Raw genomic sequence first — 52,897 nt, 5'->3', positions numbered from 1 at the left:
ATTTGTATTGGTTTCCGATTTAATATGTATGGGTATGCTTTTGATAAGTGTGTAGTACTTCAAAAAATTATTTGAAGGTATTCCGTATATGTAGCATATATTATCAAAAGAGTAGAAATCCTTAATTCTGTAGTCATATAATTGGTCGACATATTTAATGCTTCGTTCAAACCAGTCTTTATAGAAAAACGTCTTATTGTTTGAAGTTATGTCTTTATTGTTCCATAAAATTGTTTTACTGCTGGTTTGGGTCTCTAAGTTATGAGTGACATCACTCCACGCTGATAGAACATCAGACAGAAATATGTTTTTGTTTGCAATTTCATGTAAGATATTATTGCTGATGTTACATTCAAAGAGTAAGGAGTCACCATATTTTTTTAGGATTTTCTGGTAGAATAATTTCCATTTACTCGTATTGGTATTATCTAGGTATCGTTTAACCCAGCTGCATTTGATTGCATTCAAGAATGATTCAATGTTCGTTAATTGGATACCTCCATTTTCTACAGATTGAATTAACTGAGTTCTTTTTATTTTATCAGGCTTACCGTCCCATATGAAATTGAATATTGCTGATTTTATATCGTTAATAACATCACTTGGTGGATTTGGGAGAACTGTTAATACATATATTAATTTAGGAAGTGCAAACGTTTTCAATACTGTGTTTTTTCCGATTAGTGTAAGTTTACGATGATGCCATGATTTTAAGCAGTTTTTAAAATTCTGTAATTTAGGTATTATGTTTTTAAGAACTGTATCCTTTTCATTATTTGTGAATGTAATTCCTAACGTTGTGGCTTCATCGGATGTCTAATTAAATTTCATTTCTTTTTTATATTGAACATTACTTTGTTTTAATTTACCTACTCGTAGCACAGTACATTTACTTTTGTTTAGTTTAAGACCCGATGTCATTCCGTAAATGGTTAGCGACTCTATGAGGTTATGGAAAGAATCGCTATTGTTATTTAAAAAATAAGTTGCATCATCAGCAAATAGGGATTGTTTGATTTCTTCGTCAGGTTCTAGTGATATGCCTTTTATGTGTTCATTTGATTGGATGTGATGTGATAGATACTCTATGCAAATAATAAAAAGCGATGATGAGAGTGGACATCCTTGTCGAACCCCTCGTTCGATGTTAAAACTGTTTGAAAAGAAGCCATTGTTGATGATTATACTGTTAATATCAGTATAGAATAGTTTGACCCTTTGAATGAGACTTTCACCAAAGTTCATATTTTCTAAGCAAGAGAACATAAATAAATGATCAAGCGAATCGAATGCCTTTTCAAAGTCTGCAAAGAATATTAGACCAGGATTATTTGAATTGTTGAAATAGTTTATGCATTCTTGGATAAGACGAACGTTTTCACCAATGTAACGTCCTTTTATGAAACCAGATTGAGATTTTGAAATGATTGATGGTAATATTTTTTTAATTCTGTTTGCTATACTTTTAGTTGCAATTTTGTAATCATTGTTAAGTAAACTAATCGGGCGCCAGTTTGATAAGGATTCTAAGTTTTTTCCAGGTTTTGGGATAAGTGAAATAATACCTTGTTTTTGTAGCGTAGTTAAGTTTTCGTTGTTAAATGAATAGTTAAGTGAATTAATTAGATGTGTTTTTATATAATTCCAGAATATTTTATAAAATTCGATTGTGATGCCATCAGATCCTGGGCTTTTGTTATTTTGCATTTCTTGTAGGGCTAATCCACATTCATATTCATTAAGCAATCCGTCGCACAATTCTTTTTCTTCCTGGTTTAACGCATGATGTGTATTTTTAAAAAGAGTGTTATTTTCAACATTTTTTCGTTTATAGAGGGTTTCAAAAAACAAACGTTGTTCTTCTAGTATTTGAGTTCTGTTTGTTATATCTTTGCCATTGACTACTAATTTGTGTACAGTTTTTTGTTCACTTCTACGTTTTTCAATGTTTGCGAAATATTTTGTATTCTTTTCATTGTGTTCAACATGCTGTGCCCGCGCTCTTAGTATTATTCCATTGAGATGTGTATGATAGATTCCATCTAGTATTTGTTTTTTTAATGTTATTTCATTTTCAATGTCGGTGGTGTCATTTGTATTTGTTTGATGCAATTGTTTTTCAAGTGTTTCAATGGTTTTGATGGTTTCAGTTTCAAGTTTGTGTGTTTCTTTTTGTTTAAATGATGTGTATCTAATTGTTGTGTTACGTATATTTCCTTTAATTACTTCCCATAAGGTGTTTGGGTTTGCATCTTTATTATTTTGAACTGTATTTAATATTTCCTGTTTTATTTGTGTTTGATATTGTGTATCTAATAAGATGCTGTTGTTAATTTTAAAGTATCCTGGGCCTCTTTCAGGTTGTATATTGTGCAGTTTAAGTTCAACTAGAGAGTGGTCAGTCATAAATCCTGGTTTTATTTTACATGTGTCAATAATGTTGCAAAGAGATTCAGATATTAAAAAATAGTCTAATCTACAAAATATTGTTGGTTTTGTGTTTGAATGCCAGGTGAATTTGCTCTCGTTTGGGTATACTGTACGCCAGATATCTATCATATTGTAGTTTTCAATTATGTTGTTTAAAATGTTTCTATTTTTAGTATGAGTATAAAGGTTTCCATTCTTTTTATCTATTAATGGGTTCAGGACCGTATTGAAATCACCACCGATTATAATGTTTTTATCTTGGTTATTTATTATAAAGGATTGTAATGTTTCGTAAAATGTGGAGTCGTTTATGTTAGGGCCGTAGACGTTGATTAATGTTATTTGTGTTTCGTGTATTTTGATATCTATACTTGCTTGTCTGCCAATTATTATTTCCTTAAAGTTATCGACTGTGACACCTATATTATTTTTTATCAGAAAGGCAATGCCTTGTTTATTAGTATGTTCTCCACTGCGATAGATTTCTCCGTCCCATTCATCTTTTAAGGTTTGTGCTAAAGTAGGTGTCAAATGACATTCTTGTAAAAGGCATATACTATATTTTTTTTCGTCTAACCATTTGAATATTTTTATGCGTTTGTCTTTATTGTTTAATCCTTTTACATTTAAAGTACATAATTTAATCATTTAAGTAGGTGGAGGTTGGTGTGAATCGTAATTTGTATGTGCTTGTCCAGTAAATTTTTATTTTAAAATGTGTCCAGTTGGTTTCTCTTATAGGACATAAGATGTCCATACATACAAACAAAAAAAGAAAACAAAAATTAAGAATACAAAAAGATAAATATTCCATAGACTTGAAGAAGTAAAAAGAGATAATAAAATAAAAATAAAAATATACAATTTAACAAGAACACACTGAACAAAAATAGGTCCAAGTGCAAGATAAATTGCCCTAAATATAAGACAAGAATATTTGGTTGCTCAACTACTATAGCAAAAATAGAACAGTGTAGCACATTTTTATTTAATTAACAAACACAACAAAAAGTAAAGTAGCAGTGTTAACAATTGTATTAATAACAAAGAGACAAATAGTAGTACAAACATAATCAAATTTGAATCAAACAAAGAGCACAAATAAACCAGTGCATACAATGGAGGAGATTTGTTGAAACAGAATATAATTACACACAGTTGGATTTAACTTATAGATACAGACTATACTATCCAGTTGGTGTCTAAAGATACAACTTTAAACGTGTAAGATTTCAATAAAACATGCTTGCGTTAGCTATTTAATAATAAACAACACTGATCATTTAATTATCTACACTATGTCTATCTATATTATTAATATAGGTAGCAATATTAAGGAAATAAAGGAAAACAGCCATATGTATATCCTCAAGTATGACATGCCCCATCACTCTTACTCGGTAGAATACAGTTATTCATGAAAACCATGAAAAAACTTGAGCAAATCAACTGATCCATTGTGTTTTGATAGAAAGAGCGACCGTTATTTAATGGAAAGTAGTATATGTATATAGAGTACATTTACTAATAACATCCCCGCGTTCCATGAGAAAGCGAAAAACTAAACAATATTATGAGTCACATCATAACAAATGTTAGAAAGATTAGAATAATATTTTTTTTAATGGGAATGGTTTATTTTTTTGATATTTTGATAGAACAAACAAAATGTATTCTGCAGTTATCTTTTCAAAAGTAAGGCAAGTGCTCCTTTGTATTTTGAATATACATATAAAGTCTGTTTTTGTATGTGCGTATATGCGTATATGTTTATGTTTGAGTATGTGTGGGTACGTGCGTACGTGGTCTCTCATGCGTAGGAGTTTGCTCATGTGTGTGCGCAATTATATTTTATGGTATATAAGTTTCAACATATATAGATGTTAAAAAAACTAAATGTTTGATTGAATTGTTGATGCGATATTTTCAAAACAAAAAGGAAACATTGATTATTACTTTATTAATGGTATATAAGTATATAGATGTTAAAAACTAGATGAATAATTGAGTTGTTGATGCGACATTTACAAAACAAAAAAGAGACAATGATAATGACCTTAATATTAATATTACAGTGTATAGCAGAAAGGTTAATCATATTGTAAGTAATATAGTAAACTTTGATTTATAAATCAGCAAATTATGTAACAGGTAAGTTCATTACAACTACTTAGCATTGTTAAAGCGTTCTACAAAGAGTATGCAGAGGAAAAGATACATTAAAAATGTGCACGATGATAATAGATTGTTTTAGTATATATCAAAATGACACACAAAGCTTTTCGATGAAAAACAGTTTAAATTTTATTACTCTGCAATAGACAATACATAGTGCACAATGAGAAGTGGTGTACATACCGATTTGAAAGAGCACAAACTAAAATTCCATAGTCTGATGTGTATCCTTAATTGTCACCACTTTAAGCGCTGGCTCCCTTCGTGGACTGCCTGTTTCGGTTTCGGAACTCCTTTATTGTATTGTCTAAATTGTCAAAAATGTCGAACTTTATGCGTTCTTCAGAGTTGGTTTGTGCAAAGACTGCCCCGTTGAAGAACCAGGCACTCTTAATGTCCGGGTGCAGAAGTAGTCTAGTGATCGGGCCTTGATTACGTTTTGTAACATCGTCCACTAGCTTAAATCCTTTGTTCTTCATTGGTGTTCTTTTTCTCATAATTGATGATTTTGCGTTATTGTTCTTTAGTTTGAGTAGTATTGGGCGAATGCTGCCCTTCTTGGTTGGAATGCGATGAATCGCCAGTATATCCTCGGGCTTAAGCTCGACATCTGCTGCTGTCCTCAGTATGTTCGATACGGTTTGAATAAGATTGGTTTCTGATTCTTGGGATGTTTCTTTGATGTTCATTATTTTCACATTATTTTTTCTGGAGTATTGTTCGTTATAATTGGCTAGTTTCAGTGCATCTCTACTTGTGTCATAGTTTTTTTCGATTTGTGTTTGCAGCTCACTTATTGCTTTCGTGCTGCTGCTCTTGAGGTCATCGACTTTTTGTTTTAATTGTTCATTTTTAAATTCCAGGCTCGCAATTTGTTCCTTTAATGAATTTGAAATATTTTTCACTTCAGTTTCAATGCGTTTGATCATAGTCTCTTCAATTTTTCCCATTATTGTGGTAACTGTGTTTTTAATCAATTCTTCTATTTCATCCTTCTTAATCATGCTTTTGAGATCTTCCCTCAAATAGCTTATACTGTCTGTCATGACTTCAAGTTGGGAGTGAATATTTGTCAGTTCTTCCATACTGGTATTGTTGGAGTCAGAACGCTGTTTCTTTGTGGCTGGCTTAGTTGGAGGCTTTTGTCCTTTAAAATTTAATTGAGGTTGATCTGTTTTACTGTTAGCACTCATTATGGTATTTCGGCGTTATCTTGAATCTGTATTGTAGATGTTGTAGTGTTTAATCCAATCAATTAGTATGTGCAGCCAGTGGTTTAAAGAAATATTCACACTTGTTCATCAGAAGTACAGTTATTTTGCATGTCCAATAATAGTCCCAAATGTCCAGGGATCGTCTCAATGTACTCAATAATCCAGGTTTTTACCACATACAAATACAAATGTTCACTAAATATCACTATTTATATCCACTTTTGGAAGTAACTAATTTATCCCATATGTTCCATATATATTAACCTATTGTTTAGCACCAAACATTATTATTTACTATCACTATTTCTAATTAAAAAAGAGCAATTTAGGCAGGAGCTGGAATCAGCCAAACATCACTGATGGGTATCACCTAACCTACTCTAACATCTTTACTAAACATTTTTATGTATTTACGTGTCACGTTTTTTTCTATATTTACCGTTCATGACGTACAATATGGGGAAACTCGAATTGCGTGTTTTGTATTCGTTATGAAATGCAACTTACTTTTTTTGTTCTCATTTTTTAATTGGCTGTAATCCTGGTTCATTATTTGTATTTCATTTTTTTATAATATTGGGTATATTTCATATATTTACATTACATTTATTCCTATAAAATTTCGCTATGTTTCGTCACATAGGAACACAAACCAGTATGTATACCGTAATACCACATACACAAATAAACTCAGTGAATAGTTCTTTTCTCTTTATTCAATTGTTAACATAATGTTTCAAGGTCCATATAATTCTTTATATTAGTTGGTAATGCAATTTTGCCAAGTCCATGTAATTCTTCAAATAACTAATAACGTTTCCAAGACTTAACAAAATTCGCCCAAATCGATCCGGATAGGACCCCACCCTACCTGGGGCCCTGAAGATAAACCTCTAACGTCTCCCCTATGAATTAAATCCTCCCTACTTTAGTGTCCAAAGAAACATTGCTTATATACATGAATCGTTACATAAACATGTCAACTTGATGGATCAGACTACTTCGTTGAACTTGCATATACTGGCGTATTTACCATCTGGCAAGTGTACATACACGCCAACAAAAAACCAATTTATCATGTAATCTGAGGGTCACGCAACGGACTGAAGCCAGTTGCAAGCGTGCATCTACTCTCAACACGCTAATTAGTGTCCGGCCACACTGACATGAACACAGGGCATGTTTTATTGCGAACAATATCTAAATATCAATTATGTGACATAATAAACAGAAACACAGGTACTCGCTTACCGGTGTGTAATTCAATCAGATAGAACACGAATCAGCAAGCCTCGCCGTAACCCTTACCTGATATAATTCATTACGATGGGACAGTAACTTGGTATTCTATAAAAAAAAATGAATATATTTTATTGCAAAATAATTCAGTTTCGATATTCACTTGCTTCTGCATAGACCTGTACTGTTACGAATAATTTAGGTTATGGGCCTCACATCCGACAGGCACGGATACACGCTTACACGGCGTGTGACAGAATGGCGACTGCAGGATCCCATGGTTGCGTAATGTGAAGCACTACGGGTAGCAAGGCTGAAGGTTAAACATGCTACCTGGATAGTGATAAAGACTTAATTCGTGTTAGACTGCTTCTAGAAAGATACGATTCAGCAATTCTCAATCATCTTACCGTAGTTCAAGTACAATTATATACTTTATTACAAATTGTGATCATAGATGTATTAAAACCAAGTAAGAAATTGGTAACGTCGTCCACATTGAAAAACATCGTATTTTGGATACCAGAAAATAATCCACAGCCATGGTTTCATGAAAAAGTCTGTTTCACTGGCTCCATTAAGGATGTGATGCGCTAAGAAATTCTAGGGAAAAGAGAGGGTGGCCGTATTACATGTAACCAAAGCGAAACCTGATGGCAGCATGTGCTCTTTCTCTTTAGTATGAACTTACGCACACTTGGAAAGCATTTTTTATGAAATGATGAACGAAGGTCTGAGGATGATACTGGCACTACCGAAAATACGACAAACTCTAATAGTTTATCCTGAATCACTACAATGGTACAGCGGGAGGTCGATTGAGACGCTGAAGATGATGCCTTGAATAGATCTGACTTCTGCGTGAAAGACGACACATATGTTATAATAACGCTAAAACTGAGTCGTCAGCAGGAGATTGTGAAGGGGTTGTCCAGCGGATCATTATCGGAGGGGGTCGAGTAAATAATGTACTAAATATATGCAATAGGTTGATGATGTTAGGAGATACCATTGAACAATAACCATTTTACATGCACCTGTAACTCTCATATATAGCTGATTATCGTCTGTTTTGGGAATTTATATTTATTGTGTGGACTAATAATTTGAAACTGTAATCTTATTTTAGATCTCTTAATTACACTTGCTTCTCATTGCAAACTATCCGTATAAACTGTGAAAGAATATTCTATTGTTTAGTTAATGTACATAATAAGAAGAATCGTGGATTTAAAGCTGATCTTTGATTACAACAAAAACACTCAAGTGTGCTTGTTTATATTTGATAATTGTGTCCCAGTTGATATTCAATAACAAAAATATGTAATACAAAGTACATTTGAACAACTGCAGTTTCTTTCACAATTTATATTGTTTACATCCTCTTAATGTTTAATGTGAAATGAGAAAGATTTTTATAAATAAATCTTGTTATGGAGTTCAATAAGATGTCTTAATGTCTGTTTCACTGTTTATCATTGCGTTATGCACTCGATGTGGGTAGTCAAAATCAGTCGGCATTATTTTCATATCAGTCAATACAAAAATGAAAAATCGAACCAACGACCGTGTAATTATAAACATTAACCGAAACACAGTGTACCTTTGTTAGGCGACTCAGTAATGTGTTTCCAAATAAGGATAGTTCTTCTTATTATTATTCACACTTCAGTAATATTTAACAATTTAACTGAAAGAAATATTGTAATTAAATTCGATAAAATTGAAATTACATTTTTGGTGCTCTGTTGCTCTGGTCTCTACCATTAAGTAATCAAATGGTAATTAAATTGAATACGTTTTAATTCCCTTTTATTATTGTTTAATTTGAGTTGCAATGCTATGAGGTTAAATTTTATTTACACTTAAATGTTTCACGAATATTGCTGGGCCACGTGTGAGGTTGAGCGCTCTAAAACCGGTTTTAACCCCCAATGCTTTGCATTGACCGTTCCAAGGCGGTGACCCCAGCTTTATTATTTTATGTGTTATGTTTGTTGTTTTGTATTGTGCTGTTTTGTGCTGTTTTGGCAATTGGTGACTTGCGTTAAATAAAGGACCAACCAATTGTGTATAATGCGAATTCAATACTGCTCCAGCAGCTGGAGTTTCACTTCTTTATATTGGAACAAAGCAAACTTATAACATATTTTTCATTGCATATTGATCAATACATTTTAAATCTATAAACCCCTGTGCTTTTGTAACTTTAATGGCATGAAATAAAGTCAAACATACACAAACGTAGAAAATTAAGTGTCCAGGCATTGACATAAAACTTGCTACTACTGGAATTAAGGTATAAAATGAGGTTAATGTATGTATTATCTTGTTCGCTTTTTCAAGAAAACATTTTTGATAGTGTGCGGATAAGTATTTAATGAATACTCTCGTATATGATACGTGTAAATTTATCAAACGATGATATCCTTTTCGAAAACTTTTAATCAATATCGTACAGGTTACATAATTGTGTAATATATGAATTGTTTTATTGTTTGTGTTTTGTTTCATCTTTTATGTTCATTCTATGTAAAGCTGTTTCTGAACCCGTATTCACCAGACCATTCTTAGACTTAAGTGTTATAATTAGTGTTATAAAAAATAAGCTACCTAAACGTTGGCGTATATAAGTCTTAAATTGGTTATTTTATCATTTACATATTGTCCTTAACAAAGAATGACAATTATGGGTGCTTACTTCCGTGCTTGACTTGAGCAGTTTTAGAATATAACAGTTTAAAGAAAAAAAGACTTTAGTCTTAGCATCGTTTGATGAACATGAGCCCTGATTGTGTATCGATAGTATTATTACTGCATGACGTTGGAAACATTATTGATATCACTGTTGCTGGATTTCTTCTGTACTTATGTATTTATATAGTTTCACTATTATGCTCATGAAGTAACTGACAAGAGTCACGTTTGTGTTGCTTGAATTCACTAGACACCCATCTTGTCTCATAGAACTTTTTATTGAACTTGATTTATGTACGGTTAAAATACTAAACCTATTATTCAAAATATGTGTGAGGTTTGTATATGAATCGTAATTGTGTCATGTTTGCTATTACATTTACTTAGTCAGTTTTCGGTGTGAATTAAATAATAATTATATTATGTTAATTTGTGATTTTAATGGCTTTTATAAAAGTTCGATGTTACCCTCAATTTATTAAGTCATTACATTAGTGATGCACACGTTTTTTTTAAAACAAGTAACAATGAAAATTACCGTCATAGTTATTGTCGTTGTGAAGTAATTGACAGTTTTATTATTTGTATTGCAACTTTCCACTGTGTGATGATGTTAGTAAAGTTACTGATGTGATACCATTCACTTACAACGTTGTTTTATTTAGGTGACTAGAGTTCGTAGAATATAATTTTCGTTGCTTTGATTGTAATACAATTTTACTTTGAATGCATTGGTTGCACGAATACATGTTTTTTACCTAACCAAGTGTGAAGTCGTGTTTGTGATTGTGTACGCCCTTAATCTAATCACGTTAATTGATAAACGAATAAAGCAAAATAAAACAAACTATGGGCGTGTATATAAGATGCTGTACTACATTTTGTTAGATTTAATACATTAAAACAACCAAACTTCAGCCATTTCATTGCAAGAAACAGCAATTCAACCAAACATAACCTAAATGTATACACAATATGCATTGCTATATTTGTGACAGTGTTTATCACAATATGTTTTGAGCTAATTACTAAGCATATGCATGTATGTATGATTATTCATGTTGGTATGGATTTGCAGGAAAAAATAATGAAGTGCAGGATAATAGACAGCAAATAATCAATTCATGTTGCTCGGTTATTAGACCATGTTTAGATCATTCAATTAAAACACATCTCAGCCAATACAAACATGAACAATGAAAAGAATGACACTTGTATTTATATAAAAAAACTGCAACAAATTATATCATTTTAAGGCGACGCATATATTTACAAACATGTATTTCATAATCAAGTATTATGTCTATTAAATGACATTTCAATAACCCTTTAACTATATAACGTAACCAAATTAGGTTATTATTTTTATCAATAGTCATTTACGTTCCTGAAATAATGCCAATATAATTTATATAGCCCGTTCAGGTAGTTTGTAGATACCGCTCGAGCCTTTATTAAACAGAGCACTAAAATTGATCTCTCTTCTTCTTAAAAATTTCTTTGGTTTGTTGACCATATACGTTTGATAACGCTTAAACGGATTTCATTAATATACGATACAATTAAGCATTAATCATATGTTAATTAACCTTAATTAGTTTATTTAATCGATAAACTATATGGTTGAAGAACGAGTAATCTCTCTTGAATAAATCGAGGAATCCTCGAAATCTACAAAATAACGAATAATAAGTTTGACAAAAAATAATGTCAACGCTCTTTAAGGATAACGCTTCACAAAATAATGCCGCTATACTAAAACGTATAATGTGGGTCCATAATCTGGATGTAGGTGTGATAACAATACCTAAATTAACCATTTACCTAGTTTATAAAAGTTTATAAAGAGTTTCAACATTGAACTTATTTCAAAGATGTAGAATGAGTCAAAAACGACAACTCGGCCCGAAAAAGTAGTGCGAATTTATGAAGGAATTCGCATTTATACGAATGCAATTCAGTATGAATGGCAAATTACACGGTTAGACTTTATAATCAAATGTATCATTCACACTGACACTTAAGCATTGATGTTGCATGCTGCATGTTATATAACACGTGTATCGACAGTAGCACACGATGATATAGTGAGAAAAACCAACCATCGTACTCCGGCAATCCGAAGTAATATGCGTATCTAAGACGAATGCCGACCGAAGTGATAACAGTGAATAAGCAGATGCTAGTACTCTGGATATTTATGTTCAATGTTCAATGTCTGCTTGATATGTATAGGTTATAACTATTTCACCTTGTGTACGTAATCACACATTTTTTTTTGATGTGTACTCGTATTAAAATAACAGTTTGCATAACCCGTAGATTACATATTTTTGTAAATCAGGATTAAACGAACATTAAAATATCGGATTTACCCCTAGAAAGCTTGAACAATCAGTTCTGAAATTCAGGACTTATTGCTAGGAGATCTTTTCAAATAACGCTGATAGTATTTATCAACTACTTCACTTTAAGAACATATGATCTTTATGATGTCAATACTTGCCAAATATATAACTTTTCTTGATTATGCCTATTGATGATTCATTCATTACTGTGTCAAATGACAATTCAATTATACTGCGCAAACTGTTAATGTCGTAAATACAACAAAAGTTCCAGTTTTTATGGTGCAAATTAAAAAATCTTACTATTTATAAACCGGCAATCGTCGTTTTCTGTGTTCAAAGTACAGTCTTGGAATATATTTTGCTAAAAAAGAGTTAAACACCATAACACTATGTTAAATTGATTGCAACTATTTCACTTTGAAGATAATTAAAAACGGTCTGGTATATAGAAGCACACGCTATTAGTTATAATTGATTTTAAACAAACGACTATAGGAACATCATTTGCATTAAGTCTTCTGTCGGTGTGTCTCTATATTTTTGGACACATTTTGGGTATATTATTTTTTACCTGAATTGTTCAACACGAAACAAGTTATTATGTTTAAATGTAGGAAAACTTAACGTCATTACGGTATTTAAGTTGTCAAGTGAACAGTATACAACAATGACTTTGAAACAATTGTTGTTATGATTTAAACATTTATTAAATATGTTAAATATGTGTTTTAATATCTCATATAATTGCGTTCAAAATATTGAGAATCTTCTTTTCGCTGATACTAGTTCCTGATGGTGACAATACGTTAATCCATTCGTGTTTAAGGATTTCTTTTGGTCTTTTTAACTTAAACCTTCCAGAATTTTATTCTACTATGAAAACCTGAACATGTATGCGATACAGTTGTGACTGAAAGAGTGGAAGTACGTGGGTCTCTCTTCAACTTTTCTGGGAGAGGCGTACATGAAAATACACTAATAAAAGTTTACAACACAACATTTGTGTATATTGAACAATTTTTTTTACTCATTGATATAAAAGAAAGTTACATTTTGGGGTAACCAAAGTGCTTCCTTTTTTAAGGCTGAATTACTCTTCCGTAAACGCTTAAACGGTCCCCGCATAAAACACGATCGCTAATTATTTTTTGATTTTGCTCTGAATCCTATGCCGTTTCAAATCGTTCGTATTAAATAAATAATTATTTTGCCAATAATAAGATCTCGGTAGGTGACACTATTATATTGATCTTTAAAGTACAGTTGTATGTAAAATGGATTATTTTTCAATATATTTATTGGTTCATAAAAATACATAAAAATAGTAATGTGCATTTCAAGAAATTATTTAACCTAACATGGATAAGAAGACACACATTTTCAATGCCTATTTGAGTTCTCTTCCATGCTGGAGTTACAAGAGAAGAAAATGCAATATAGATTGTTAAGAATGCTATTGTAATTCTACACCAATAACATATGCAAAAGAAGGATGTTCGTTTTGTTACAAACCTATGTGGAATCAGGGACTGATGAATCTATCAAAACCACTGTCTAAATATAAATGCGTTCTATTTTGTTGCTATGAAACCTTGGACACGCTAAAATAGATATGTGTTGTGTTCAGCCATTCATCTCCCAATAGTAGATTGTTTAACGTCAATGGACACGGCAGTTTTGAAAGGAAGGAGTTACGCATGTTATCAAAATTTCGGCACTGAAACAAGACGTGGGATGGCGTTCCTTCCGCACCACAGGAGTAAATATAACTAGTAGTGCTGTTTGGTGTAACTCATACTTTAATGTGCCACAACATAGACCCAGTCGGCAGTGGTGGATCTGCGATTTTCGATTGCCGATATTATAAAGATTACGCAATGTTTCAATATGATGTAAGTGAAAAGGATTTTCAGCTAAGTTAGCGGAAAGTATTACCAAACTAATTCATGGGCACTTCATTATCTACGATTGATGGTATGTAAAAGTGGTAATGTCAATAAAATGTCAATAGTAGTAGTAGCAGAAGCAGTAGTATTGATATCCGTTCATCAAATTTGCATACTGTGTTAAACACTGGCAATGGTCATGAGCATGGGGAAATATGGAGGATGTTTTGACGTGACACCTTTGAACGTTGACAATGTAGACGACTAAAAGAAAGGAAACCTCGTCCGTTTAAGGCAGCTTGTCTAGCTATAAACATCTGAATCGATTAACCAAAAACGTAATACTGAAAAACCATTTTAATTAACTCAAACTATTCAAAATTCATACAGACAATCATAGCATGTTATATACACATGTTGAATTAATAATATATAAAATAATCCAATAATGAAACAATTAAATAGTCAACGATATCGTGATGGATAAACGAAACACTTATTTTGCTTTTATAATATTATGTTCTATTAACATTTTACATCTAATTTATTAAGCTTAAGTTTATTCCCCATGACATCCAATACACTAAAATCGATAAACGGCTGCACTTAAGTCGTTAAACGGCTGTACTAAAAACCACAAACAGCTGCACTAAAATCGACAAACCGCTGTACTAAAATGTATAATGCGCTGTGGTTAATTCTATATTTTGTATTACTTAATGCGAGTAACCTCTTAATAATTTCCATAAACCGATGTACTCCCTACAAGTTGCGCCGACTACCGGTACTCAGGATCTCCCAAACTTGCACAGTCAGACCATCATCGTTCTCCAAATGGTATCGACCTAATGAGGACTTGCAAGGCCATCGTCATTCATACCACCACGGACAACTGTCACTCGCATAATCTCAAGGTCAATTTGACAGGCTGGTCAACTATATTATGCAAAAATGTGAAGGAAACTGCGAATGTAGGGACGGCCATTGCAAGGATCTGATGTTGGTTTCGTAAAATGGCGTCAGTTGATTGTGTTATCCGCATAGAGCTACAGTCCATAAAATATGTCTCACATCAGTTTTAACTGGACTTCGTTTTAGTAACTTAACTGACGATAATGCAACAGAAAACTATTTAATTTTTAGAAATGCGTTCATTAAGTCCATGTTCGTATCTTTGACCTATGAAAGCTATCGTATGCAAAAACTTGAAAATCACACGTTGCTAACATGTGTTGGTTTAACTGATTTCAGTTCTTTGTATTTTGATTTGTGATATTATTTTAACGTTTTTATATTTGAAAATATTATGGACTGCGGCTTTGAATTAAACCCTAGAAAGACATATACATTATTGTTACGGCTCATAATCTCGCACGACGCACCTTTGTCTTATCAAATTGCTGTCAAGTATTGTGATGTCCTTGACCATTGGAACCACGATGTTATTGCTCTAAATCTTGACTGACGTAGATTTATCTTGGTACTATTTGTTACGGTTCTGATATTTCTCCTTGATGTTTTTTGGAGTCCTTCGAAGGTTATAAGTGCAAATTTTAAAATCACGTATCATGTCTTTTTTCTTTGGAGTATTGTGTACTTAACTAGTGAATTTTGCCTAAGTACAGAGTTGGGAGTTCGATACACGTCATTCACGTTTAAAAACATTTTGCTCTTTTTTATCGGAAGACAAAACATAGTCAATATCATTTATTTTGAATTCCTTGGTATTGTCAATCTGTATTGAATATTAAAGTCTTGTTTAAAGAATATAAAGACATTATATTTTCAATTATACAAATAATGGTATTTAACTTAATTGCACATAACCAACGTTTCGGTTTTAACGAGTTATTTTGTCCCTAAATTGTTGTGTTCGAACACGCAAATATGGAATACTACTAATAATAAAACCAATACTAAAACTACGAGACTGATATCTGTCGAATATAAACCACTAAATGAGTACACGAACTTGTTGACTATATGACCCAGTTTTTAAATAAGATATACACATACGAGGCACTGAGTGGGAATGATGGAAATAGTCCACCAGAGCTACTGGCGATAACGAGCTGAACAAAGTTCAAAACCACATACAAAGTGCCGTGCGGAAAATGAGCCAACACGTACATAAAATAAAGCCTTTTCGCCAATAGAAAATGTATTTTTTCTTACAATTAATGAGATTGGTATTTAAAGTATATAATTAACATTTTGAAGCTTAGCTTCCCGTAAAATAAATTGACATCGCATGCATGATGTTTGCATGTAGACATCCCTAAATTTCTTTGATCAATACACATGTTTAAAGTTCGAGTATATTTAAGCATTTTCATTGATAAAATATCTTTAGAATAAATAAGATGAACCACTTGAAACAATTGAATTTGTTTCTAAGTGAATTGATTTGTTAGTGGAACGATACGTTTCGTTATTATTTTAGTTTGTAAATTATTGAATAGAGTCATTTCAACGTTCGCAACTGTTTTAAAAACGTTTTAGTCTGACATGTGGTTTGTCCAACTTTTGACGGTTAAAAGAACAACGTTCATTGAAAAGCATGAGCATTAATTGAATAATTTTATAAAACCGCTGGGAAATAAACAAATCTTATAAAAAGTATGACTTTGAGGAAAAGGCTTACATTGTGTTACGGTGTTCATTAATCAAAAACTCTTCGCACAGGAGATAATGATGTGTTAATATCAACTATGCAATTAAATAATACTTTTGAACAGCAATTGTAATAATTGTTCCTCAATTTGAACAAGTTTACGTTCATTGTGACTTAAAACGTTAATCGAAGAGGTGTCAGAAGAGTTCAAACCAGAAACGAACTTGTCCCAGGTCGTCACTAAGAAACACCGACAAATCTAGATTTTGCGAAGGTCGCATTCTTATAAACTCGTGAGCGCACCGGACGACCGTTTTTGACCTTGTATTAAACGTAATTCATGCGAATGGTCTTTGTCTTTATCTTATTGACTGGCCGATGTTCCAACTATTGTGGTCCCTATAAAATATGAACGAAATAGACTGAACGCAAGACAGTCGAAAGAGCGCAGACATGGTATGTTGATTTTTTTATTGTCAAGAGGCGGTGTTGCACTGCACCTTGGTGTCAACCCAACTGTGGTGCTCAACACCAAAATAGATACAATGATAAAATTGTGTAAAGTTGTTCATCGCAAAATAGGAAAATACCTGCATTACTTAATATTGTGTTGTTACTTTTAAAACGCTATTTAGTTCATACACCTGGAGACTTTTCTAAAGCAACACTTTTCAAACATGAATATCTCCGTAATGAAATAAGATTTGATTTAAAATTGCACTTGTGACTATATTCTGTGCACGATTACGATACAATCTTTCATTCTTGACAATTGGGCGCTTTTGCACGTGGGGTAGGTGTGGTTTCATCTTTTAGCACGTGAAAATGGTGAAACGCAAAATGATTCTAATTTTATTTAAAATTCTACATTTTAGGTGGGTTGATACACACACAATTTCTGTTTTGAACAATCAATATGTCTCGTATCAAATTTCAGGAGCGCAACAGCGCAATCGGCATGTTGCCCACTTGCTGAAACATCCGATCGTCACAGATGAATGATTTTATCGTTTGCTTGCACATACTGTAGTCAAATGATCACATGTTCAATTGAAATCAAAATATTTACTCATAACTGAGCTATCTAAGATCGAAAAATGCTGCGTTTGAAAGGTCAAGTGTAGTACAACTCTATATTATTCCAATTTAGTTTATATTTCATCATTCTCTGTGGGGTTTTAAACCAGGAAACCATAGAATTAATTTGAAAAACAATATCGTTCATATGAGTATTCATGAGCAAAATGTTGCAGGCCGGTCGGTCAATAAGACGTGTAAGTTAGTGCGTTTTACTTTTCACATTATTACTTTACGATGTATGATTTTGAGAATTTTACTTTTTCATTGATTTGTTTTTATTTGTTATGTTTGATATTTTACTGTTGATCAATTTTAGTTAAATTTACATGAAGTATTAGATATGTTTGAGTTAGTCTTAGTCCAAATTTCAACAAAATCCGTTCTAAAATAAGGCAGCTATATCAATTTGAATACGTGTTGCGTTAGAAAAGTCTCCAAGTGTAATTTGAATGTCCCATTAGAAACCGTTAAATTGTTACTCCCAAATGACCCAGGATCTAATTCCTGCGTATGCATTATTATTCAAAGTGGCATTTAATTGAAACTACTGTAAAATAACTTTATATTAATTCACATGCATTTATTTCCGCATTACTTACGTCTGTGAACAAGTCCCTCTATATATGAACCAACTATTGTATTGTTTCTTGCTTCATAATTGTACATTGATTACCTGCTTTCATTTTAAAGGTCTTTGCAGATATTTTTAAATATTGAACGCAAATTATCAGACGAAAATGGAAACAAGGCGAAGTCTTTATTTCAGTTCTTCATCAGGTGTTTGGTCACTTTCTGCGTGGTTCTAGTGAATGTCGGTTCTATCCACGCAACGCCGCTGCCGAACAGCGTCCAAGCAACCTCGCCGACAAACGACGTCCATGCAACGTTGACGACGAACAACGTCCAAGCAACGTCGCCGACGAACAACATCAATGCAACGTCGTCGACTCCGAACGACAACCATCAACCTATCCAAGGTAATGTCGAAATACGATTTGAATGTAAAACCACATGAAATAATGATCACTATATATGGTAGTAATATTTGCATAACACCAACATTTCTAAATGCTCCTGTCGTATTTGATTAAATCTTGATCCAAACGTAATCAGGGGTTGTCTGATAACCATCGGAGTTTACAATATTAAATCAAGAACACTCGAAGTAATAATGAATATGGGGCAGGATTTATCGGACCATAACTTCACCCTTTAGTGTACACAGTTAGAAAAACAAGTTTGCTGGAATAAGGGCAACAAGTATGTTCTTCGACGTAATTTGGCAAAGAAGACCCTCTAGAAAAAGCAAACAAATCTGCGTATTATTTTAGGGAAGTTGATGCACATTAATATCGTTTGTAAAGGAATATATAATTTTCAGTTGTTCAGTTGAAATCGAATGTGAATTTGAATAAAATATAATATCGATAGTGCGTATTGGTATTCATGATCTGGTATTCATGTATTTGTTGGGGCTTGTCGAATGTAGTTGTTTTGCTATTCTAATGTACAGGTCTTATAAGACGCAGTTGTTCTGTTATTCTTTTGTGATTGTTCTACAATTCTTAACTTGGTAACGGGGGCGTGTCTGGTGTATATTACATGCTATTCTACTGTAGTTGTCTATATATTCTTATCAAGGTGTTGTGGCTTTTCTGATGCAGTTAGTCAGCTTTCATTGCAGTTGTTCAGTTGGTTAGGCTTGGCTGACGCAGCTGTTCTATTATCCTACAGTAGTACTTCTGCTACTCTTCTGTATTTAATGAGGCGTGTTTGATGCTGACGCTCCGCTATTCTTCTGTGGAGATTTTCAACCGCAAGTGCTCCGTTACTCCCAGGAGTTGTTTTACTTTTCTGCTGCAGTTGTTATACTTTTCTTCTGAAGTTATGTTGTCATTGAGGCTTATCTGATGCATTTTTCTGTTTTTAAGATGTAATTGTTATGATATTCTGCTTTAGTTGTCTTCGTTTCTTCTGTAGATGTTATGACTTATCTGATATATATGTTCTTACCTGTTGATGTAATTGGTATGTTATTAATATGTAGTTGTTTTGCACTGACGCTACATTCAGTGGTTTCCTTTAAGTTCTATTTCTAGTTGGTTCTGTATTTTATGTGCAGGTATGCACACATTATGCAGCTGGTTAACAGTTTTGTTGTTGTTGATTTCATCGTCGGTTACATTTGTCTTTTATTCCAGTGTAGTTGGTATGATATTCCTTGGACGTGAATCTTCTATTCTGATGTGGTTGTTCTTCTATTTAAATATTCTTATATAGTTTTGAGAGTTTTCTTTATAGTTTATAGTATAGTTTAAAAACTTTTCTGTGTATGTGTGATTGCTATTATGATGAAGTTGTATAAGCTATTTTTATATAGGTTGCTATTGTGATTTGGTTGTGTTGTAGTTCTGATGTAGTGGTTCTGTTCCGCTATTTTGAAGTGTTGGTTCTGCTATTCAAATTGAATTGAATTGCTATCATTCTGTTTCTTCTTTTAGTTTGTCTGCTCACATCGCACTGTAAAAGTTATTACATAACCTAAAAATAAAAGCAGGCAAAACTCTTTGAATTACACATTTGAAATCAGAAAAAACTGTTTCATAAGCCTTGAATACTATATTTGGTAAATAACCGTTATTTTGGACATTCATTCTACTTTTTCGGGGTTAAAAGGTTCCTTTAAGGTCAGTACATATAAAACTCTAAAAATGTATCTTGTTATCGGGTTCATTCAGGGGCATATCCGATCACAATTGGTAAAATGGCGTATGCACTCAATTGTGTTTTAAATAAATATAAAAATGTATGAGCCGCGCTCTGTGAAAAGGGGGTTTAATGCAAGTGTCGTATCAGATTAGCCGGTGCAGTCCGCACAGGCTTACCAGGGACGACATTTTCAACCTTAACTTGATTTTTGCTAAGAAGATATTTTTTGAAACGAAAAATGTCATAAACGCGGAAAGTGTCGTCCTTGATAAGCCTGTGCGGACTGCACAAGCTAATATTGAACGACACTTTACACACATGCATTAAACCTTTTTTTGACAGAGTACCGTCCAATACCTAACTTTGAAACGAAATGTTCGCATACGGATATCCCGATGCCGTAATTAGGTAGACATCAATATTCACCAATGTCTTAAATAGCATGGGAACACATATAAGTAGGAATCGGTGTCTTAATTGTCATACAAAGGCGTGCCTTTGTTAGTTTTTAGAAGCGCTTTCATCATAATTTTAATGTTTATACATAAATTATGTTAACATTTGTAACTGTAATTGTCGACCTACAGGCAGTTAAGTCTACTAATCACCTTATCGTTATGCATTTGTCACATTAATATATTTTCATTTGACATAAAAAGATACCCGTGTACTAGTTGATCACATTTTTAGAACACATAAATGTAAAAGTAATTTAAAGGGAAAGCCTAAAGGTTGTTGTGTTGAAAACATTTTGTATTAAATTTAAAAATAAAACACCAACAACAATCAAACAGGAATGTGTATACTTTTTCAAAAAAGTGTTTTGGTATGGCGACTTTGATTGGAACACCAATACACGTCTTATATGTAATATTATTGTTCATGTTCAACAAAAAACATCTTTCGACTGGGGGCCGACAAAGTATAACGCATGAGGGTTCGCAGGGATATTCTACGCAAACACGTTCTGGTCAGGCCCCGTGTTCACAAAACGATTTTGCAATCCAAAATCGATTTTAACTGACATCGATTTTCATTTTTGCCTATCAACTACAATGGAAATCAATTTTCAGTGACAAGCAAAATCGATTTTCGATTGCAAAAAAATGTTTTGTGAACACGGGGCCTGTTTACCTCCACTTGTAACAATTTAAATTTGAATTGAATGATCAATACTATCAACTTTGTTTCGTTTCAATATATTCGGATGAGTGCGCCTATGTAAAATGAAGTTCATGTAAAACTTGCTGCTTCGTCATACATCACATTGCGCATATGAGTTCAGTTTTCTGCGTATCTATTGTTGTTGCATCGAAATTGCAAGAACGTCCAAATGCGTTCTTACCAGACACAAACTGGTCCCTGATCGTCGTGAAGCTTAACCGAAACATCCCGACTTTGTCGAAATCGCATTCGTGAACCATTTGGAACCGGCAGAAATTGGCGACTCTGCGGATACATGTCGAACACGCTTCATTGGCCAGCTCCGAGCATTGTCGTCCGATAGTTTCGCGAATTTTGCAAATGTTTTATCGGAAACTCTTATACAAAGCATCGTGTTTGCCTCGGATGGCAGCCTAAAGTTTGCGTTCTTATAACAATAATGTACACATTTGTTTAATGTCCTTAAAGGGATAGTTGCATATTTGTGTGTTCAAATATATTTGTAAATATTGTTTCAAAATCCAAAATGCATTCCGTATAAAACAAATATGTTTTAAGGCTAGCATTTTGCTCGGACAAATAAAATTCATTTGTCAAACATAGTTCTTCCCAGAACAGAAAAATAACTTCAGTCAATTCATTATAATTAATAAAAAGTTTCGCATATTTTTTTATCCAAAATATGTGACAGTGTCTCTTTTTAACTTTGACAATGACAGAAATTGGAACAGTAATGGAGTGGAATTATTAATGACGAACGAGTGACTCGATGTAGTTTATTTGTTTTTAAAATACGTTTGTAATAGCTTCAGTCTTTTCGATAATTAGTCTTACCTGGACACAGTGTATTTATATACTTCCTTAACGTGTTAAAAATATACTGTTCGGTTTTTCTAATACAAAAATAAATTGAGTGATTGAACGAGCACAATCTTAACATTTGCAATATTTTTAAATAAGAATAAATGCAATAAAAATGGTTCAATAGAAAATTGCCTCCCCGGGGTTTAAGCCCGGGACATCCGAAAGTGATATTTGCAAACTTATGGAGAAAAAGCATTACACACGCTTTGTTATGTTTCTAAGTTGATTGATGAAATATTAATATACAACCGTTTTTTACAGGTTTGTTTCGTCACTTTTGTTGTTTTCCCTGTCTGAACATAATGCGTACAGTTTGTTTTGAATCTACACCTTTGTTTACAATTCTCAATTTGCTTAACTATGAACCAGTCTCTTTAACAAAAAAGAACAATATCAACAAGGGTAATCCGTATAAGACAAATCATCGTAATTAGGTTTATTGAAATGAATGTGTCAATAAATGGTTTTAATAGGAACACTTTCCTTCTTGTTTTTGATATTTTGGAATTTGAAACTAAAATATTTTGTTAACATTTAGAATACTTGGTTCCAATAAAAGAAGCCTTCAGGTACAAACTGAGTGCATGTTGCTCACATGTAACTGCTGTTATTTTTATTCTGTATAAAACTAAGAAGGGAAATAACATACAGGCTTTAGATAACAAAACGCTTTTAGAATTTCGGAAAAGAGAGTTTTCAGACAAAAACAAGTTGGAAAATACTTTTGATATCCCATTTTGCGAATCTTGCGGAGTCCAAAGAACCAGTCAACTGGAAAGTGTAGTGATTATGAAATATATCTCGATGAGCCTACTTCTTGACTGCGAAAGCTATACGTAAAATAATCGATTAATTACTACTCGTCGCTTTCATTGAATACATGCGCCCAGTTATAAACTAGACCCCGTGTTCACAAAACATTTTTTGCAATTTAAAATCGATTTTGCTTGTCATTGAAAATAGATTTCCATTGTAGTTGATAGGCAAAAATGAAAATTGATGTCAGTTAAAATCGATTTATAAACAAGGGGCAAGTTTTACCAAGGTTTACCCCTCAATCTTCTGTCAGGCCAAACACTTACTCAACACAAATTATTTTAAGAACACTGTTTTATTATTTACTACTATTACGATGTTATTTTACAAACAAATGAATGTAGCTAATGTTGCGTTTTAGTAAGATTGAGTTGTTTAACTCTATCAGCGTTTTGATTCCCTATCGGTACAGGTCGCGCTGCCTCGGGTCCAATGTGCATGGACTGCAAGCGTTTACCATCCCCTAGCGACTGTAACCACGTTATCAAGTGTGCAGAACACGAGGTGAGTTTCAACTCAGTTGAACTAACACAGTTGGTTTAGGCCGTCCAAACTAAAGACGAAGTATGATGCCATGACTGGTGAAAACGGATTGGCTGCTAATGTTAGTTAATCAAGTGCAATTCATTAAAATGCGTTAAAATCATACATTTTCTCTCGGTTTAGAAAAAATAATAATCCAATACAAAAGTTATGTATTTGTGCGCACTGCTAACCATGTGATAGCCAAAAGTATACTAATTGAAAAATATATTTATATTATAGAGCCTTGACCATAACTTTTTTGAAAGTATTAATTGTGGATAATGAAATATTGCATATAGAAAACGGGCTGAGCTCTGGCATTCGACAAAGTTCTAATTAAAATACAGTATTACGTCCGTTTGCTTCAACTCAAAACCAATTAATTATTAATAGGGTTTCTTCTAAATCGCTGATCTTTTTCCTTCATTTAGGTTTGTTACGTTACCCAATTCGTTTCCGATGGAGGGCACGTGTATTATGATACGGGCTGCCAGGCTTCTACTGTAAGTTACATATCACACACAATGTTCAATGATACGGGTGGTCAGGCTACTTCTATAATTGTTCTGGTCCGCCAATCGACTTCAGTCAGTTATACACCTAACACGTGTTGCATGAAATGCAATGGGATACCAACGCAAGTATGCAATAACAGTTCTCAAACACATGTGTAGGCCAATTTTCATGTTAAAGAAACTGTAGAAAGATTGAGAAAAGCATCAACATTGAAATGTTTATTTGGAGCAAAATGAAAACAGCCATTCGAAACGTTTACAGAGACTGTGTCTTTACGCAACTATTGATGTAAATGTTCTATCAGCATATCCACCTATGAATGCTTCAGGGGAAACATAGTCTAAACCCAGCAAGATTATTTACAGAATGTTTACTTACTAAATATTGGACTGTTATTATTAATTCAAATAATGCACATACTTCAAAAGTTATATAACTTATAACAAAACATTGATTCCTATTTCACTCATTATTTCATTTTATGATAGACTACGATGCATTCGAATATTGACCACATATTGTTATACACAATCCAACATTTATTAACATCTAAAACAATATATATATGATCGAACCGGATTGAATTCGCGAATAAAACATGGTCAAGTAACATGTCCAACAAACGAATTCGTGCGAGTGTCTATAAACATATTATCACATAATGCATGCATTCTTCTTAGGCAATATTTACACATTTCGCCCAACACCATATGAATATACTTCAGATGTTTACGAACTTGCAACATCCTCCTAAAAGGAATCCATTTTCGATAACATATTTTTATAGACCATACACTCCTTAAATCCGTTAAAGAAATGTACAAAAGAGATGACTCACGCGAAAAAAATAAACATGACACACACAAACTAAATCTAGTAATAGTATTATTATTGTTGGCTGTAATAGTTGTAGTTGAAGCAGTGTGACTATGTACTTGATTTGAAAATCGCAATTAGCGTATGACATTCACAGAGTACTTTATGTGAATGCTTAAACCATTGATATGAATTGAAGTCAGACTATCACTAAATAAAGCAGCGATAGAAACCGGCGTAAAGATAACGATTCTTCCGAGTGTCCACACCGAAGTTATACAGCATATTGTTTCACAGTATCGCCATTAGGTTTAAACTATGATTTATTTCAACGTCGTGAAAAACAACAATAATGCCAAGTTAAGTGTTTTAAGTATCAAGAATTCCTACGATATATTTGGTATGTTTGTAGTTATATCTTTTGTTTTGTCTAGATAAAGACATCAAGTTGAACAATATCATACAAGAGGGGGTCGGGTTAAGGAATGTTCGCAACGCACTCAAAATTGAACGATCCACCATTGCTCGTGGCATATATTTATTTACTGCAATGCCAATATTGTATTTTATTTGTGTTTTCAAAGCGATGCCCAGTTAATGACTGGGTTAACGACTCCGTGGTCATTCGGCGAGCCCCTGGGGACATCGAAACGTGCATTGAATGTTGTCAAGGCAACTACTGCAACCTCCAGGGATGCAGTTCACAACGTAAGTCGAGCAATGATTTTTCAACCAATCCTCGTTGATATTTTTTATAGTGCGTGCTTACTAGTATTGCAAGCGCATGCAAAAATAAAATAAATATTGTGTATTTGAACGGAAACAATATTTTACGGTTGCCTGGCTTTGCCCATGAAAAAGCAAATATTCATTATACATCTGTTATCTTTTTATATTTGCGTTGATACGTAATAACTTGCGTTTACATTTGTTTTTTGTTGTGTCAATAATTATTAGCCTAGTGTGGTGTTAGGCTGGCAATCAAAGCGGTTTAAAGCCTCAACCTTTTCTACTGGCTGTTCTAAGGTGATTTTGTGTGTTCATGTTGTGTTTCATGTTTTGGCCTGTATTTTAAATGCAATTTGCCACTTGTCTTATATAAAAGACTTCCGGAGGTTTACCAAGACATTATCCATGTGTATTTTTTGCGGAGTTTCCTTTTCATGTTTTGAACATTTCGTGTTTAGTGTGTCAATTGTGTAATGCTATACGGCGATAATTTGATGCGATATTATGCCCGCAGTCGTGACGAAGACAATCATATGGTTGTATAAACCCTTGTTCACACACTTTCATAGAATTAAATAAGTTACAGAAAGTTAACAACTTCTAGAACTAATTGGAAGCATTAAATGTTTTAACAATATTTCATCGATCCTAAAAAAAAGTATATATCTATAAATAAGATTCGAATATGAAAAACATTGTTAAAAGATGAAATGATAATACGCTTATATCGGTTTTCTTGAAATATTTTTTTAAGATAGCATTTAAATAAGGTTTTAAATCCGTTTGAATTGCACAAAAGTATCGCGGAATTAGATCAAAGTGATGGCATTTTTCGTTTCGTTCGTTCAACGTTTCCTTCATATTATAATTATTTTTGCTTTTTCCATCCGTGCAAATCGTAGTTATTTTGTTATTATTATTGTTTCGTTCAAAACATTTTATTTCCGTCGTTAATAGGTGTGCGAGCTTCGACAGCATCCGACTTAACACCGTACACGTAGTTTCACGCAATAAATGCATATTAAATTACATTTAATATATTTCAAAATTGAATTACAATATGAACAGATTTCTTTGAGTAATACTTCACCCAAACAACACTTCTAAAGTCCTTTATTCCTATCAAAACAAATGTTAAGTTTAAAGGTCTATTGTATAAACATGTTCCAGTATAAAGGAATGCATATTTAGAAAATTCGAAAAATGATCACATCCAGAAAATAATTCAGTCATTAACTGTTTGACATTATTACATTCCAAAAATGTGTGGAGACTAGTCTCACACTCAGTTTAACAGAAAGTACAAGGCAGAAGTAGTATATCCTATTGTAAGTAATAAGGAGTTTGTACCTATGATTATATGTACGCTTTTATATTTAACCACTGTAAATGGGTATAACGTGTCAAACGAAAGGTCATATAAAAAATATGTCGCCATTCGTTTGTTTCAATATCATAAAAAATGTATGACCACTTATGGCGTGTCAAACGTTGCAAAATTTAATGTTTCCATATATATGTTGTATATTTGTATATATATATGTTGTATATTTCCATTTTTGTGTGGTATAGTTGCATATATATGTTGTATAAATTCATATATATATGGTAAAATCCGATATATTTATTGCATTACAAAGATATGTTGTATAATTTCATATTTATGTTGGATATTTTCATATATATGTTCTAAAAGTTCCTATATGTATGCAATATATATATATGTTGTAAACGTCTGATATCTGTGTTATTTAATTTTCAAAACATTTGTGTGTTCTAAACTTTCATATGCGTGTGCAATAATTCCATATGTTTGTTGTAAAATTTCCATACATATGTCCTATAATTTGCATCCTGGGAAATATTTTTAACGGTTATGACTAAAAAGCGGATATGGCTACTTCGAGCGTAAAGTGCGTCTATGTGTCTTCTTCACGAGTGAACCGTCACGATGAGTTCTATTTCTCACATTAAACAGGCGGCCATTATCCAAGTAGCAGGCTTTTTCGGCCTAGGCCTAATACCTGGGTCTATTCGGCTTCAGCCTTATTCGGATCAAATTCAACTGGGCTTATTTGACCCTATTTTTAATTTAACATGTTCTTTTAACTTAAAGACCATATCGTTTTCTCCAGCTCGAAGGCGCTCACATGATAAGCACTTTTATGAGAAATTCTACCAACTAAACTGATCGCACAAATTCCGATTGATTCTCGTAAAGTTTACTAAACCATACAACGCCATAATATATGTTTCACTCGTTCTTAAATTGTTAATAACTTAAATATTCATTAAATTGTATTTGTTAAATTTCCTGCAAAAACCATTACCTCCGAGGTTACATTCCACATGATTGTGATTCCGTCAAATGAAATCCTTCGTTTGAAATCGGTTTGACTGAATTGCGGGAGGTGCCCCTTTCCAAGGACAGGGCTTACTATAAACAGAAAGGGCCCCATATGTTTTATTTTGAATATTTTTAAATAGATACAACAAAAATGTACAAATAATCTATTTAAATAACTCATACAATATTATTGAAATTTCAGCTTTAATATTTATGAGTCCTTTTCCTTCCACTTAAGCCCTTTACGCGGGATTTAGCCATCTCCGCTTTTCAGTCACGCCTAATCAAAATATTTCCCATGATGCAAATTATAGACAATATATATGAACATTTTACAAGAAACATATGGAATTATTGCACACAAATTTGAAAGTATTTAACACACATATATTTTGAAAATTATACAACACAAATATCAGAATTATACCACATATATATATAAAAATATTGCATACATATATACACTTTTAGTACATATATATGAAAATATCGACCATAAATATGAAATTATAAAACATATATTTGTTATGCAATACAAATATAGGATTTTAACATATATATATGAATTTATACAACATTTATATGCAATTACACCACACAAAAATGGAACTATACAACATATATATATATATATATATATATTATATATATATATATATATATATATATATATATATATATATATATATATATATATATATATATATATACAAATATACCACATACATATGGAAACATTGAATTTTGCAACGTTTGACACGCCATAACCACTCCTTTATAAACACTGGCAAAGACTCTTCTTTTTCAAATTATGACATACATATGTTGAGGACACTTTGTATTTGACGGGATGGACCGGACGCTTATTGGATTAAACGGCTTCGTAAAGCCATTGTGAGGGGGCCTCTGAGCGTACTGTATCGTGTAACTGCCTTTAGGATGGACCGTAGGCTTATTGGATTAAACTACTTCGTAAAGCCATTGTCAGATAGCCTCTGAGCGTACTGTAACGTGTAACTGGCTTTAGGATGAACCGTAGGCTTATTGGATTAAACGGCTTCGTAAAGCCATTGTCAGTGAGCTTCTGAGCGTACTGTATCGTGTAACTGCCTTTAGGATGGGCCGTATGCTTATTGGATTAAACGGCTTCGTAAAGCCTTTGTCAGATAGCCTCTGAGCGTACTGTATCGTGTAACTGCCTTTAGGATGGACCGTAGGCTTATTGGATTAAACGGCTTCGTAAAGCCATTGTCAGTGAGCTTTTGGGCGTACTGTATCATGTAACTGCCTTTAAGATGGACCGTAGGCTTATTGGATTAAACGGCTTCGTAAAGCCATTGTCAGTGAGCTTCTGAGCGTACTGTATCGTGTAACTGCCTTTAGGATGGACCGTAGGCTTATTGGATTAAACGGCTTCATAAAGCCATTGTCAGTGAGCATCTGAGCGTACTGTATCGTGTAACTGACTTTAGGATGGACCGTAGGCTTATTCGATTAAACGGCTTCGTAAAGCCATTGTCAGTGAGCCTCTGAGCGTACTGTATTGTGTAACTTCTTTTAGGATGGACCGTAGGCTTATTGGATTGAACAACTTCGTAAAGCCATTGGCAGTGAGCTTCTGAGCGTACTGTGTCATGTAACTTCCTTTAGGATGGACCGTAGGCTTATTGGATTAAACGGCTTCGTAAAGCCATTGTCAGTGAGCTTCTGAGCGTACGGTATCGTGTAACTGGCTTTAGGATGAACCGTAGGCTTATACGATTAAATGGCTTCGTAAAGCCACTGTCAGATAGCCTCAGAGTGTACTGTATCGCGTAACTGACTTTAGGATAGATCGTAGGCTTAATCGATTAAACGGCTTCGTAAAGCCATTGTCAGTGAGCTTCTGAGCGTACTGTATCGTTAACTTCCTTTAGGATGGACCGTAGGCTTATCGGATTAAACGGCTTCGTAAAGCCATTGTCTGTGAGCTTCTGAGCGTACAGTATCGTCTAACTGCCTTTAGGATGGACCGTAGGCTTATTGGATTAAACGGCTTCATAAAACCATTGTCAGTGAGCTTCTGAGCGTACTGTATCGTGTAACTGGCTTAAGGATGGACCGTAGGCTTATTGGATTAAACGGCTTCGTAAAGCCATTGTCAGTTAGCTTTTGAGCGTACTGTATCGTGTAACTGCCTTTAGGATGGACCGTAGGCTTATTTGATTAAACGGCTTCATAAAGCCATTGTCAGTGAGCTTCTGAGCGTACTGTATCATGTAACTGACTTTAGGATGGAGCGTAGGCTTATTCGATTAAACGGCTTCGTAAAGTCATTGTCAGTGAGCTTCTGAGCGTACTGTATCGTGCAACTGCCTTTAGGATGGACCGTAGGCTTATTGGATTAAACGGCTTCGTAAAGCCATTGTCAGATAGCCTCTGAGCGTACTGTATCGTGTAACTGCCTTTAGGTTGGACCGTAGGCTTATTCCATTAAACGGCTTCGTAAAGCCATTGTCAGATAGCCTCTGAGCGTACTGTATCGTGTAACTGCCTTTAGGATGGACCGTAGGCTTATTGGATTAAACGGCTTCGTAAAGCCTTGTCAGTGAGCTTCTGAGCGTACTGTATCGTGTAACTGCCTTTAGGAAAGACCGTAGGCTTATTGGATTAAACGGCTTCATAAAGCCATTGTCAGTGAGCATCTGAGCGTACTGTATCGTGTAACTGCCTTTAGGATGGACCGTAGGCTTATTGGATTAAACGGCTTCGTAAAGCCATTGTCAGATAGCCTCTGTGCGTACTGTATCGTGTAACTGCCTTTAGGTTGGACCGTAGGCTTATTCCATTAAACGGCTTCGTAAAGCCATTGTCAGATAGCCTCTGAGCGTACTGTATCGTGTAACTGCCTTTACGATGGACCGTAGGCTTATTGGATTAAACGGCTTCGTAAAGCCATTGTCAGTGAGCTTCTGAGCGTACTGTATCGTGTAACTGGCTTTAGGATGGACCGTAGGCTTATTGGATTAAACGGCTTCATAAAGCCATTGTCAGTGAGCATCTGGGCGTACTGTATCGTGTAACTGCCTTTAGGATAGACCGTAGGCTTATTGGATTAAACGGCTTCATAAAGCCATTGTCAGTGAGCATCTGAGTGTACCGTGTCGTATAACTGCCTTTAGGATGGTCTGTAGGCTTATTGGATTAAACGGCTTCGTTAAGCCATTGTCAGTGAGCTTCTGAGCGTACTGTATCGTGTAACTACCTTTAGGATGGACCGTAGGCTTATTGGATTAAACGGCTTTGTAAAGCCATTGTCAGATAGCTTCTGAGCGTACTGTATCGTGTAACTGCCTTTAGGATGGACCGTAGGCTTATTGGATTAAACGGCCCTCGTAAAGCCATTGTCAGTGAGCTTCTGAGCGTACTGTGTCGTGTAACTGCCTGTAGGATGGAAAGTAGGCCTATTGGATTAAACGGCTTCGTAAAGCCATTGTCAGTGAGCTTCTGAGCGTACTGTATTGTGTAACTGACTTTAGGATGGACCGTAGGTTTATTCGATTATTATTAGATTACATGATAGATACTCATACGTTTAGTTCCGAAGGCAATACATTATGATGGCAATTAAATTGGAACAAACAAACATTGACATGCTTGGGTGAACGTTTCATATTGATCTAAAAAAAGTAAAAGGACTTAAAGGGACTGTCAACCACGAATGACGAAAAAAGAAAAGTTCATAAATACCGTATTTTTTACAATTATTAGTTTATATTGATTAAAATAACACGACTGGTACATTACATTACTTGAAAAAAGGTGTTAAGTTTCCATATTTTCAGTATATTTGGTAATAAATTTTACTTGGTATGTCTATCAGGTAACTACCAGTTAACTATAAATAACGCAAGTATATTGATCATCATCGTCACGTGGTAAACCCAGGACTGCAAATTGTGCATGCGTAGTGAATTGTTTTTATTTTATATATAAAATGATCAATACACTTGCGTTATTTATAGTGTGTATATCGTTATGTCGCCTATATTCGCTATGTACTTTTGATTTCACATCGCGAAATTTTATTACCAAATATACTGAAAATATTAACTTTTTTAAGTAATGTAATAAATCAGTCGTGATATTTTAATCAATATAAACTAATAATTGTAAAAAAAATCGGTATGTAAGAACTTTTCTTTTTTCGTCATTCGTGGTTGACAGTCCCTTTAAGTCCTTTTACTTGTTTTAGATCAATTTGAAAGGTCCACCCAATCATGTCAATGCTTGTTTGTTCCAATTTTATTGCCATCATAATGTATTGCCTTCGGAACTAAATGTATGTGTATCTATAATGACCACTTTGTGTTCGACATGTATTTTAAACGCTGAGTAGACGGACGGACGCCACTACATCTACATTCAGTTTGATAAAAGCGTAGTTAATAAAAACGTTTAAGAACAGTTATAATTTATTACAATAATCTTTTGATCACCACCTTTATATTCTTTTGTTCACATAGTTTTGATCATTCGCGGTTAACCATTCCACACAAAATTAAAAACAGTTCGTTGATCTCTGTACATAAATTAGGTGGTAGATTTTGCCAGGAAACAAAAAGATTATTTCAAATTAGTAATGCTAAAGTTTTAATAACTTGAATTCGTCCAATCGGTGTTAAAATCCTTTAAGACTTGTTTGTATGGCTCTTATTTTTATTATTTTGTCTCTATTATTTAGTCCTTTTATTTTTTTAGATCACTTTGAAATGTTAACCCAAGAATGTCAATGCTTGTTTGTTCCAATTTAATTGCCATCATTAGGTATTGCCATCGGAACTAAAAGTATGTTTATCTATCCAGACCACTTTGTTTTCGACATGTATTTTAAACGCTGAGTAGACGGACGGACGCCAGTACATCTGCATTTAGTTTGATAAAGCGTAGTTAGTAAACACGTTTAATAACAGTTCTCATTTTAATATTATTCCCAGCTATACCAGATATCAACATCCGTGGACCAATGTGTTTTCAATGTGATGTACAGGACACACTTGACTCCTGTGAGACCGTGGTCAACTGCGGACCGAGCAACGTGTGTTAAATTAATTACAAATTGAGTCACGCTCTGAGAAAAAGGGGTTTAATGCATATGCGTAGTGTTGTCTCTGGTTAGCCTGTGCAGTTTGCACAGGCTAACCAAGGACGACACTTTCCGCTTTTATGCTAGTTTTGGTTGAAGAAAGCCATTTTTTAGCAAACATTTAGTTAAAGCGGATTGCCGTCCCTGATTAGCCTATCCGGACTGTTAGGCTTATCTGGGTCAATATTTTACGCGCATGCTTTAAACCTCATTTTCTCAATTTTGTTGTTTTCATTTTTATTTAGAGAACATTTTATTACCAAATATATTATAAAAGCAGCGTCATGCGAAAATGGATCTTATGCATTTTCACAGTCTGGTCGGGAGCTACGCGGTCCGTAAATGAGACCACGAAACCTCACAGCGAACAGAGTAGCTCCTGACCGAACTTCGGTTCATAATATTAATTCAATTTACATTTTGTTATGAATGTTATCAATGCAGATCCCTACAAAAAACATCGAACTTTTGGATCAAATAGTAAAAACAATAATAACATCAAAAATTATATATATATATATTTTAGACGTTATTATATTGTACATTTTTACAAGAAATGATTAAAGTAACTGTACGATAATTATTGCAAAAAAAAATATGTTAATATATTAACTACCGTAAATAACCAGGTTTAAATAAGATTTTTCCTATTATAGGATTTAATAATACTTTTTTTTCCAAAAGGGTTTAAGCATATTTTTATCGGTTTTAGTATTGTATTTTTCATCCAAAAGGGTTAAAGCAAACGTTTTCGTCGAAAAGTGTCTACGCATACTTAAATATCCCAATATTGTTTGAGCATAATTTTATCTTAAAATAGGATCGAAGCATCCTTTTACTTACAATAGCGTTAAAGAAAACTTGTATCTTCCAAATAAATATATAAATAATATTGTATTTACCTATAGGGTTTTATCCTTCTTTAAAAATTAAACATTAAACCTTTACCATACATTAATAGCTTCAGTTTTGTTAGTGCACGTGTGGCAAGAGATAAATGACAATATATCAGTAAAATAAGTGGGATGCCCTTATTGCTATTTTACTCGATTCTAGTTTTTAGACTATTATATAGTCATGCGTACATACCCGTGTAAAAGTAATGTTTGCAAGCTATAGAGCTACACAAATCGTAACTAGGATATTGCTAGCATAGAGGATAAAATTATCTGTCTATTTCAAGGAATGTTTCCTGTCTACCCTAGTCATCCCTCTTACCAACGAAGTGAAGTATACGAGTAAATGCATGACCACAATCGTAAGTTCTTGCATTACTACGCAAAACATATTATTCTGAACTGTTTAAGATTTTTTCCCGTTTATATAGAAGAGTCAGAACTAACAATTAAATCAATCCGCGGCTGTTTTATTGTTATTTAACCAAACATTATCTCATCGTTTTGTAAATATTCATTTGACGAAAGTTTATAATAACAAAACGTTGTTTGTACATGAATGTTGATTATATGCAGTGTATGGTCTGTTCGCGGAATGTTAAGCCTTTGTGTTCACAGGCGTCGCTTCCGACCTTATCAGTGTGATATTGCTTTGTGCAAAGGCGCTTCTTTTAAGATTTAGGCAAATGCGCATGGGGAGCATTGGAATCTTAAGTTAGTTGACAATAAATAAAGACAATACTTATCGATGCACCACTGTATGAGATTGAAAAAACACAATTTGACTTTTAGTATATAAACCTAGTGAGCATTTAAAAATATTTCAATCTTTTGAGGCTGTTACCTTACAACATAATCTGTGATACAGCTATCATGTATTAGCATATCGGTCGGACGATGCCCGTGACGTCACATCTCTCTATATATAGAGGATATGTGTTGGATTCGGTGGATTATCGATTTTAATTCACAAGTGATCATAAAATAATATTTTCACGAGTGGCGCAGCCACGGGTGAAAATGTATATTTTCTATGATCACGGGTGAATTAAAATCGATATTCCACCGTATCCAACAAATTTTCTTTTTATTTTATGCTTTTTTTTACAGTTTATATACATTGTTAAAGAGTTTAACAAAAGAATTTCGCTGGGATAATGACGTCATTTCGTCAAAGAAATGACGTCATTTCACAGTAAACAGTGAAAATTATCGATAATTTTCATTGATAATTTTTACTCTTTGAAACAGTGAAATTATCAGTTTTAATTCACTGTTATTTCTCTATAAACCTCCGGAAATCATAAAATAAAAAAATATGTTTACATGTTCTCAATTGCCATTGTCATTTGCTCACCAAATAGTTCATATCATTGCCGTATTCCTAGCATTCGTGCTTTCAAATATACTTCGTTTTAAACCATATTCATGGTGTTTATTTTTGTTTGACGAGAGCTCGAAACAAATCTTGTAAGTTACAAAACGTATCTATTTACTAAAATCACGGAAGAGTTGTTCGCCTGAAATAAAAAAATAACTTTTTTAAACGGGCATGGCATGCCACACACTCATGAGCTCAGATCTATTTAGTAACTTAGTCTCAAACTGTTTGCAAAGTCGATAGTGACTCAAACGGCTTTTCTTTACACTTTTGTTAGAACGGAAACACTATTTTATTAGCTTGAACCTTTTGATGCCATTCGGATGATATCAAGATCAGCTCGAGAAAATGATCGGCTTTGACAATTTTGCAGAATTGTCAAAATGATATACCCTTTTGGAGATAGGCTTGTGAACACTGTGAAGCTTAGTATATATCGCAGATCTAAAAATATCTCCTCTGAGCACATATAAAAGGTGTAACAGAGTAAACTGATAATTTGTAACTATGTTTGTTATTCGATTTAAAAAGGGACACGATGCTTAAAAATAATATAATATTCTACATTGATTGGTATCCGTTTTCGACAAACTGTGCAGACCGAGATATGGTCTCGCTTGAAGAACATCTCAAATTTGTTACTGACAATGACAATCGTAAATGTATTTTTATGTGAAAGAAAGGCAGCAATGTTTTACAGTACTTGTTATATGATTTTCCGAATATTTTGGTCAAAGGCGTGCGATACACTGCGCAGTTCCGGACTAATTGGGAGGAGAAGCAGTTCGTGTTTTGGCTGCTGCCAGGAAGACTTTTGTAACACGTGAGTCGTATATTCATAGGGACGATCAGACCAACAATAAATACAACACGAAAAACGGCATGACAAACAGCATAACAAGGAACAACAACTGAACAACAAAAACATCGAAGACAAACAAAACATATTACAAAGATAAAAAACAAATGCTGCTTACATTGATGATACTGCTGCTGCTGTTATTAGAATCTCGTGTTGTAAATTAAATTGTTGAAAATTCATGTTCCCTCTTGTACCGTTTATGATTTGTATCGAACAGGAAATCAAGGGTGCCTCGTCGGCGCAGTACATAACGTTTAGTAAACATACCGTACGATAACCATATTCAGTGCACTTAACGCTGGTAACCCTGTTTACTGTTTTTCAAAAAAATATTTCGCTGTTTCCGTGATGTGTGTGCGTGATGTAGTTGTTTTGCTGGTGTTTGTTTTTAAAGCCATTGCTCTCGAGCACAGTGGAAAGTTACCGGCACCGAATTTACATCTATATGTTCAAATTATTTTATACAGTATTAAACATGTATATACGGCACGTATACAAAGAGATATTGTAGGATAAAATAATTTCTAGTTAAACAAACACTGTCCATTACAAAACTCAATAAGTGTTTATGTATTTTATGTTGCACTTTTTTTTACAGCAATTGCTCTCGAACACATTGGGAGGTCAACGGATCCACATCCGCAACCGAAACGTCAACCACTCCAACCAAGCCGCAAACAGCACCACCCACCACCACCCGTTTGTACGTGCCAACCACAACGGGGGCGACCACCACCAACACCACCACCAATTCGAACGTGTCAACCACAACGGGGGCGACCACAACCAACACCACCACCAATTTGAACGTGTAAACCACAACGGGCGCGACCACAACAAACACCACCACCAATTTGAACATTTCAACCACAATGGAGGCGACCACAACCACCATCACCACCACCATCGCCCATGTAACGTAACATAACATATCTTTCTTAATTACCTATTAATAAATATACATCTACATGAATGTAAATCATACCGAAAACAACTACACATATAAAAATCATTGCTTTAGAATTTTACGTTCAGCAAATGCAATACATTGATGCTGTTTTTAAAAAAGCACATTATACTGTGACATTTGATGAATCAAACGTATATTTCTACAATAGCTACAAGTTTTACGCAACACAAAACAAAACAGGGAAAAACACTGAAATTAAAACACAATTACATCCACACTTCTTCATTAATTTGACTTTCCAACATGCTTTTTTCTAGTTTAATCTCTTTCTTTGCAGTCTAGTTTACTCTCATTCCTGGCAGTCTAATTTATTCTTTTTATTTCTCTATCGTATTGCTCTATCAACTTTATGCGACCTATTGTGATTTATAAATCACATTAAACACGTAATACTTCATTATGTTATGAAATGAATTTTGTTATTTAGACTTAGTAAGTAAATAGTTCTTTCGTCTCTGTATTTCAGACAACAACCCTCCGATTGGCTCAAGGTATGTTTATTGCTCCGTATATTTAAATAGTTTACATCTTACACGCAAAACTCTTTACATAACATCGGCAAGCTGGATTTCATCTTGTACGCTGTTTCATGAAGTAAAGGAATGCAATTACATGAGCAATTATAATTTATAATGCAAATATTTAATTGTTCCAGTGAGACGTCCATAGTTTATGAAAATTATTAAAACGTACGAATACATAGAGAAAGAGGTGTTTGTTTTGTATATGTTTCGTCAAACATCAACTTAACCGTATCCGAAAAACATTATCACTACTGTTTGCGCGTGCGCAGTGACGTAAAGTTGCCATGGCATCAGGCCCACATCAGGCCCAGGACACCTGCAAACAAGATGGAGGAAGTCTCGTTGTGTTCCACGACAAAGACCCGGGTAAAGAAGACTTCGGAAAATGGCTACAGTCCTTAACCAGTAGGTGTTATGCCGCAGTTTTCTCTCTCTCTCTCTATATATATATATATATATATATATATAGAGAGAGAGAGAGAGAGAGAGAGAGGAAGAGAGAGAGAGGAGAGAGAGATGAGAGAGAGAGAGAGAGAGAGAGTAGAGATAGACCTCCATTCAGACGTTGATGCTCTAGTCCCGCTCTCTCGCGCTCCTCATCTGCGTCTCGCTCATCTCTCTCTCTCTCGCGCTCTCCTCTCTCTCTCGCCTCTCTCTCTGCTCTTCTCTCTCTCTCTCTCTCTCTCTCCTCTCTTCTCGCTCTCTCCCTCCTCTCTCTCTCCTCTTCTCTCTCTCGCCCGCTCCCTATCCCCAAACAGCGAGAAACAGAGAGAGAGACAGAGAGACAGAGAGAGAGAGAGGGGGTAGGTTGATTACATGTACATAGGGTTTTAAAATAGACTGCATCCAGATTCATTCTAGCGGTGAGTATGCATTAAATATTTGACCACTGTTAAATTGCAATTTTACAAAATATGGGATCTACTTTGTAAAGATTCCATTTATGTGTCATTTTTAATTATTCCATATATTGTTTGTTACATATACTGCACGTCATCAGGTATACGGCATTTACAGTTTTGCAGTTTTGATTACCTTTAATGGACGAAATGGCACAAGATGTGGCTTTGAATGTATTTGCTGGGCGCATCATGTTGCATGTGTGGCACCGACTGGTGCCGCATGATTTTAATTCTCCCAGAACAGCTTCTATGAATTTTGGTGTATTTTGGCACGTTCCAGTATGCCCCTGATACTTTTTGGTCTTTTATATGCCAAAATGTGCTTTTCAGGAAATATATGTTACAGCTTGCTTGATTTTTCGATTGTGGTCCAAATGCGATCAATGATGCTTTTTATTTTAGGTAGCCCTGGATGGTAAGTGACCACAAACCGTATACGAGTGTTTGGCGTTTTGCTTTTGTATTTGAGTAGGTCTTCCCTTTGTAAATTGCCGGCTTAAGTTATGGATTGGGATACTTTCGTGTCATTGTATTCACGTCTGCATAGTTGTTCGGATAGCTCCTTTGTTCGGATTTTAAAATCTGATTTATTGGTACAAATCCGCCGTATTCGAAGGGCTACGCTAAATGGTATATTCCTACCACAGTGTGGTGGATGCCAGCTCGAAGGTAGACGTTACTGGTGACTATCTGTGGGGTTTGAATAAAGGTCGGTTATAAGATTGTTGCCCTCAATGCGTGAGACAGTGTCTAAGAAAACGTGTTGTTTATTAGATATTTCACTGGTGAAATGAATTGATGTATGAAAGTTGTTGGCATGTTCAAGGAATATTTTGAGTTTGTCTTGTCCATGAGACCACTGCATGTCTATATCGTCTATGAAACGCAACCAGCATTAAGGTGTCAATGGTACCGACTTCAGAAGCTTTCCTTCGAGTAGTCCCATGAAAATTTATAAATAAATAAATATAAAAGCTCATAATAAAAATAGACATTCGATAATTTTACTAATTTTTAATAATTAGGTATGTTTATGTTTTTTGCTCTTGGTAAAAAATAGACTTATGATAATATTAATAATTACTAAATTAAAGTGTTTGTATACAACAAGCACAGTTTTGCAGTAGAAACGATTTCATCAAAGGTCAATTTGGGAAGTGAAACACATTACATGTACATGTACATTAAATTTTTAATATATACTGGACACAAGTTATTTACGCACCATTGATTAATCACTGCTCTTATTTATAAATATAAATATATAATATATGTTTATAAAGATAAAATAACATTTAAAGTGATATTAGACGCATGTTTCACTGTTGAATTGAGCTGAAAAGAATTAACAGGGCAAAAGATTAAGTTAAAATGTGGTAACTTATCAATTATCTGCAACTCACCTGCTACCAGTTGTTAATAAAAGGATGTATATTATATTCGATATTTTACATGACTGTCCCAGTCTTCTAAGCCGAGCGGAAATGTCTTTTTGTTAGGATCGGAGTTAGTGTTCGTGTGTCGTTTGATAGATATTGTTGCAGGAAATTAAAATGATCCGTAAATCAAAATTGTGTCTTTGTGTCGTATGAACGAATCTGCACTAACACTTAATTCAGATTCACATCTTACATGCATGATCAGTTGTCCAACGAAAGTACGGTTGATATTCAAATGCATTATTGTTATTTTTCCGGGATATTTTTAGTATGCTGATGCTGCATTAACAAATATAAGTATATATGAAGTGAAAACACCAAAAATAAACCACGATTGCGATAGACACCTATAATAATAAACTGTTAGATACGTCCAATATCACTTTAATTAATAAAAAGTTGTAATTTAGTCAGTATAGACGTTCCTTTAACATTTACAGTGTAAAAGTATAAAAAGGGAATGAAATAAATACCACTGCAACATTAAGAACGAAGTTTTAAATAAACAAAAGTTCAACAAAATAATTTATACACAAATCAACCATAGTTATGATTCGAAGTATATTATGAAAATTAAATGGTTGTCCTATCACTGTGCGAAATTTTCACAAAAGGTTATTTCAAATACCACTATTCTCGATTGTATTGTCTGTCGTGCTTATGAAATAATGTTCAGTCGAATATGATATTCGTATAAATTTATACAGAAATAAGTGGGTTTAATGCCTTATTTCTCTTAAATGGTCTTATTTCAAAATTCCAAAATATTTGATCCGATCTTCACATCTAAAACGATTAGTACTGTTTTACAAATGAAATAGTAAATATTTATGCCACATTGTCGTTACATTTGTGTCATTTGTGTCATTTATGCTTGAATAATTGTATTATGAGGTTAAAAAAATGCTGTATTATGGTCCGTACTTGCTTGTTTTGTTTTCGTACACTCGCATGCAATATTATGTACAATTCAAACATATAAAATGAAACGTTTAAAGTTTCCTCTTCGTTTATGTTGTGTGTTTTTTTCTTTGCTATGTCTTGGTCTGAGCATTCAAAAATTAGTTAAAATAAAAACACACAAACATCAAGGCACAAACGTATTCGTTACAAACAGCAATACATTTTACAGTTTATCGTTATTGGGTGGGGGCCACGGACGAGGGCAGTAAAGGCAATTGGACCTGGGTGGACGGCGTGGCAATTAGGGCGGAATACTTCGGGCCGGGCGAGCCAAACAATTACGGATGGTCAAACGGACAACATGAAGACGAGCATTGCGCGGAGGCTTACTTTGACGGGCATCGCATGTTTTTGTACGACGATATATGCGAAACTGTGTCGAATTTCGTTTGCGAAATAAAGCTATGAGCATCCACACTAAATTATATATGTTTTTTCCTTGGAATAACATGCTGGTTCAATATGCCTCCGGTGGTCGATTTCTTCCGAAATGTCATTTGTGTATTGATAATTTACTACGATTCATCTATCATATCCACTTTCAAGTGAGGACCCCAAATCGTTTTTCATAAGCCGATAAACAGCGTGTCTTGAAATTGATACCAAAGCGTGTTCGTTGTACACATAAGATAATTAAATTTAGTTCTCATTGCAATTTATAATTCAACGCGAAAACAATTGCCCAGCTTTAAAGTGTTTTTATCAGTACATTTAAAACTTTAACGGGTATTTAATCTGTAAATATGAAACCATTATTAGTTTAAACATATTTTATTTTACGACCAAATATGGTTGACATGTGTATAGCATATACAATATCGACTGAGCCACATACTTCCAAAAAAGGATTAGAATGAAAGATCAATATCTTATAAGGTTCTACTCCATACGCAGTAATTGCAAGCTAGTGTGAACATTTCTTTAGGTAGCAGACATGTATTTAAACAATACAATATATCAAACATAGCTAAACAATTGACGTAGATGTATGTTATTTAGAAAGAAAGAGTAGGTTAATCAATGTTGATGAGATAGTTGTCAAGGTACATCAGACATAAGAAAAGACAAAGCGAAACTGTTTAAAAAAAACAATACAAGGAAGTTGTTTGCCTTGACAGACAGCTAGGCATCAACACAATTACTGCATTTTATGTACAAATGAACGGCATCAAAGATATGCGTGTTTTTCTCTAAATCAAGACTTCCATCGCCAACAAATAAAGTGTGTGGAGAGGTATAATGAGCAATTCTTCTGAAAAGAACTTCTCTTTGGTGTGTAAATCGTTGACATTCTAAGAAATAATGAGAAACTGTTTCAATTGCACCACACGTGCATACAGGTGAAAGTGAAATATTGCATAGATAGATGTTCATTAAGTGAACTACAATCAGTTCTGAGACTTGAGTGAAGCATTTGTTGGCGCCTTTCACCATACTAATTTAATACATTCGGTGTCGTAACATTTATATTTAAAAGATTCTTACAAGGCGTTAGAGAATTAGCATTTCTAGTATCTAGAGGAAATTTGTTGCATTCCGTGATGGTGGATGGTACAAATGAATAAGAGTATGTTTTGGTGCGGGTCGTAACATTTATGATGTTGTCTCCATTTCGTAATGGGTAGGGGTTATTAGCTCCGACTGTTTCCGGTACAGTAGATTTTAGTTAAGCCGGCTTAGGATTTTTTTGTGAATTATACATGAAGACAAGTTTCCGTTTTCGGCGCCGAGTATCTTATGTTTCCCATCCAACCTCTTTGTAGAGCTCAGTAATCGACACAAGTTTGGTTAATCCCGATATAATTCATGATGCTTCTAGTTGAATTTTTTCATAGTCTTCTTTTTTATAATTACAAAATTATCAAAAACTACGTCGGAATATTCCATTATTGGTCTTATAAACGAACAATATATGTATGTTTTAGGCGGCGCATAATATTTATTCGTTTCCAAGCTTTGTCCTTGATGTGTGCTATATGTTCGTACCATGAGCTGTCATTGGCTATAAAAATTCCTAAATGTTTATGACTTCTGGAATGTGTGTGTTTTGCATACTCAAAGTTGGTTGGTTTGGTTTATTTTGTTTTGGGGAAGTTAATAACGACTCTGACTTTGCTGGATTAAATTGGACTAGCCACTATTCGGCCCAGGAATTGATTTGTTCAATATCAGCTTGCATAAGAGCCGCTGTTTCAACAGAAGAGTTTACAATCATGTACAGGCTTGTATTATCTGCGAAGAGGCTTACACGCGAACGTTTAATTAAGACAATGTCATTTATGTAAATTAGAAACATCAAGGGACGGAGAACGGAACCTTGGGTGACTCCAGCCGATATATTAGAAAAGTGCGATTCGGCGCCTGGAAGTATAACCTTCTGTTTTTCTATTTGTTATGTAATTATTTATCCAATTCAATAAATTGCCTCTGATACCAGCAGAGTGGAGCTTATATATTAGTCCTTTATGCCAGACTTAATCGAAGGCCTTACTTATGTCTAAGAAAACGACTCTAGTCCGTTATCAAAGCTTTACAAAATGTGTCATATATGTACGTTAGTTGATTCACGGCTGAATCACCTTGGCTAAAGCCAGACTGATATTGTGTGAAAAATTAGTTACTTCGAAGAAAATTAAAAATAAGCTAATAAAGGATCCTTTTGAAAACCTTTTCAATAGTGTTTAGTAGAAATATTGGTCGGTAGTAAGACTCTAATGACGGGTCGCCGTTTTTAAATACTGCACACACATTTGCAATTTTCCAAGCGCCTGGCATTTAACATTGAGTCAAACTTGCATTAAAGAGCTTACAAATTGGGATTTTTAAATGGTGCGTAGATTCACGTAAGATTCTATTGTCAATCCCATCAGGACAAGACGCTTTACCAAAGTTAAGGTTTTTAAAGGCGTCAACTACTTCGTCGGGCGTTATGCAATTAGACTGAATGATATTTTCACAAGCGTTATGGCTTTCTGGCAAGTCTGTGTTGGAGTCGTCAATATCTGACTACAATGCGAAGTACGCATTCAGTATGTTTGCCTTGTCAGTATCATCTGTCAGAAGATCATCAGTTTTGTCGTCACGTAAGGGTGGTATTAATCTATGTTCTATAGGTGAAATACAATTTCCCAAAGTTTTCCACCAGTCTTTTGAGTTAATATTTGACGATTTTAGTTTATTGCTTAGATTTGAAATGTGCTGCACTTTTGCATCGCGGATAAGTGAGACAACTTGATTTCGAATAACACGAAATTTCGTCCAGTGAGTTACTGAGCCTGAACATTTTGCGTTTTTATACATACGTTTTCGTTTACGTATTTTGGATTTTATAACAGTATTCATCCACGAGGCGTCCCCTGTCCAAATGCAGACTTTTTTTTCGGTATTGACCTTTTTGCATCATCGCAGATAACGTTGGTTACATTTTGTGTATATATATTAATATCATAATGGATTAATTAGTTCTACTGTACATATGAAAGAAGTGTTCGTAATTTTTCATAGTCACCCAATTTGTATCGCCATATGTGTCGGTAAAAACTTTTGCGAACAGACTTGTTATATTTTACTATTGCAAATACTGGGCAATGATCTTTACGAACTGGCAAATGATAACCTTGAAAGCAGATAACTACAGAGTCACGGTTCAGCAATAGCTTTAACATCGAATGTATTTAAACTCGGTCATAGAAGATCTGTTTTGTTGGCAATACTTTATACGTTGTAATGAACAAAGGAAAACATGGTTTTTAAAGTATGCAGATTACTATCATCTATGGCACTCATACTAGAAAGGGAATTGGTGTAGGAGAATGTTGGCAAAGGACCGGGATTAGGATGTTTGGTGACTGGACTACGTTTAATACTAATCCCAATCATTATGTCATCTGTACTTAAGTAATAGTCTCTCGATGACTGGGTGGGGTGCATACATTCATTGCTTCATTTAGATTGATATTTTGTTTATCAAAATTAGATTTAAAATTAGATCACTTCTTTATATTAATAACCGATTCACTGATATAAGTAATTTTCTCGCTCGTGCAAAATTTCTAAATACAACTATTAACAATATGATAGTACGGTAATACAAAGACATACATGTTTGGTGGTATATAGATGCATGTTTTGTTACATTCATATTACACTTTGGTATTATTTCATTATGATATAACACATTCTTAGGCACATCTTAATTTATTAAAAGTTGTTTTCAATAATGTTTTATTGGAAAATTCCATTATTTAATTGAAAGCTTATTCGAGCTTAACCGCAGACAACGCGCTTATATCAACGAATTAAGTAATCACGCCCCGTTATAATGTTCATAATTATGTAATTATGTCTCGTCTAAGTATTAATCCTAAACACAGGTCAAGTATAGATGGGACAATTCGTTACACGGGCAATTTCGTTCAGGAATTACACTTCAACACCGTTATTTCGAACACCGATAATCCGAAGTCACCGTTATTTCGAAGTATTTTTCGGGTCCCGATTTTGGTTCTTCTATGTTTAATGTAAAATTTCATTGTTAATCCGAACTTCGTTTAACCGAAGAAATCGTTAATTCGAAGTGATTCAGTCGGTCCCAACACTGTAATTCGCACCTAATTATAAATCTTTAATCCGAAGTCAAAACTGCAAAATACTCAAGCGTAATTTCACACCTTTGTCGTAAAAAGCCGATAGTTACACGTTTGTCGTCTGCGCGAACGCCGGTGTTAAGAGAGACATCGCGTATTAGTTAAAAAAAAGTTAATTCATTTCCGAAAATGTATTCATATGTATGTATGTCTGATAATTTATGCTATTCGTTATATTTTATATGTTCTGTAATTAGACACAAATAAAAACAAGAAAAATAATAGTTTTATTCCTCCGTTTGTTACAAGTGGAAATACAATCTCCACGCAGAGTTGTCGTTCCTTGCTCTCACATACAACTCTGCGAAATGCTCAGCTTGCCATTTTGTCTATAAAATAGGCAAAACCGAACAAACGCATTCAATGTATATTTGATTGGATATATAAGATCGCATGCATTAAATTAAGAAATATGACTTTTAAATGTACGATAAATCGTGCAAAAACTTGCGAGTTTTAATGCAACTCTTTGGAACTAATTTATTGCCCATTTACGCAGATGGAATCATTCCACGCACTTCATAAATGTAAACAATTGAACATATTTTTTTTTGAGTGACGTTAGGAATTGCTTCGACGTGTGTATGTATGTTGGTTTCTTTACATAAAAAACATATCAATTTTATAATAATGAATTAAGACATATCATGGTATGAGATGGTTTTCTTTAATTCAGTGAATGCTATGTAACCGTCGTGCAAGAGATTGTTTAGTATTTTGTAACCTCAATGATGAACGCTTGGAATGATCATGACATAAATGAGACGCTTTCATAACAATAGGCCGTTTTGAGCCCAAGGTCAGAATACACTAAATAGTTATCCTATATAATTCAATGTGAAAGCGACAACTTTAGGCCAAAATAAATGCAACATTTTGCACATAGAGACCCCGATAACCATACCTTTTCTTAAAGGCCATTCTAAGCGGAATCGATTTATGCAATAAAAAAGATATGTCATGTACAAAGCAAGAAAGAACTTGACACAAATCAAAATCGACTGTTTTTGCAACTTTTTTTTTCGGCCGTTTCTTAGTGGAGTGTAACCTTTTTCAGTGCGATGGTTTACTATAGTCTTCAAGTTTATCATATTTCAGGGATTCAGTAGTGAACACCTATTTATGCCCTACCATTATCTCCGAAAGATAACACCCGAATACTAGATAAAAGTGTAAAACATACCTTCCTGTCAACTATGGTATTTTTTTAGAGAGTACACCCCTTCATGAAACGGTTATTCCTTCATGAAACGGTTATTTAGTGTACTGTAACCCCAACACAGAGGTGCATGTAATGTAACCGTCGTGCAAGAGATTGGTGGAAATATATTGCCATCTGACTAGTTTACACTTTTAAGTAAGCGTGTAACCGAACCATGCGAATTCCACAACGTTTTATTTTTACAGAATCAAAGAAGTCTTCTGTCAAATAATTATTTCGAATTATCGTTAATCCGAAGTTTTGTTAACGGTCCCGACGACTTCGAAATAACGGTGTTGAAGTGTATTTCTACCGTTACCTGTATTTAATACCATTGTAAACGTATAGATAACTCAAGTAGATCGTCAATTAAATTTTTGAATAGTTTTATTGAAACCATTCGCAAAGTTGCGGACCCGTTATTTTCTAAAACATTTATTTATAAATCAAACTCTAGTTTCAATGTAAAACGCTGTATGCAGAATGCACGCAGAATGGTTTGAAAACGAGTGCGATTCTGCACGAAATTTGTACAAAGATGCTTTACGTATTTTTATGTTCAAGTAATAAATAATTGTCATAGATTAGAACGAACTCCTTTGGCCCGTTTCATTAAAGTTTGTAAGAACGGTTTTCTCTCGTAATAATTCTTACACAGTTCTTAAGAAAATTCGACTTTAAATTAAAACATCTTACGCGACCGGCTACTATGAAAAAGTTACATTGTAAAACGAATGGTTAAATGTTGTCGCAGTGTTTGAAAATATGGCCGCAGAAGTGACAACACGACTTCACAAATTGTTCAAATTAACAAAGGTTTTATTTTCATTTTAGAATAAACAAACATAACTTTTGTCTCGAAAATATAACTGTAGATTATTTATGTACGTATATGTTTATGACGTACATGCTAGAGAACACAGTTTTTAACCTGATTTGTACAAAATCCGACGAGAAATTAAGGCTAAAGGCAAACAAACACTAAGGTATTATTCATTTTGAAAATAACACTGGGCATGCTTTGTGGTGTTGTTTCATCATTTTTAGGTGGAGTTACATAAACAGTTATTCCCGCGGCCACATAGAATTTTTTCACAAATTTGACCCCCTCGACACAGTCGCCAAGTATATTGAAACGTTCCTAGCAAATTCGATGTAATGCTCAAAAGCATTGAAATAGGGGTTCAGTGGATCATCCAAGTTTGAATTGTTAAGCAGGTATGTTAACGCAAGAATAAGCGCCTGCAAACGTATTGTAAACGGTCGATTTAAAAACACGACAACATTCAAACATACGTTATCGTGTCTTGTTCCATACGAAGTGTCGATATTCGGATGATATGTATCCGTCAAGCATGACACTCTTTAAACACTGTTAGGGTAATCGTCCGCAAGTGATATCTGGAAATGAAAAAAATAAATAAGGCATTTATTCCAAAGGCTGTATTTCTTACTTGATTTGTCCTAACATTATGTAAATATTTAGACTTTGGTGCTAAATTTCATCAAGCATATGTGTTCGTACAATAAAACACATGATAGGAATATTATTTATTAAACAAACAGAATATTTACATCATATTGTTATAACGTATTAATGATAATAATGTATTTTCAATTTTTGTCTATACAAATACTTCAAATCACACATTTTGTATATATTGAACGATATTAAAATAGATATATTATGACACTTTTTTAGTTACCAAAAGTGACAGTTCAAATGTCCATTTAACACTAGACGATTGTATGTAATACATTGTAAGATGCGTAACTTAAACAGGAAAAGTCTAGCTAATTATCTGAGTAATATAATTAATAAATGACATATTGGCCTCTCGGCTTGACGGTACATGTGGACGCCGGCTTAGTAAATTAATTACTTGTAATAAGGCGACGTATGGCGGCAGAGAGGAGACATTCACTCCTCTTTGTTTAAATTGCACTAATCTTTTTTTCTATCTTGTGGACTCGACTAAGTAACTCGAGGCCAAGACTTACTAACTCGTGTCCATGAGTCACTAAAATTATGATTCGTCACAAATAGCAAATAAGTGTTGTAAACGAACGAACGATATATACAAGTGGACACTAGTGGGGGGGGGGAACTAATGTCCATTTAAATAACATGTTTATGTTATTTATTATGTATGATGTTATAAACGTGAAAATATAAAAGATTTCCATGGATTTCTCAAAGGTTTTTCGGCGTTCGAAAAGTGTGGAAATCATTAACGTGGGTATTTGTCCGAAGATACGTGAATATCTGTCAAAAACACATTTGTCCGATACCACGTGGGTATCTGTTCGAAGACACGTGGGTATCTGTCCGAAGACATGTTGATATCAGTCAAAAGACACGTGGAAATATGTCCAAAGTTACGTGGGTATCTGTCTGAAGATACGTGGGTATCTATCAAAAGAAACGTGGGTATCTGTCTGAAGACACGTGGGTATCTGTCCAAAAACACGTGGTTATATTTCCGAAGACACGTGTATATCTGTCCGAAGCCACGTTGGCACCTCACCGAAGACACATGGGTATCTGTCTGAAAACACGTGGGTATCTGTATGTAGACACGTGGGTATCTGTCTGAAGACACGTGGGTACCTTCTGAAGACACGTTGATATCTGTCCGACGACACGTGGACATCTGTCCGAAAACACGTGGATATATGTCCGAAGACACGTATATATTTGTCCGAAGCCACGTTAGCACCTCACCGAAGACACTTGGATATCTGTCCGAAGAAAAATGGATATCTGTTCGTAGACACCTGGACCCAGTTGTTCGTACACTAGGTTATTTTATCCCCTTGGATAGCTCTAACCGCCGGTTAAAGTAATCCAAGTTGGGTAACTAACTAGGCTGGATAAATGCGTTGCTGGAAATATTTACCCAGGCTGGATAACTATCCATGTTGGGTAAATTTATCCACTGGTTAACTTTTACATATATCCCATAATCCATTGTAAATTTGCGCAAAAATGGCCGACATGTCGTCAAGCCAGACGTCAAACTCAAATAATTTGGATACGGCAGCAAAAAAAGAGAAAACGGGGTCCAAATTATACGGCCTCTGAACTTGCAGTATTGGAGGAAGAGTTTTCCGCAAACCGTTCCTTATTGGAAAGTAATCTTTCGGATAAGGTAACGCATGCACAACTTAAACATTGTTGGCAACAAATCGCCGATAAAGTGAATTCCGTTGGACACCACTTTCGATCTGGGACAGAAATAAAAGAAAAGTGGCGTCAAATGGTAAAGAAAGCCAAAAAAGAATTTAGTGAGTTCAAGAAGGAGTCCACGAAAACAGGTGGCGGACGACCTCCAAGTAACCCGCCGTCCACATCATCTCGAATCATTGAGATGTACAAGGACACTGCTGGGTTTTCCGGGATCCCAGGTGCGGCAGACCTCGAAACCTTCAGTAAGCCGCTACGATTATTTTGTACAAACATTTAAACAATACCCATTAAAAACACGGAAGCATGTACTAAACAGACTCTCAAAGCATTTAATAATTATTGAAATGGTTTTTAAATCTGAGCGTTGAGTAATTTCAACTAAAAATAACATACCTCATCGTATTTAAATCCAAAAAAATGAACCACTGTATTTGATTTACTCGTTTCCACTGCCGATGTAATTTTCTTTCAGCACGTTTCTTTTTTTCACTACGAACTAGATCTACATCGCAGAGTACTCAATCAATGTTTACACTCGATCACTATTTTTTTTTTTCTAACGACACGAATTTTTATTCTATCCACCACTCACTAGTGACACTTTCTATTAATCCCAATCCATGCTTCTATGTGTTGTCGTTGATAGCAAAATAACATTGAAACACTGCATCTTGTCATGAATACAGTGTTGCATAAATTATCTCGCTTAACAAACTATGTGAACAAGTTATTTTCAGCACAGGTTAATCCAACGATCTAGCCAGTTGTACAAGAAATGAATTCGTCTCACACATTTACTTTAAATGACATATCGATTATGCCGAATAGAACGGACCAATAAAAAAATTTACAATAAATTACGTCATATTCTTGGAAGTCGATGACGCATTAAAGTTACATGAGGCCCGTATTTCAATTATGAACTCTGACGAGCACTATCCACGTTTTTGTTAAATTAAATTGAAATTCCTGTAGTATACGTCGTTACAGATCTAAGTGCATCAAATAATTTTTCTTTTATATTATTTCCAGTCTTTCAGGACGGTGAAGTGCTCAACCATACACAGACTGGTAAGGCTCATAGGCAGCAATATGCCATATTTTCCTACTACTTTTCAGGTTTTAGCACGAATACAAATACTGTAGTATTTCGTGTATGAAATTCTAATTTACACTGTATGATTGTGTGTTTAAGACTAAAAGACTTCTAAAAAAATGAACAATACTATAACTGTTTTAATGTACGTGCAATCATGCTCGTCTGATTATCTTGGTGTGGTTAACAAAATAACTATGCATTCTTTAGGGGTAACTGGAGAATTTATCCTCGACTTCATCCTGGAACAAACAGGCGAAGACACCGTCAATGGTATTTTTTAATTATATTACTGTTTGTGTTAGGTCAGATTATTGTTTTGTCTGCTTTGCGTATCATCTTATTCATTCCACTCGTACATTGTTCCATTTATAAGATATTCATAGTCACTGTATTAATGATTCGTCGCTCTTGCATATGCACACAATTGTCGCAAGCTCTGTTTTCTGATTTAAATAAGCAATATATGCAAGTGTTTTTTTCTCCACAAATCTCCATCTATTCAATATCATGCATTAGGACATAAATTTAAATAACATGATATTGCCTGTTGAAATGTGAAGAGTGAATTTTACATTTTGTTGTGTTTTAGAGCAGTCGAAGTCAAATACAGTCACAAGGAACTTGAAAGAGACAAGTGAGTATCATCATTTAAATATGATAGCTTTATTAAAACACATTATCTACAAAACACTGAAAATAAAGTTTACATTGAAATTATTACTTATTGCGTGTAATGAACACACAGGTGTAGTGGTTAACATTTAATAAAATAACTTCTATTTAATCTACATCAGCGCTTATTAAGTATCAATTACTGACCTCCAGATTAACTGCGTACATGTCGATTCAAACATGCACATGCTGGTTAAGCTCGCGTCAATGCTTTCTTTCGACCTTGTTAAATGAATGCTGAAAATATATCTCTAAACTAGCCTTGTGCATTAACAGCTGAAATGTTGTTGTGTGTTGTTGTTTTTTATGCGAATCTAGAACAGTCTTTTGAACTGCCTTTTATCAACTTCTGCTGTAGATGATGTAAGCATGTGTTCGTTTCTTGTTGAAAGCATTTGATTGTATGATGTTTAATATTTCACGGTCATCGTTTATTCCAGCGATTGAAAAGTCTCATACAGTGAGTTGTGAATCGGTTGATCAAATGACGGGTAAGTTTGAAATAAATTTCTAAAAAAACATAGTTTCAAGGACACAAATCTGCATTTTCCCACGTTAACAGAACAAACGTATTTAAAGTAGTCGTCGTATGCATTACATATATGGTGATACCTCTATCAATGAGGATGAAAATAGCCATCGTGCCCATCCGTTTGTGCGTTCAACAAATCTTAGATTGCTAAGGATGCCTGATAGGATTTGTTCGTGTTATTGGCAATGCTGTTCAATTACATTTTATTGAATTATTGTGTATTTCAGAGAAAGAAAAAGTGCAGAAGACTACGCAGGTCTCATCCGACAACAGCAGAACCAGGACGAACGAACGCGATAGCTCCACATACGGTAAAACTTTTT

General features: G+C 34.2%; 2 protein-coding genes across 3 annotated transcripts in view; both read left to right on the top strand.

Annotated features, from left to right (window-relative positions):
* Positions 1-16,979: 16,979 nt before the first annotated feature.
* Positions 16,980-41,647, top strand: LOC127837352 (uncharacterized). Of its 2 annotated transcripts, XM_052364311.1 has the most exons (11): positions 16,980-17,062; positions 18,453-18,663; positions 23,652-23,743; positions 24,196-24,267; positions 25,681-25,804; positions 33,149-33,249; positions 34,481-34,555; positions 37,035-37,350; positions 37,873-37,897; positions 38,200-38,335; positions 41,404-41,647. In XM_052364311.1, the coding sequence occupies exons 1-10, from the start codon at positions 17,060-17,062 to the stop codon at positions 38,330-38,332; spliced, it is 1,152 nt and encodes a 383-aa protein (XP_052220271.1). In that variant the 5' UTR covers positions 16,980-17,059; the 3' UTR covers positions 38,333-38,335; positions 41,404-41,647. The 2 variants fall into 2 exon arrangements, 1 of the variants encoding a protein (XP_052220271.1); XR_008029247.1 differs by lacking the exons at positions 38,200-38,335; positions 41,404-41,647 and adding an exon at positions 36,312-36,397 and having other exon boundaries at positions 37,873-37,903.
* An 8,299-nt stretch (positions 41,648-49,946) lies between these two features.
* The window catches only part of LOC127839659 (uncharacterized), a 4,670-nt gene continuing 1,719 nt past the window's right edge, over positions 49,947-52,897 (top strand). The window contains exons 1-6 of the mRNA XM_052368042.1: positions 49,947-50,513; positions 51,304-51,342; positions 51,578-51,640; positions 51,960-52,004; positions 52,483-52,533; positions 52,802-52,885. Of these exons, the coding sequence (XP_052224002.1) occupies positions 50,342-50,513; positions 51,304-51,342; positions 51,578-51,640; positions 51,960-52,004; positions 52,483-52,533; positions 52,802-52,885 (454 nt within the window). The 5' untranslated portion in view covers positions 49,947-50,341. The remainder of the gene's footprint in view (positions 50,514-51,303; positions 51,343-51,577; positions 51,641-51,959; positions 52,005-52,482; positions 52,534-52,801; positions 52,886-52,897) is intronic.

The sequence above is a fragment of the Dreissena polymorpha genome, chromosome 7 (assembly GCF_020536995.1).
Source record: "Dreissena polymorpha isolate Duluth1 chromosome 7, UMN_Dpol_1.0, whole genome shotgun sequence".
NCBI lineage: Eukaryota > Metazoa > Mollusca > Bivalvia > Myida > Dreissenidae > Dreissena > Dreissena polymorpha.
This window is presented reverse-complemented; position numbering and strand designations above follow the sequence as displayed.

Bases quoted from the DNA above. Each gene is read 5' to 3' on its own strand.
- LOC127837352 (XM_052364311.1), top strand. The intron at 33,250-34,480 runs GTGTGTTAAATT...GTCTATTTCAAG, and splicing joins TCAACTGCGGACCGAGCAAC to GAATGTTTCCTGTCTACCCT. The intron at 37,351-37,872 runs GTAACGTAACAT...TCTGTATTTCAG, and splicing joins TCACCACCACCATCGCCCAT to ACAACAACCCTCCGATTGGC.